This window comes from Pelecanus crispus, chromosome 27, assembly GCF_030463565.1.
Source record: "Pelecanus crispus isolate bPelCri1 chromosome 27, bPelCri1.pri, whole genome shotgun sequence".
Classification (NCBI taxonomy): domain Eukaryota; kingdom Metazoa; phylum Chordata; class Aves; order Pelecaniformes; family Pelecanidae; genus Pelecanus; species Pelecanus crispus.
The window spans coordinates 13739-83339 of NC_134669.1; the positions used below are offsets into that span (position 1 = coordinate 13739).

At 52.8% G+C, this 69601-nt stretch overlaps 1 protein-coding gene across 1 annotated transcript; it reads left to right on the forward strand.

The window, feature by feature from the left end:
- The first annotated feature begins 13785 nt into the window (after nucleotides 1-13785).
- On the forward strand, nucleotides 13786-46372 carry LOC142596168 (maestro heat-like repeat-containing protein family member 2B). Its single transcript, XM_075725214.1, has 36 exons — nucleotides 13786-13912; nucleotides 14385-14524; nucleotides 15879-16001; nucleotides 16555-16720; nucleotides 17120-17218; nucleotides 17771-17922; nucleotides 18310-18453; nucleotides 18989-19081; nucleotides 19601-19670; nucleotides 19782-19895; nucleotides 20381-20454; nucleotides 20790-20909; nucleotides 21946-22053; nucleotides 22249-22408; nucleotides 22773-22813; nucleotides 23106-23247; nucleotides 23954-24006; nucleotides 24443-24550; nucleotides 24798-24917; nucleotides 25118-25240; nucleotides 26077-26235; nucleotides 26464-26586; nucleotides 26904-26971; nucleotides 27338-27473; nucleotides 27579-27674; nucleotides 28148-28252; nucleotides 28478-28601; nucleotides 29247-29356; nucleotides 29797-29949; nucleotides 31428-31633; nucleotides 31881-32043; nucleotides 32339-32532; nucleotides 32944-33081; nucleotides 45686-45776; nucleotides 45890-46000; nucleotides 46238-46372. The coding sequence occupies exons 1-36, from the start codon at nucleotides 13786-13788 to the stop codon at nucleotides 46370-46372; spliced, it is 4389 nt and encodes a 1462-aa protein (XP_075581329.1).
- The last annotated feature ends 23229 nt before the right edge of the window (nucleotides 46373-69601 follow it).

A 69601-nucleotide genomic window follows, 5' to 3' on the forward strand; every position in this document is an offset into this window, starting at 1 on the left:
CTCACCAAAACCAGGGGCAGAGGAAGGCTGTTCTGGTGGCCTCCAAGAGAACCAGCTCACCTGTGCTGCTCTGTGGCCACCGGCTGCCTTGGCTGTCAGGCGGGTCTCAGTATTGCTCTGCAATCAGCTGTCACCTCCCTGCAGGACGCTCTCCAGCACATGGTACATCTCCACTTGCTCACCCTGGGGACAAAGATCAAAAAAGAGTGTACATCTCCCCCCGCCGTTTTTCTGTTGTTTTTCCCCTTTACTTCGGCTGCTTTACAATCTCAGGAATTCCAGGCCACAGCTTTTGTGTAGTGAGTTGGTCAGTTAAGCGCCCCTTAATTGTACCAGAAACTCCTACATGGCTGGAGCAGAGAGCGGCTCTGTCCTTATCAAGATTCATATTATGGCTAACGAGGAGAATGAGAACAAACAGCTACCGCAGACAGCCTTGAAACAGAGTGGTATCATCGCTGCTAGAATTCCAGCAACAAGCCGACCCGAATTGTGGCTCGGATGGAAATTTACTGGTGATTAAAGTCAATCATCTCACAATCCTATAAACGGCAGTCCTAAGTGAGGCCCTTTGAGCTCTCCTGGACCGCTGCAGGCCGCACCAGCATCTCCCTCTGATCAAAATGTCTCTGAGAGTCAGCTAAAACTAGCAGACTCCGAAAGTCTGATGCTACCAGAACTCCATTGCCAGAGATCGACAATGGAGCCTGGGCTGCTGATATTCTTCACTCCTCGAGACTCTACTCACGCCCGTTGAGAAATGCCAAGGCATTAGATGTGAGTATTTCACTAAACTCGAGGGGAATTTTTAACAGGTATACTATTTTCATACATGCATTTATAGTTGTAAGTGTGCATGCATGAATCAATTTAAGTAGTTTTGTAGATGTATGATTTAATTTTAAAAGGAGTTTTATATTGCTGTACTATTCTTATAGCATTACTCTCCTAAACCGTTGACCAAGTCTGAGACTAAGAGTGGGCCCAGCCGCGCCTGGGCTCCTCTCTGAGAAGGAGTTTAGAAAGCAAGGGGGTCTGTTCTGAACCTCGTGACTCAACAGGAGCCCCCCCCTCACCTTGCTGTTATTCCATATATACGCAATGCTTTTATGAATCATTTTAACTTGTTGTGATTTAATTCTCTTTTATGTGCTTCTATGTAGTAATAGAGTGAACCTTGCCATCTTCGAATCTGTAACTAAGTCACTGTTTTGATCAATTTTGTCTAATCACTTTGTTAATCATTGATGATTGAGTGCTATTGAAAATATTATAATCAAATTCTGCAATTCGCTACAAGTAAATTCTAACTTTTACTAAATCAAACTGTGTAAAGTCACTCATTCATAGTGAATCGACATAATCAGCAGGATTCACAAACCTGCATTCGTGACAGAGAGCGATGGCATTTGCTTTGTCCCCATTCCCAGGGTGCCACAAGAGACCTGCCACCCCCTGATTTGGTGGGTGCCCACGCTGGGTGCTGTGGACACAACGTTGGTACAAGCTGCAGACGTGGGTCAGGATGGCTGTGGGGAGCAGGCAAGGCATTCTGCAGTGTCCCCAGTCCTGGCAGAAAGCAGAGCTGGAGAGAACAGCGGGGGAAGCCCAAGGTGGACGGCGCTGGGGCCCAGCAGGGTGCAGCACCCACAGAAATGCCCGGCTCCTTCAGCCTTGGCCCCGGGGCTGCAGCATGGGGACAGCACCGGCTGCGACTTTGCTGGGAAAAGCCAGGCAGGGGGGACCCTCACACCCCACACGGGTACCCAGACCTGGGATTTGACAACCGGTCCCTCTGCCCATCGCCGCCATGGCATCCAGAAAGCAGCGCCGCTGGCCCTGCCGTGGTCCTGAGCCATCTCTCCATGGTCGAGTCTTTAACCAGCAGGCCTGAAGAGAGGAGAAATTGTCCCCCATTAACCCCTGCTCAAGGTTTTGCAGGCAGGAGGGCTTTTTGAGCTGCCTGGTGCTGCCGCTCCTGGGGAGCACTCAAGAAACAGGGCGGCTGCCTGCACCTGCAGGCAGGCGGTGGAGCGTGCACAGCGGGAGCGAGCAGTGGTTTGCGTGGCTGTTGAATGGATTCAGGCTTGAAATGTGTCCAGCCTGGTATGCCTGGTTCCTTTTTCCTTGCAAGTTGAATTTAGATCATAAATAGTATTATTTTAAAAGCAAAACCAACAAGCAAACCAACAAAAAACCCAAAGCTGGGTGACTGTTTTCCTCCCAGCTGGGATTTCTCCCCACTCCTGGCCACTCTGCAAGGTGATGCCAATTATTAGGGTGCAGGATTAGGCCCAAGGGCAGGGCTTTTGCAGGCAGCACATTCCTTGAGGCCCCCAGTAATGCAGTTCTTGGGGACTGCTCAAGAAATGGGGACAGTTGCCCATCATTGCTCTTTTGTGTCTCTCCCCATTGCTCTCTGTCCGTCTCCCTGCCCCCATTTTTTAATTCCTCCCTCTCTGTCTTTAGCCCATTGCTATTTTTTTCTTTCTTTTTCTTTCTCTGTCTGACTCCCTGTCTGTATTTTCTAATTCCTCCTTCTCTGTCCTGTTGCTATTTTCTTCTTTCTCTATATCTCTCTCATCTTTTCTATTGCCCTCTCCTGCTTCCTGGCTTTATTCTTCCTCTCTGTCCTGCAGCCTGTCCCCTCTTTCCTGCCTCTCTCCCCTGCTCAGCTGCCTCTGCTTCTCCCTTCTCTCTGGGCCTCCACCCTTCTCGCCAGCCCATTTTGCTCCTCCTCCACCTCCATCCTGGAGGCCATTGCTCTTCTGTCCTTCTCCACCTCCTTGTCCTGATCCGCATCCCTCTGGCTCTCAGTCTCTCTGGATTGTTTCCCATCCTTCCCTTGCTCTCTGTCCCACGCTCTCTCCCCTTCCTTTTCCCTCGCACCCTTTCCCCTTTCTCCCGCTGTCCTGATCCCTGTTCCGTTTCTCTCTCACTCTGCTCTCCTGCTACCTTTTCTCTCTGCTGCCCTGCCCTGCTCCCTCACCCTGCCTGTGTCTGTCCATCCCTCTGTCCTCCTTCCTGCCCTTCTCCTTCTCTCTCTCCCTGTCCTGCTGCTTAGCGCTGTTTTCTTTCCTGCACCTCCCCAGCCCCTTGCCCTCCATCTCTTTCCCGCTCTACCCCTGTGCCAGCTCCTCACCAGTATTTTTCCTTCCTCCACTCCCTGCCCAGCTCCTCCCCTGTTCTCCTCGTCCCTCTGCCCGTCTCCCGTCCCTCTCTCCTCCCATCCCTCTCCGGCCACCCCACCACCCTGCCCCACCCCTCTCTGCTGCTCTCTCCCTCTCTCCTCCTCCTCCTCCCGGCTCCACCGGGGCTCCAGGGCCGGGCCCGGGGCAGCCCCGTGGAGGCGGCAATGGGGCCTTGGGGGGAGCGGGGCCGGCCCCAGGGACGGTGTCCCCGCAGGGTCAAACAGCAGGACAGAGCGCCCGCAGTAAGTCGGGAGCTGTAGTCCTGGGGCATGGGGCTGCTGAGCGGCCATGTTGGTTCCCAGGGCACGCCGGGAGCTGTAGTCCTGGGGCACGGGGCTACTGGGAGGCCATGTTGGTTCCCAGGGCACGCCGGGAGCTGTAGTCCTGGGGCACGGGGCTACTGGGAGGCCATGTTGGTTCCCAGGGCACGCCGGGAGCTGTAGTCCTGGGGCACGGGGCTGGCAGGCAGCCATGTCGGTCTCTGGAATGGCAGCAACCAAGCGAGTTGAAAGAGCATGGGACGGCTCTGCTGGGGATGCTGACATGCCCTGAGTGCTGCAGATCATTGATAAAGATATTAAATAAAATACTACATAATAAATATTAAAAGATATAATAAATATATAAAAATAAATATTAAATATTATATATTAAAAGATATCCAGATCATTGATAAAGATATTAAACAAGACTGGCCCGAAAAATGAGCCCCGGGGAACACCGCTTGTGACCAGTCACCAACTGGATTTAACTCCATTCACCACAACTCTCTGGGCTCAGCCATCCAGCCAGTTTTTTACCCAGCGAAGAGTATATCTGTCTAGGCCATGAGCTGCCAGCTTCCTTAGGAGAAGGCTGAGGGAGATGGTGTCAAAGGCTTTACTGAAGTCCAGGTAGATGACATCCACAGCATTTCCTTCATCCACTAGGCAGGTCAACAGGTCATAGAAGGAGATCAGGTTGGTCAAGCACGACCTGCCTTTCATAAACCCATGCTGGCTGGGCCCGATCCCCTGGCTGACCTGCACATGGCTGTTGAGCTCACTCAATATGAAATGCTCCATAATCTTTCCTGGCACTGAGGTCAGGCTGACAGGCCTGTAGTTTCCCAGGTCCTCCTTCCAGCCCTTCTTGTAGATGGGCGTCATATTGGCAAGCCTCCAGTCATCAGGGACCTTTCCCTGTTAACCAGGACTGCTGATAGATGATGGAGAGTGGCTTGGTAAGCTCCTCTGCCAGCTCCCTCCGTACTCTCGGGTGAATCCCATCCAGCCCCATAGACTTGTGAGTGTCCAGGTGGTGTGGCAGGTCGTTAACTGCTTCCTCCTGGATTATGGGGGCTTCATTCTGCTCTCCATCCCTGTCTTCCAGCTCAGGGGGCTGAATGCCCTGGGGATAACTGGTCTGGCTATTAAAGACAGAGGCAAAGAAGGCATGAAGTACCTCAGCCTTTTCCTCATACTTGGTGGCAATGCTCCCCCCTGCATCCAATAAAGGATGGAGATTCTCCTTGGCTCGCTTTTTGTTGTTAATGTATTTGTAGAAACATTTTTTATTATCTCTTACAACAGTGGCCAGATTGAGTTCTAGCTGGGCTTTTGCATTTCTAATTTCCCCTCTGCATGACCTAACGAGATCCCTGTATTCTTCTTGAGTTCCCTGCCCCTTCTTCCAAAGGTGGTAAACTCTCCTTTTTTCCCTGAGTCCCAGCAAAAGCTCCCTGTTCAGCCAGGCTGGTCATGTTCCCTGATGGTTCGTCTTACGGCACATAGGGACAGCCTGCTCCTGCACCTTTAAGACTTCCTTCTTGAAGAACCCCCAGCCTTCCTGGACCCCTTTGCCCTTCAGGACTGCCTCCCAAGGGACTTTCCCAACCAGCGTCCCGAACAGGCCAAAGTCTGCCCTCTGGAAGTCCATGGTAGTGGTTTTGCTGGCCTCCTCCTTGCTTTGCCAAGAATCAAAAACTCTATCATATCATATTATGGTCACTAAGCCCAAGATGGCCTCCAACCGCGACATCTCCCATGAGTCCTTCTCTGTTTGTAAACAGCAGGTCAAGCGAGGCACCACCCCTGGTAGGCTCACTTACCAGCTATGTCAGGAAGTTATCTTCCACGCACTCCAGGAACCTCCAAGACTGTTTGCTGTGTTGTATTTCCAGCAGATGTCTGGCAAGTTGAAGTCCCCCACAAGAACAAGGGCTAGCGATTGTGAGACTTCTGCCATCTGCTTATAGAATGCTTCATCTATCTCTACACCCTGGTTGGGTAGTCTATAACAGACTCCCAGCACGACGTCTGCCTTGTTGGCCTTCCCCAAGGATGAGGGCATCCTTACCCATAAGCACTCAACCTTATCATCACAATTGTTAAGCTCTATACAATTGAAACACTCCCTAACATACAGAGCCACCCCACCGCCTCTCCTTCCTTGCCTCTGTCTCTTCTGAAGAGCTTATAGCCATCCAGTGCAGCACTCCAGTCATGAGAGTCGTCCCACCACGTTTCTGTGATGGTGACTATGTCATAGCCATCCTGCTGCACAAGGGCTTCCAGCTCCTCCTGTTTGTTGCCCATGCTGCATGCATTGGTGTAGATGCACTTGAGATGGGCTATTGATTTCACCCCCAATGTTGCCATGCCACCCTTGGGCTCCTCTCTAGCGAGCCTCCTTATATCCCCTTCCCCCTTTGAACCTAGTTTAAAGACCTCTCGATGAGCCCCGCCAACTCATGAGCGAGGATCCTTTTCCCTGTTGGAGATAGCTGAACTCCATCTGCCGCCAGCAGGCCTGGTGCTGTGTAAACCTCCCCATGATCGAAAAAAACAAAATTCCACCGATGGCACCAGCCTCTGAGCCACCTGTTAATCAACTTAGCTTTCCTATTCCTTTCAGTATTCTTCCCTGCCGCTGACAGGATTGAGGAAAACACTACCTGTGCTCCCGATCCTTCAACCAATTGTCCCAGTGCCCTGAAGTCCCTTTTGATCGCTTTTGGACTTCTCTCTGCAACCTCATCACTGCCAACCTGCATAACGAACAGCAGGTAAGAATCAGAGGGCTGTACCCGATCGGGGAGTTTCTTAGTAACGTCTCTAACCTGGGCCCCAGGGAGGCAGCAGACTTTCCTGTGGGATGGGTCTGGTCGGAATATTGGGCCCCCTGTTCCCCACAGGAGGGAATCGCCTGTGACAGTTACCCTCCTTTTTTTCTTAACAGAAGCAGTCATAGTGCGTGGGGCTGACTCACTTGCCCTAGGCAACCCCCTGGATGGACCGTCACCTACATCCTCATTTGCCTGGCCCTCAAAGTACCAGAGCCCCACATCTGTTGTGTAAGGGCAACTGGGAAGGTAAGGGAGGCCGGGAGGGGATTCGCCTGCTGTCCCGAGCAGGGACCTGTTTCCATTCCCCCCCTGTCTCTGAGGTCCCCTCCTTCTGCTTCCTGGCAAGAGGGTAGGGGAGCCTCTGCTCCTTGTGGAGCCTCCATCTGCTGCCTTGGCACCAGGGATGGCAGGGCGTGGCTCCACCAATCTATCTCCCTCTCACACTCCCTGATACTCCTCAGCCTTTCCACTCTCTTTCAGCTCTGCCACCAGGCTGAGCAGATCATTCACTTGGTCACACTGAAATCAGCTGTTGTCTGTGCTGCCCTCTGGTATGAGTGACAGGCTCAGGCACTCCCTGAAGCCAGAGACCTGGACGGCTGTATATTTGTGCAGGAGCTCCGTCTGGGTCGCCGCATTCCTTGTGGTGATGGCTTTTGGGTGAGTGGAAGCCATAGCTGCTAGGTCCTCTCCTGAGAGGGCGATGACCACTAGTTGAGTTTCCCTTTAGAGCCAGGAGGGGACTGTGCCCTGCCCGCATGCCCCGCCTGTGCAAAGTGCCACACAAACTGCCGTGCCACACCCTGTTTGCCTGTCCTGCTCACTGTGCTCCTGGTCCCTCGTGCTCCCTGAGGGCTGCTTTTGTACGTGAGGGGGTTAGGCCACCGTCGCTCTTGTCCCTGCCCATGCTGAGTCAGAGCTGCCTCTTGTCAGGAGCTCACTCTTTCCCGCTTGGGGTGGGGGGGCTGGGGTACCCTCCCTCCCTGAGCTTTTGCCTTGCACTTTTGCCACCGATTTGCCGCTTTAGGAAGGGTACCCCATCGCGATCCTCTGCTCCGGAGCCCTTTGCCTTGCTGGGTGTCAAGGGTGTCTCTGCAGCTATCAGGGCAGGAGCATGCAGATGGCTTCCGCAGCTTTTTGTCATGTCATAGTGTTGCCTTTAAGTAGTAGATTTTGGTAGCAGATTTTGTTGTACTAATGAAATATGATCCTATGCCTTTAAGTAGTAGATCTTGTTATACTAATGAAATATAGTCCTTGAGTAGCAGTGAAGTGATGCATATTTTGCTACATTGATAAAATGTAAAAAGGAAGGGAGGATGGCTAAGCGGATGGTTGCTGACCTTCAAAGATAAGGGGATGGCAGAACAAAAGGGGCATGCACATAATAGAAAAAACTGGGTAAGAGGTAATTCGGGCAGGGGGAGATCGCGACCACCGACCCAATTAGGGACTGAAGCAAGTACCCCCCTGACTCCTCCTGCACAAGCGCAGTGAATTAAAAAGACACTATAGCTTTAAAGACTATGCGAGTAAACTGTTAACCAATGAAGATGAGCGCACGAAGACAGGTTAATGATTATGTATTAGAAAGGTGTGGAGATTGTATATTCAATGTATAAATAAGGGAATAGAATCCAAACTTGGTGTGGTTGATTTGTGGAATTCTTCCACCTTGCACCCTGCGCAGAATAAAGCAATATCTCCTTTCAAAACAACTTTTGGTTTTGGGAGCTTTATTTCCAGGTAACAATAGGTTGCTGAGTAGGTGATAAGGCAGAAGCATGGCTGTGGCTTGTGCAGGTGCTTGTGATGTCATGTTGCAAAGTAGTTGAGAGGGCAGGAAAAAGTCCCTGGCTTCTGCAGCCGCTGATGTTGTCGCTGATGGCTGAGTAGCTGATAAGGCAGAAGTATGCAGCTGGCTTGTGCAGCTGCTTGTGATGTCACTGGTGTCTAAGTAGGCAACTGGGAATGAATGGACAACTGGCCAGTGCAGGTGCTTATGATGTCAAGGGTGTGTCTGCAGCTATTAGGGCAGGAGCATGCAGCTGGCTTCTGCCACTCTTTGTGATGTCATAGGTTGGTGAGTAGGTGATAAGGCAGGACCATAGCCCTGGCTTGTGCAGGTGCTTGTGATGTGTCTTGGTTTTGGCTGGGATAGAGTTAATTTTCTTCCTAGCAGCAGGCATAGTGCTGTGTTTTGGATTTAGTAGGAGAAGAATGTTGATAACACACTGACGTTTTAGTTGTTGTTAAGTACTGCTTATGCCAGTCAAGGACTTTTCAGCTTCCCATGCTCTACTAGGTGCACAAGAAACTGGGAGGGGGCACAGCCAGAATAGTTGATCCAAACTGACCAAAGGCTATTCCATACCATATGATGTCATGCTCAGTATAGAAACTGGGGGGGGTTGGCCGGGGAGCAGCGATTGCTGCTTGGGAACTGTCTGGGTATCGATCAGTGGGTGTGAACAATTGCATTGTGCATCACTTGCTTTGCATATTATTATTACTATTATTATTATATTGTTATTATTACTAGTACTATTTTACTTCATTTTATTTCAATTATTAAACTGTTCTTATCTCAACCCAGGAGTTTTCTCATGCTCACTCCTCCGATTCTCTCCCCCATCCCACCGGGGCAGGGGGAGTGAGCGAGGGGCTGCGTGGTGCTTAGTTGCTTGCTGGGGCTAAACCACAACATCGTGTCAGACACCCACTATACCTGTCACCTTTATCTGTCCTCTTTTTAATCTTTACCCATAAGGTCTCGACTGGCTCCTCATCCATCCCCAGGCAGAGCTCCATGCACTCCAGATGCTCTCTCACATACAGGCCAACTCCCACTCCTCGTCTTCCCAACCTCTCCTTCCTAAAAAGCCTGCATCCCTCCATTGTAACACTCCAGTCATGGGAGCCATCCCACCACGTCTCTGTGATCCCAGCAAGACCATAGCCCTGCAGCTGCACAGAGATGTCTAACTCCTCATGTTTATCCCTCATGCTGCGTGCACTCGTACAGGCATTTCAGAGAGGCTTGTCTGCATGCTCGGTTCTCGGAGAGGGTTTGGGGGCTTTCTCCACAGTGGTGTCTTGTAGGCACTTCCTTGTTTTATGTGCAGGTGCTGGAGGTGACCCTACTTTAGCCTCTTTTGTTGATGTGCTGATCCCTTCCTGTCACATCACCCCCTGCTCTTTGCTCAGCGATCCTGTCTGTCACTCCCTCACAGGACTGCAGGTTGCTTTCTCCCTCCCCGTCCTTCTCAGTTTAAAGCCCTCCTTATGGGGTCAGACATCCTGTTGGTGAAAACAGCTTTGCCCTACTTAGTGAGGTGGATCCTCTCTCCCCAGCAGAGGCTGACCAGCAAACAGGGTCCCATGGTCACAGAACCTAAGCCCTGTTACCAACACCAGTTCCATGGCCAATTACTGACTTGTCCTAGTAGTGCCCTTCTCCTCACACCCTTGCCTCTTCGCTGGCAGGACTGGAGGAACACCACCTGGGCCCTTGACTACTGCCTCCAGTAGGCAAGTCCTGTTCTTTTTTGTCCTTCTCTTGTTCCTCCTTTTCTTCCTCCTCTTCTTCCTCCTCCTCTCTACTGTTGCGTCAAGAGAGGCTTTGGAAGGTACCCAATTTATCGTTATAAGACCGGTCGCGTTCAGTGCACTGAACTATCACGATTACGGATTCACAAATAACGTAGGCACCTTTCGTCTAGTCGTGCTGCATGAACTATCACGGCCACACTTAAAGCGTCTGGTCGCGTTCAATGACCACTATCACACTAGACTAATAAATCAAAGCAATTTATTAAAGCAACAGACACACAGGTTCTTTGGATTACCGGTGATAAATTCACTGACTGCAAGGCACATGCAAATACCAAAGCTTTGGAATAACACAGATGCATCAACAGACCTAAAGCGACTCTATAGAGGTTTCCAAGTTTCGCGCGATGATGGGGCGGGGTGTGTGTGTGTGCACTTGGTATAACCAAGTGTTAGATTCTTACCCAAAGGCGTCCCGATGGGGGGGAAGAGAGGCTCAGCCCGTCTACTGATCCCAGAGGTCAGAGTAGTACACGATGGTATCTTCCCTAACATCCCCTCTCTCTTAGGCCAATTTATAGTACTTTTATCTTTCAGGTGGAGCTTGAGGGACTCTAGTCGTACATACTTTTGTTACGATTGGTGTAAAACTTTCTCACTTCGTTTTAAAGGTACAGGCTCAGAAAAATTCAGAGCACAGGCTCAGTGAGGAGTGGTCTCACCTTAGAGGCGGGTAGGTTTTGGGATGGAGGTGTGTTTTGGTATTATAATGATATTATAATGAGCAAAGTTTACCAAAAGGACAGTATTTTGTCAAAATCATGACAGCTTGTTGGCTCAGGGTATCAATTATGCAGCTTATCGGTGCCATGGTCCTCTTCTGAGTCCCTTATCACAGAGCTTGGCCGTGGTGTCTCCACACCACTCCTCCCTCTGGGCAACTCCCCTTAGAGCCAGCACACCAGGCTCCCCTCATGTTGCCGACATCCAAGGTTGCAGGCTTAGGGAACTCCCTGATGGGATAGATTCCTTGCATCCACCTGCATTTCATCTGGACAGCTTCTTCAATGCTGTGTTTTTCTTGAAATTGTAAATCTAAGTCTAATGTCTAAGCCACCTCCAGCAATTACTCCACATCTACCTACCTACTCTGCCTTCCCCTCCTTTTCCTGTTCCTGTTCTTGTTCCTGTCCCTTGTCCTCCTGTTCCTCCTTGTCCTCTTTCTGTTCCTCCTCATCCTCCTGCTGTTCCTCCCTCTGGCCTTCATCATCATTGTCCTCTTGTTCTTCTGTTCTTCCTCCTCTTCTTCCTTTTCCTCTCCTCCTCCTCCTGTTGCTCCTATTCCTCCTTCATATTCATGTTCATCCTCCTTTGCTTTGTCTTCCTTTTCCATCTGCTCCTCCTTTTCCTCCTGCTCCTCCTTTTCATCTTCCTTGTTTTTCTGTCATCTTTCTCCTTTTAATTCTCCTCCTCCTTCTCCTCTTCCTCTTTATTCTCTTCCTCCTCTTCATCTTCTTCCTCTTTTCTCCTTTTGTTCCTCCTCTTGTTCCTCCTCCTCTTTTTATTCTTTCTCCTCCTCATCCACCTTCTCCTCCTCTTCCTTATCCTCTTCCTCCTTCTATTCCTGCTCATTCTTCTTCTCCTGTTTCTCTTTTTCCTCTTTTTCCTAGTCATCTTCCTGTTCTTCTTTCTTCCTCTTCCTCTTCCTCTTCCTCTTCCTCTTCCTCTCCCTTATTCCCTATTCCACTCCCTTATTCTTTAGGCAGAGGCCTACAACCCAGCATGGAAAACTACAGTCAAATAACAGCAAGATGTCTCAAATTGTCTGTGTCCTGACTTAAGAGGTAACAGCACCACACCGCCCCCCGCCAGCCCCACACCCAAAAAACCAACAGATGTGCACATATCGACCCTTTCATAGAGACCGAAGGACTGTAGGGTAATTTCTTTCTGAACCCACATGCAATCCTATGCCAGCCCAGTAGCATGAAGGGCTTGGATATGTGTGCATCTCCTACTCTAGTAGAGATGGCGGTTCTGGTCATCCTTTCATCTGGATTTGAGCTGAGAAACCTTCTAGGGAGGTCAGCTGTCCCATGCTCATCCACAGTCCAGCAAACAGATATTCCATTTGAATACAAGTCTCCTTTGTCTTTTTGTGACACAGTTGGGTCTGATGGGTTGGAGGTCTCAAGTTTCTGCCTAGTTTGGTCCTGGCTGGAGAGTGGGAGCAAATGTTCTTGGAGGAGACATAGGGGAGGGCACACACGGACACAGGCGGGATCCTCCTCTTTGGAGAAAAACAGGGCACAAAAATGCAGAGGGCAAAGGCCAGGTCAGTCCCTGTCACGAATGCAGGTTTATGAATCCTGCTGATTATGTCAATTTATTGTGAATGAGTGACTTTACACAGTTTGATTTAGTAGCAGTTTAGAATTTACTGGTAGCAAATCGCAGGATTTGATTGTAATATTTTAATAGCACTCAGTCATCAGTGATTAACAAAGTGATTAGAGAAAACTGGTCAAAACAGTGACTTAGTTAAAGATTCGAAGATGGCAAGGTTCACTCTATTACTACATGGAAGTGCATAAAGGAAAATTAAGTTACACTGAGTTGGAACGATTCATAAAGTGATTCATGATTGTGTATGCAGGGGATAAGGAGGACCCTCCCGCTGAGTCACGAGGTTCAGAATAGACCCCTTTGCTTTCTAAACTCCTTCTCAGAGAGGAGTCGAGGTGCGGCTGGGTCCACTCTTAGTCTCAGACTTGGTCAACCGTTTATAGGAATAAGGATAAGGCAGCAGTATAAGACTCACTTGGAAACTAAATCGTACATCTACAGACTGCTTAAACTGATTCACACATGCATACACACAAACATGAATACATATGTAAAAATGGTATACCTGTTAAAAATTCCCCTCAAGGTCAGTGAAATACTCACGTCTAATGTCTTGGCATTTCTCAATGGGTGAGGGTTGAGCCTCGAGGAGTGAAGGGTTTCAGCCCAGGCTCCGCTGTCGGTCTTCAGCAATGGATTTCTGGTTTTAGCAAACTTTAAGATTTTGCTAGCTCTGAGAGGCATTGCACTTGGAGGGAGACGCTGGTGCAGCCCATGGCAGTCCAGGAGAGCTCAAAGGGCCTCACTTAGGACTGCTGTTTATAGGATTGTGAGATGATTGACTTTAATCACCAGTAAATTTCCATCTGAGCCACAATTCAGATCAGTAGTTGCTGGAATTCCAGTAACGATGATACCACTCTGTTTCAAGGCTGTCAGGGGTAGCTGTTCTCACTTCCCCTGTTAGCGATAATACAAAGATTTTGATAAGGACAGGGCTGCTCTCTGCTTCAGCCATGTAGGAGTTTCTGGTACAATTAAGGGGCGCTTAACTGACTAACTCGCTACACAAAAATGGTGGCCTGGAATTCCTGAGATCATAAAGCGGTTGAAGAGAAAGAGGAATAAGGGGTGGGGGGGTGGTGTGTGTGCACCACCGCAGTCCCCTTGAGACCACGTTGCCTCAGGTCATAGAATCATAGAATAGTTTGGGTTGGAAGGGACCTTTAAAGCTCATCTAGTCTAATCCCCCTGCAATGAGCAGGAACGTCTTCAACTAGATCAGGTTACTCAGAGCCCTGTCAAACCTGACCTTGAATGTTTCCAGGGATGGCTTCCTGGAGGGGGACATGGATCAAGGACAGAGCTGGGAAGGGCTGTCTGCAGAAAGTCTTTGCTAAAGCTATTTGAGGACCATGAGTGAATTCAAGTGATGGAGAATGGGGAAATCCTGCATTTCTGGGCCTGTGGGGGTCCCCAGGGTGCTGTAGTGTGTGGTCCCTGCCCCATGGTGTGTCCCCAGCATGTGTCCCTGTGACCTTGTGTCACAGCAGCCCTCTGTGAGGTGCCACGCCCCACAGGGGGGTCACAATGGCCAGGCTCTATATCTTCCTCCTGGGGCTGGTGCTGCCCCAGTTTCTCATGGCTTTTGCCCAGAGAGAGCAGTGCACTGATCTGGGAGATCCTGCTGCCATGAGGAGGATGAGAGTGCTGAGAGGTGAGGGGCTGGTGGGAGGTTAGGGGCTGACGCCTACTGGAGGCAGTGTCTGTCCCAGCCAGGTGCTAGGGGCTGCATCCCCATCACCTCTCATCTTGCTGCCAGGCACCTCTGAGAGGGCTCTGGCTCCATCCTCTCCCTGCCCTCCATGGGGCAGCTGGGGACTGCTCAGAGACAACCTGGCCTAGCTGTCTCTTGTTGGGGCTGCCCAGCCCTCCTGGCCTCTCCTCACAGAGCCCCATGTCCATCCCCTCTCCAGCTTGGGGCCCCCTCACTGAACTTGCTCCAGCACATTGCTGCTGTTCTGTCACTGGGGAGCCCAGAATGGGCCCAGTCCCCCAAGGTGGTCTTCCCAGTGCTGCAGTGAGGGGAAGACTCTCTCCCATCATCCCACTGACTGCCCTCCTGCCTCCTTACCCCTCCTTGGTGTGAAGCCCTGCAGCCAGCAATACTTTTCTTTCTTTTCTTCCAGCTCTGTGCCCATGCATGTGTTCCCAGGCCAGACCTGTGCATTCTGAGGATGGAGGCAGGGCAACAGGGACTGTCCCTGCGGCCGTCACTACCTTTGCGGCCGTTGGGACTTCTCTGCTAAAGCAGCTGCAAGACCATGAGGTAAGGCGGGGCGGGGGTTGAGGGCTCCCCTCCTTGCCCCAGCTTCCCCAGGGAGCCAGGGCAGAGGGGGATTTCACCTGACGGCACCTCTGCACTCCTGCAGGCTCTTTGTCCCCAGGCGCTAATCCTGCTGCTCAAGCTGGACTAAGGCCACTGTTCCCCACTCCTTTCCCCAGGAGCTCGCAGCACACTCCTGGGCAAGGCAAAGCCTCTGGCATAAATCTCAGCATCTCTCCGGCACCTTTGTCCAAGTGTCCAAGGCCCCTCCTTAGCTTTGGTTTGGGAACTGTCCCAGAACCAGTGCTCCTGCCAGTGTGAGGAGCAATGCTGTGCCCCAAGGTGCAGAGTGCTCGTGGCTTCCCCTCCTCGGGCCATGGTCTCGTTCCCAAGCCTTCCCCTTTGTCACAGTCTCTTTGGAGCTCTCAAATTTACAGGACAACATACTCCCTGATCTAAATTTTATTTCATGAGCTCATTAAGAAATACACTAAATGAACTCGATGAACCGGGGTGCTCAATCCCCTTTTGCCCAGACTAGTCTATCACATGAATTCACTTCTTAACCGGTCAAGTCATAAGTTTCAAAACTTACAACCCATAACTCTTAATGTAGTGCACCTATGAGCAAAAAAAAAGAATTAGTTACCTAGCCGACGGTGAGAGGGCTCATCCCTCCTCCGTCACAGTGCAGGGATCCCCTCTATCACACCAGGAAGCATGAAAGCTTCAGCCGCTCAGCTGCTATTGGATCCGCTTCAAAAGCTTTTTGAGTAAGCTGATGTTTTATACCCTCCAGCTTGGAGGTTTGGTCTATGCCATTTCCATAAAGTAGTGGACTCTGAGGAAACTGCTAGACAAAAGATAATGGCTGCCGCAGACAGCAATCTGCAGGTGATAATGGCTGCATCATGGCCCTTTAGCTCTTTCTGGCCGCCTGCCCTGCCTATATGGTGCTCTTGCTTTGACCTAATGGTGCTGCTCCCAGTATACATGAGGCCTTAGCATGAGCTGGGTTAGCCAAAACCTAGGCAGGAGTTGAGTGAACAGTCACACCCTTCCTCGCCTGGCACTTTCCCTCTGACCTCCACCATCCCCCATCCTCAGGAGTGACTTCCTTGGCTCCTGCACGGCCATTTACCCTGGTGGAGTTGATCTCCCTATCTGGCTCTCTGCTAGCATCAGAGGCACTGTGGAAGATCTTAGTGTTGCCCATGGCTGTCCTGACTGATGCCTGCAGCTCGTACCTCGTGCCCATGTCACACAGACGATTTGGGGGGCAGCAGGTCTCTCTCGCGGCTCCCTGGAAAAGAGGGCAAAGCAAGTCCCATCAATCCCCTTTGTGGTCTGTCCCCAGGGTGACCGAGTGGAGACATACTGGGAGCTGGAGAGGATCTTGCAGGGAGATGATGGCTGTTTGACAAGTGGTGTCGTGAACCGCCTAATAGCAGAGGCATCCAGTGACATGCGAGCAGCCCAGGTGAGCTTGTCCTCTTTCAAGGCCACCAAAGCAGCCTGCCTCTGCCCCTGGTTTGGGGGGAAATACAGAGTGGCGCAGAGATGTTCCGTGGTTATTCAGACCCAGCGGAGGTCCTAAGGGAAGAGATTCTGGGGACTCGTCATTACAGGGAATTTGGCGAGGGGATGGAGAGAGCTGTGCAGACACGTGGACTTGGGGCTGTTTCTAACTGAGAGAGAGCTGGGTTCAAGGTCAAAGTTATTCCTCCTGCCTTGAGGAAGAGCCATGGGAACCCACCAGCCCCACAGAGAGGTCCCAGGGGGGTTTCAAGTCTGCGACAATTTGTTCCTGGCATCTCCATGGAGAGGAGCCAGTGGCACGGGGCTGTGCCGGGGAAATGCCTCCCTTGTCTTGCAAGGGAGCTACTCGCCTACCCCAGGGAGCAAGAGGCAGCAGCTGCCTGGCCCTGAGCACAGCTGCCCCAAGGGGTTTCACAGAGGACACGGGGTCATTCAGCCTGTCTGAATGCCTCAGCCTTTTTCTTGGGAGTGTTTAGCCTGTGATGCTTTTGCAGGGTGTGACAGGTGATGTGAAGACGGCCGCTAGCGATGTCCTGGTGGCTCTGGCCCGCTCCCACTTCCACTTTGTCATGTCTGAGCTCCAGAGCCACCTGAAGGCCATGGGGAAGGTCCCTGATGAGACTGTGCTCCTCACCTTGGGCAAAATGGCCCACAGCTATGGTACGGCACCCTCGGCCTCCTGGTTTGGGTAGGGGTCTGTGATAATAGCGAGAAGGGATCCTCCCCCTCCCTAAACACTCTGTGTTGAACTGGGGGGCTATGGAGTTGCTGTGCCTCCTTGCTCCAAGCCAGGGCCAGCTGGCAGCTCTGCCTTACCAGCCCAATCCCAGTTCCTGAAGGGTGGGCACCTGTTGGAAACAAACCTGTGGGGTGTCTGTCCCCCACTCTCCTCCCCATTTCCCCAAAGGGCTTTCCTGTGTTCCCCTTGGGGAAGGCAGCCCTCCCCATGCCCTCTGGCATGCCCTGCATGGCCCAGCAGCCCCAGCCTTGCCAGAGATCGACCCCAGTCTCCCATGTCTCTCACTGACCTTGGTCCCTCTGTCCCTGCCTTCTCTGCAGCCCTGCGGTGTATCCCCTTCGTGGGGATGACGCTGCTCACCCTGCGCACTGTGCTGAGCCAGGTGGGGAGTGGCCAGATCTTGCACGTTGTCTGCAGTGGTGAGTGTCAGCTCCTTGGCTGGGGCCCCTGGGGCAGGGCTGGGGTGGTCTTCAATGCCTTCATGGGATCTCAGAGGGAACATGGTGGGTGCAGCCTGCAGCGAGGTCAAGCCTTGGTATTCCCAAACTCCTGTGAGTATGCAGAAGGAGAGGGGAAGCCCAGGAGGTTCCTGAGGGCAGGACATGGTGGCGCTGCACAGAGGAACTCCTAGGTCCCTTTCCATGGCTTCTGTTCCCCTGCTTTCCTCTGGGATTAAAATCCGTGCTCTGAAAGGGCATGTGTATGGGGAAGGGAAGGGGCTGCAGTGAGAAATGCTGGAGGGGAACAGGCCATTTGAGGAGGAGAAGGTGCAAGAGCGAGGAGGAGCGAAACAATGGGGTGTTTGAATCCAGATGCCTCAAGAGCACAGATTGCCCTCAGATCCAGATCTGGTCCTGGGCTGAGCCCTGCTGGAGCCTGGGACTGTCCTTAAAGCAGGCTTGGGCGTGGATGCAAGGGACCGTCCCTGCTGCAGACTCTCACATGCTCCCTTTTCCTTTCTCCTGGTGCAGTTCTTGAGCAATGGTCAAAAGCAGTCAATACATACTTTGGCAACCGGGAGCAATGCCCGTTCCCTCTCAAGGGGGTAGCACACTTCTGTGAAGCCATTTACCCGGTGTTCCGCTATGTGGTGGTAAATTGGCTGGACTGCAAGGATGAAGAGGTGAGAAGTGCTGCTTTCCATGCCTGGGTCCACAGCAGAGACATCCACGTTGGTGGGTCTGTCTGTGCTCAGTTGGGTGCGAGCAGAGGGGCGAGGGGAGGGAGTGGTCTGAGTGACAAGGCACCCCAAGCCAGGAGCCTGTCGGCACCGTGCCTGAGACTAGGGGCTCCCTGGCAGGAAGCAGCCAAGTCCTGGGGCCTTTCTGCAGGAAGGGTGGGGTATCAGCATGGGGAAGTGCTCTTTCCTCTCTGGAGTGAGCCCTTCTCCTGCAGGGCAGAAAGGAAAGGAAGCCCCTCCCAGTGGGAAGGGCAGACTGGTGTCCAGGGGATGCTGAGCACTAGGCAGACCTTCAGCCCTCTAAGCAGAGCCTCTCCCTTCTCTCTTCAGGACAAGCAGGCTGTCCTCGGGGCAGTGGCTGCCATGATGGGGGTCCTTCTGCATGAGGAGCAGCACCGAGAGCATGCCTGTGAGCAGCTCCTCTGGCTCCTGCACCAATACCAGGAGGTCCGAGACACCTCCCAGGTCACCAAGGTGAGGTCTTGCGCAAGGCTCAGCGTGGCTCCTGGGGGGCATCTATGAGAGTGCCACGAGGTGCTGGGGAGCTGTGGGGTGCCAGGAGGAGCTGGGACGCCCTTAGAGAAGGAACAAGGAGATCAGAGGAAGCCTGAGGCTTCCTGGGCTCTTTGGACAAGAAAAGAGAAACCCAGGGGGGCACGAGAGAGGCAAGAGTCCCTGCGGCTCATCTTCTCAGGAAATGAGGCATTGCCACCTCCCTGGGGCTCTGTGTGCGGAAAGAGCTTTGCCCTAATGCCCAGGGCCATGTCCAATCCTGTCCAGTGAAGGGCAAGGTCTGATGAGTGGGAAGTGCCGGGAAACTGAATTGTCAACACTGGGCTCTGTTCAGAGGAAAGAGACCCTCCTGATGCTGCAAGCAAGAAGCCCCATTTAGGAGGGTTTGGGGCTTTCCCTGGGAGCTGGCGCTAGGGACTCCCCTTATCCCAGATGTGCTGGGTTTCTCCTTTCCCAGGTGCCTTTAGCCTCCTCTTCCTCCCCTGTTCTCTTGTAGAGCCTCAGCTATGTCCTGGAGATACTGGAGGGAGTTCAGACGCCCATCCCACAGGGCACGGCTCTTGCCATCAGCACCGCTGTGCACTGCCAGGTAAGGGGAGCCTGCGCCCTGCCGCCAGCCTGGGGCCTGCACACCTGATTGCCATGGAGGGGAAAGACCTGCTGGCTGGCAGGGCAGGGCAGGGCAGGACAGGGCAGAACCGGGCAGGGTGTCCCTCCGCCAGGACTTTCCTGCAGGCCAGGAGGATGCCAGGATTTGTCACCTAGGTGCCACCTTAAGGCTGCAGGAGGCCTGATCCTGGCTGTTTGGAATGGGCCTGAGGGGCAGCCCGGTTCCCACAGCAATTTCCCTCTTGGCCAAGTTGCAGGCGGACTCTGGAGCGCTGGCACCCTAAGGGCAGCCTTTTAACGCTGCTCAGTCTCGGCTCCTGGGCAGCCTGGGCTGCTGCAAACCTCTGTGTGTGCCCGGGGCCACTGTGGGGTGGGCTGGGTTTTGGCTGTGGATCCTGTGCCCAGAGTGCCCTGGGAGAGGCGAGCAGAGAGCACTGTTTCTTTTCAGTCCCTCTCAACACTGATGCGACTTTCTCTAAAATGGACCTTGTTCCCACAGCTCTCTGATGTGACCAAGGAGCCTGGCCCAGCCCATAAGGCAGTGCTATCCCGCTGCATCATGCTGCAGGGTAAGGAGAGGAGGCTGGGCGATGCCCTGCCGTGCCATGGCAGCTCTCTCCCTGTCCTTGGCGGTCAGAGGCAGCTGCCTGCTAACACAGAATGTGATTTCTTCCCCACAGCGCAAAGCTGCCCTGAGGAGACGGTTGTGTTTCTACACTCCCAGCTGAGCGGTGAGAGCGAAGCCAGTTGCGTGGCAGCCCTGGGCCTGCTGGGAGCCCTGGCCCACTCTGATGGTCAGCGCCACGGACCAGGGACACAAGGCAGGGGTTGGGGCTGCTGGGCTGAGAGCAGGAATGGGCTGAAAGTGGTGCACCTGCACCCAAAAGGAGCTACAAAGAGCAGGTCCCCCAGCAGAGCTGGCACCCTGCAACAAGGCTCAAGCACTCCCCCAGCAGTTAGAAATGGCGGCACACCAGGGACGATGCTCCAAGCTCAGTAACACGGGCAGGCTGGCGGGTGGGCTGGTGTGCACAGGAGCTGCTTGTATCCACGCCATTTGTCTTGTCCTCTGTGTTACCATATTACCATAGCTTTCAGTCCCTATAAAATAGCTGTGCCTGTAGAAACAGAGTTGCTCTGGCTATGCCACTGCCTCCTGTGAAGTCAGTCAGACCCCACTTTTCTGTCCCGTTGGTGTGCAAAAAACTTGGTATCTTCAAGGGATGCCTTCTGCCATCTAGGCTGTGCCTCAACGCACACCTCTCTGTATGTCTTCCAGCACCTGCGACAAGAGAGAAGCTGCCCCAGGTGGTGGAGGCCGTGCGGTCCGTGTGCAACGACCCCAGTGCCCAGGTGAGCTGGTTTGGGAAGGGACAGTGCCACCAGGGGAGGCAGAGAAACCCTCGGGGCAGAGCTGGAGTGCCTGGGAAAGCGCCAGCACGTTGCCCAGGTGGTGGGTGATGGCTCCTCCCCGGGGAGAGCTGGCAGAGTGGAGCAGGCAGGTTGCTGTGCTCTGTGGGGCAAATGCCCATCCAGCCTGGTGCTAAAGCCCAGCCCTGGTGCCAGGAGTGAAAGCTGCTGCCGTGCACTCATCATCTCTCCCTGAGCCACAAAGGCTGCCCCCAAGCAAAGGCATCTTCCTTTTGGATTTTGAACAGGAGGATCGTAACCGCACTCTCTCCTGGCAGGTGCGAAGGGCAGTTCTGGAGTTCATCAGGGAGCTGCTCAGCTCTGGCTCTGAGAGCCGCTGGGCATGGGATGTGGTGGGGCACATCTTCATCGAGTTCAGACGGACCTCGGGCAGACTGGTAAGGGCAGAGCAGGACACTCAGAGCTTTGACCGGTGCCTTGACTGCGCTGAGAGCTCCTGCAAGCATCTTTGGCCATGGAGAGCTCAACGCTGCAGGGCCATCAGGGTTGGCACTGCCGTCGGAGTGGCCTCCCAATGGCTGTTCCTTGTGGGTGTCTGTGCTGATGTTGGTGGAGATGTCAGTGGATGATGTGGGTTTGCACCCGGGCATGCCACCCAGGACTGTGGGGCTGCCTGCACACCCCATGGGCTGAGCTGTGCCCACAGGCGCCTTCTGCAAAGCCACCTTGCAAAGGGAGGGGCTGGTAGGGACAGGACATCCTTCATCCTTAAATGCTCATGGACAATCAGCAAAACACAGCCAGTGCAGACAGGTGGGCCTGGCTAGAGGAGATTTCTGTGGTGTTCTTGTGCCGTAGCCCTCCAAAACACACCCTGCCCATCCAATAGCAGTCTGGGGGCCTGCATCCCTTCTGGCAAGGGGACAGGCCATTTGGCCATCCCTTCCATGAGCATTTCCAGCTGGGTGCCCAGGAGATGAAAGCTGGGGATGGCTGAGCCTCCCACTGACTTGCTGAGGATCTTCCCTCTGGCTGAAGCTTCCCTCTAGCTGGGAGATCTGTGTGTGTCACTTTGCTCTGAGGCTTGGGGAGGCTCTGCTTTGGGAGCAGGGCAAAGGAAAGGGCTTCTGCGTGCTCCTCTGCATCTGTCGGGCTGAGCGTGCTGCTGCCAGGGCTGGCACCGAGTTACAACAATGCTGAAGGGCACGTTCCTCACCTCTGCTTTGCTGGCATGAGAGCAGCATTTAGGCCCTGGGGGACTGTGCAGACAAGCAGCGTCGCTCTCTGCTCCCAGGCTTCCAGTCCTTCCCAGGGTCCGGGACCTGGTCCTTGAGCTGGGTCCGGCTGTCCTTGTTCCCCTTTCAGGATATCAGTGCTGCCAGGAGGCTGGCACAGGAGCACTGGTGAGTTGTGCCTGAGCTGTCTCAGTCAGGAGCCGAGAGTAATGGGGATTTTGCCAACTCTGTCTTACAGGTGGCAGGAGGCCTTTTTGCCTGTGAAACCCAAGAGGATGGAGCTCTTCAAGCCCTGTGCATGGACATCCTGAGCTCGCTGGATGTCTCTCTGAGAGGGATGACCAAAGTAAGTCACCCTCTGCCCTGCTGCTGTGGCTTCCTCTTGCCTTCGGGATGTTTTTCCTCATGCACCCCCATGCCCTGAACCTCTCCCCTCATGTGTGCTGAAGTGCACAAGGCTCAGGGAAACGCAGACCACCCTCTTTGTCTTTGAGCTGAGTGGAAATGCCAATGTGGCAAACTGCCTGCTGCTTCTCTGCAGCTCCTGTGGCCAAGGCTGCTGCAGTACGTGGTGCCAGCCCAGTACAGCGGCATGCTGATCCCGCTCTCCTGCTGTCTCCAAGCCCTAGTTGAGAGATGGGAGAGAGCAGGGTGCAAGGAAGAAGAGGAAGATCTGGATGGTATGGACTTCCAGGAGCAAGGTAGGAGCCCCAGTGAGTGCTGCTGGGTTTGGCCAGGGGCCGGGCCAGCCTGTGTCTCCCTGCACCCCACCAGCCCTGAGCAGGAGCCCAGGAAAACCAAAGGGCAGAGGCAGGTGCTGCTGCACCTTGCCCGGTGCAGAGGCCTGGCTCTCCTGCTCGCAGCACTCTGCTGGTGAGCCAGGACTCATTCCTGGCCATGAGCTGCCTTCATCTCATGCTGGGCAGCCCTGGGGAGTCCCCCCGGGCCAGCGCTGTGGCAGTGCAGCTGCTCGCAGCCCTCAGCCCTGTGTGGGGCATCGGAGGTGCACGGGGCAGAGCACGGTGGGGGCTTGTCGGCTCACCCAGCCTTTCTTCCTCCCCGCAGCCCAGCTGCCGGCTCCCCAGGCCCTGTTGACTCGACTGCTGGTGAGTAGTGGGGCCCTGGGGAAAGAGCTTTTCTGGCCAGGGGTGGTGGGAGAGCCCAGGGCGGATATGCTGTTAAGGCCAGTGCTGGGAGCCCCTGAGGAGGAGGCAGCATGCTGAGCCTGCCCGAGCCCATTGGGGATCCCACTCCATTCTTGGGGCTGGCAGCACCCCAGGTGAAGCCATCGGCTGCCTGCTGCTGGCCGAGTGGCACCAGGCTCCCTCCCTCCCTCCCTCCCGGGAGAAGCTGTGGCTCTGGCAGCAGGAGTGACCCTTCTCTCCTGCCCTTGCCTAGGTGGTGGCAGCGGCTCCTTACGCGAGCAGCGAACGCACGGTTGCTGCCTTGCAGCTGCTGCAGGCTCTCCACGGCAGGATCCACAGAGCCTTGGGGCCAGTGTGGGCGACCGAGATCCCCCTCCTGCTGCAGTACCTGGAAGGTAAAGTGCGGGTGGTGAGGGAGAGGCTGGGGGCGGGGGGAGGAAAATGCAGCTTCTCAGCGTGATGGAGGAGAATTGTCCTCATGCCCCCAGGACTTGCTCTGTTGCCTTTCCTGTTCCAGGGAGCCAGCACTGAGGCTGGGGGCAGCTGACCCCTGGTGTCAATTCAGCCCAGGGAATGGGTGGGGCCGTTGATGTCTCCTTGGATGGCAGGTCTTGGTGGCACCTCCATGTCCTGCCCAGGATGGTCTTTGGGGGAGGGACAGGACTGGTGCTCCTGGAGCGGGTGCAGGCCTTGGCTTTGGAGGACCAAGTCCCCAGGCCAGGCCAGGTTTGTAGCAGCCATCCTTGGCAGTAGCCTGGGAGAAGGGCTACAAATGGGCAGAAAGTGGTGGGTCATTAAGGAGAAAATGCGTGTTGCTGGTGCATGCTGTGTCTCAGTGGTTGGAGTTGTTCTGGGAGCTGCCGTCAAGCAGTGGGGATCAGCTGCGGTCAGTATGTCCTTCCCCAGCTTGAATCAGTGGCCCTGACAGATGCCCCTGGGATCCTTCCTGTGTCTTTGGCCTCACAAAGACTTTGATGTAGGTGCCTTCTAGCCTGATGGCCTGGGACTTTTGGGCGGTCTGACCGCAGAGGAGACCACAGGGCTTGTCTTTGGTGTGAGCTTAAATAGCAGCAAGAGCTTTTGCTTCCTCTTGCTTTCTAGGAAAAACCGAGAGCTCCGTGGACTCTGCAGAGTGGGAGCACCGTGTGCTTAAGGTACAGCATCCTTGCGGGGGTGTCAGAAATAGAGGGGGAGAAGAGGGAGCAGACAAACTTGTGGGAGGAAGCTCGGGGCTGCTTGTGTAGGCAGCAGGAGGTGGGGGTACCTCATGAGCACCCTGTGCCTCCCCCCGCAGTAGGTGCCTGCCCGCTCAGAGGAGCTGCTGTCTGCACACGTGCCATGGCTGATGGCTAATGCCCTCTAACGCTGTGGCACGTGCCTTAGCACTGCCTCCTCCTCTATGTCTGGTGTGCTGGGGGGTCTCGCCTGAGGTGTTAGAGGAAGAGGGAGGCTGGCGAAAAGAGCGTGGGGTGGGGGAAGAGACTGCTGTTCCCGGCAGCTCTTCCCCAGCAGCATCCCGGGACATACGAGTGTGGAAAGGGCCCTGGCCAAGGGCAGGGGAACACTCGCTTCCTCTCCTGTTCACCCCAGTTCCTGCGAGCATCGCTGGAGCCCATTGAGGACAAGGCCTGGACTGTGGGCCTGAGCCAGGAGCTGAGCCAGCAGCTGGGCAGCTCTGCCCCCAGCTCCTGGGAGAAGGTACGTCTCCTGCCCCGTGCCAGGGCTGGGGCCGGCGCCACTGCTCTGCCCACACAGGCGGTTTTCACTGCTTCCTGTTCCCTCACCCTCAAAAGGCACTTTCCCCAGGCTGCCCCAGTGGCTGGCTACAGCCTGACACCGCAGCCGGCCCTGCCTGCTCCCGGGGCGGTTGGGTCCATCTGGGGCCAGCCCTCTCCTGCTGGGTCGGGCCGTGACTGCATCTTGGGTTTGGCCTCTTCTCTTTCAGTTTTTCCTGTACAAGGCTCTTGGGACAACGCTGGCAGCTTGTCGGGACCTCAGACACGTCCAAGGGCAGGTGCTGAGGTTCCTCCAGGAGACAAGCCCCGTGGAGCTGTCTGAGGCCCAGGTGAGGTGATGCTCATGTCCTGAGCATGCCCTGCCTGTTCCTGGGGGAGAGGGCGGGCTGCTGCTGGCCCGGCTCCATATCTCCTTGATTTCCACATTGCTGCCATTTCCCCCTTGCTGCAACATCTTGTCAGGCTATTGTCACTGGCCACAGCCAAGTGCATGGGCTGGAGCCAACTCTCTGTTTCTCTGTGGTTGCAGGGAATGATTTCTGTTGTGTCCCATGCTGCCGAGAGCCACTTCCACTTGGTCCTGGACAAAGTGACTATGTTCTCTGCCGCTTTCACCAGAGGCTGGTTCTGTCAGACTTCCACGGGCTGGAAGGTAAAGGCTCCAGGGTTCTGCTGTTTGGCTTTCCTTTTTCAGTCTTATTTCCACTTCCACACCTGCAGCAGCCAAACTGGGGCAGCTGCCTTCAGATTAGCCCTCTTGTAAGAGCTACCTGAGACCTGTTTTTCAGAGGGGACGTCCTGGCATTGGGGCCCCTGAGGTGTCTTTGGAAACGATGGGGTTTGACACCTGGTGGATCAGAGCCACCCAGCTGGGGCAGCTGCAGTGGTTCCTTGCTGGCAGCCACGTTGCCCCTGACTGAACTTCAGCAGGAGCTAGCAACAAGATGGGGTGGGCACAGTGTGACCCTCTGTCCCTTCCTCAAAGCTGAGGGCCAGGAGCAGGAGTCTGGTGAGGTCTCGCTGGCTCTGCTCCCCACCTGGGGGCTGTGGGGAAACCTTTCTGGGCAGGGCACGGCCTTGCAGAGAGAGCAGTGCAGCCTGGTCTGGGGAGGCAAGCAGACTGGGTTCCTCTGCACCACTGACCTGCACAGGCTGGGCATCTCTGAGCAGGACCATGACAAGCAATGTCAGATACCTTTCCACTGAAAGGTTCCAGACAGCTCCCTGACCTCTCAAATCAGTGGTAAAACAGCCAGCAGCGTGTGCAATGCTGGCTGCACCCTCCTCCCCATCCCCATGCAAGAACCCAAGCTGCAGGATGGGAACAGCTCCCAGTCCCGGAGCTCCCGCAGCTCAAGGAGCAGCTTGGGGAGCTGCTGGGAGGTGCTCAGGGAAACAAGGAACTGGTGAAGGTGCCGGAGCAGGGCCTGCTGCAGGAGCCCGCAGGAGTCTCGGGGCTGATGTCTCAGGGCATCTCTGTCAACACAGGTACAGCGGTGGAAGAAGGAGAAAGCCCAGGGCATTCGCGCTGCTCTCATGCGCACCTACAGCGGCATTGCGCTGCATGCCCCCAAGGAGCAGCTGCTCACCCGTGTGGATAAAGAAATCATGGGCAACATCCTGTGGCTCTCCAGAGCCAAACAGAGGGTAGGAGCATGGAGCACACAGGGCGGGGATGCCTGGGTGCCCCAGCTCCAGCCCCTAGGGGCTGGGGCATACCGAGATGGATGGTCTTTTTCTAAAGATCCCCCAAGGAAGGGTTTGTCCTCAACGTACAGATCCAACCCCCCCTTTTGGTTCCCCCTGCCCACACTCACCTGCCACCTGTCAGCCCTTCAAAGAGTTCAAGGGGTGCTTTTCTGTCTTTGGCCTCAGGACTTGCAGCTCAAGCTCGCCCTGGTGCAGAGCATCACTGAGGTCAGCTGTGCCATCCAGGCTGTGGGCAACTGCAGCAACTTTGAGCTCTCCTCAAAGCAGGAGGCGACGCAGACCCTGCTGGTGAGCGCCCGTAGCCAGGGCAGTCACATGGGGGGGTTTTGGGCTGTGCCATCAGACTGGTTTCCCCAGAGGCACGATGGACTCTTGACTTCATGCGAGCTCCTGCAGCTGTGTCCTGAGCCAGTGGGGCTGCTGGGTGCTGGTGCTAGCTGGCTGCGGAGCAGGGTCGCTCCTGTGGTGCCTTTGGGGATCCGTGGGGGTGACGGGGCAGTGTCTGCCCAGGCCTGGCAACAGAGCCTGTCCCCAGGGGAGGCAGGAGGGCTGTCCCCTGTCTCTGCCTGCTGCCAACTCTGCATTTGTCTTTCTGGGACTTGCAGGACTGGATAAAGGGGGAGCCCTGGGGCTCCCTAGTGTATGGAGTGTTTCAGGCCCTGGAGGAGTTGAGGTGAGGTCTGTTCCCTGGGCTCTGGGGACTCCCATTGTACTCCATCCCAGCTGGCTGGGACAGCCCCAGTGGCCTTGAGCATGGGGCCGGGAGCTGCTGGGGCTGTGGAGTGGGAGGGTGTTCCCCATTTTGGGTGTCTCCAAAAGAAGGGAGCTCCAGGGAGCCCCCTTAACCTGCGGGTGGGAGGTTGCCTGCTGCCTGGGATGTGGCAGGAATTGCTGGAGCTGAAGGCAGTGCTTGCTGGCATGGGCTGGGGGTGTTGGATACAGGGCCCTTGTTTAGGAGGAACCCAGTTGTGTTTTAAGCCGCTCTGGAGAGAGCTAGTCAATCTCCTTTCTCTTTTCTCTTCCTTTTTCCTCTGGCCAGCAAGCTGAGGCCACCTCTGAGCAGGGCGGAAAATTGCAACCTGCTGGCAGTGTGCTGCCAGAGTGTCTTGTCCTATCCTTCCAAGGAGCGGATGAACAAGAGAAGGAAGATAGTGAGGGCAGCTGTGAACATGCAGGTACCCACTGGCCACTGCCTGCCCACCTCTGGGTCAGGATGCCACCTCAGTGCGCACTGGTAGTCCCCATGATGCAGAAACTCAGCTCTCCTTTCCTGCTTTCAGGTTCTGCACAGGAGAAGCATGGAAGATCTGGGGCATCTTATAGAAACCCTTCTGGAGGCAGAGGAGACCTCTGCCTGCTTTGATGACGTGGTCCATGTGAGTAGTCATGGGGCAACAGGGAAAGTGTTGCAGGGGCAGAGAATCGAGGCTTTAGAGGGTGATAGGAGGTGGATGCCTTTCCTATGGGAAAGTGGGGCTTTGGCTCTTTGCTCTGAGAGTGTGCATCTGGCTGGGGCCAGGGGCTGAGCTGGGGGGTGGGAGCGCCTGGCCACTGCAGCCTCAGGACAGGCAGAGAAGTAGGCCCTGCCAGAGGGAAAGCCAAGAGCCAGCCCGGAGCTGGGAAAGAGCAGCCTGGGGGAAGGCCGGGGAGGGGAGATGCTGGCAGGGAAGCAACACCTGCCTCAGGGCAGAGGTGGCTGGAGAGCGCAAGGCAGTGGAGGCTGCAGTGCCAGTGCTCGGTAGGGCCAGGGGCTGTGCTGGGAAGGGGCCAGAGAAGGAGGGGGGGGGGGGGGGGGGGGATCTCAGGGAGAGAAAAATGCCGGTTGTGAGAGAGATGCACCCTGCCTCAGGTCCTGAAAGGCTGGCTCACCTCAGCCAATGAATGGGAGCGGGAGAGAGCCCTGCAGGTTTGTGCCCATGTGTTGGGAGCTTGCAAGGAGCAATCTGAGCTCATGGTAAGTAGGGATCCCCTGCGTGCTCTGGTGCCCTCTTCCCAGCATTCGCGGCCCCAGAAGGGAGCCCTGCCCAACTGGGTGCTGGGTTTCGGGGCTCCTGGGATCACGGGGCAGCCCTTCTGCCTGCCCCTCTGCCCAGTCGCTGCTCAGGGAGCAGGATGGGCGGTAGAGGCGAGCAGGTGCTGGGTCTGCCTGTGACCCTTTTCCTGCTGCTCTCCCCTGCAGAGAGGACGTCCTTGCAAGCAGTTTGGCTCCCTGGTGGGACTGCTGGGGACTCTGACCAACGACTGCCTGGCCGCGTCCCGCAAGAAGGCATGGGTCTGCCTCAGCTACCTTCTCCGAATGCAAGGTGAGGAGAGCGGGCGCTTCCCAGACTTGCTCAGCCTTATCCTCCCTCCCTTCCTGGCCTGGTGACCACTGGGGTCCCGTGGGGCCAGGCCCTGTCCCAGGGAAGGAAGGGGGAGTCAATGAGCTCAGATGTTTTTGTGCCCCCACCCTGTTAACTCTCTGCCTCCCTGGCCATCTCAGGAAGGATCTCTGGGAGAGGGTCGCTGAGTCCGACCTCCCTGGGGCATGTGTGAGGCTGGGTGGTCAGGGCCTTCCCCCACTGCTGTCTGAGGGCAGGACGTTGTCACCAATGCTGGGGACTGTCTCCCTCCACATTCAAGGAGAGACAGATGGTGGTCAGACAATTCACTTGGATGAGGGCCCTGATATTTCAGAGGGTGACATAGGGGACACAGCTGTTGGGAGCAGAGGCTGCTGAATCCCTGAAGTCCCAGCAAACAGTTCAAGGAGGAAGAGGGCTCCTTCCAGCCCAGGATTTGTCAGCCATTTATTGGGGTCAGGAAGTCCTGCTGCACCGAGTTCAGGAGCCCTGGGTTTCCCTGTGGCTTTCACTGCCACCACTTGGGTTCTCCTTTATTGGTACCTGGGGCCAGAGGTTGGGTTTTCTGTAGATGTGACTCCTCTTTTCTCCTGGTGTTTGTTCCAGCCAAGACCATGAAGGTGGTGCCTCAGGCAGATGAGATCAGGTGCCTTTGTGAGGCACTGAACAGCCCAGACACCGAGACTCTGGTGGAGACCTGTACCAAACTAGCAAAGGTAACTGGCCCCAGACCAGCGGGGTGGGGGCTCGGCTCCTGGCCTCCTGCATGTCTCCCTGCTCCCCTCCAGAGTCTCTTACTGTCTCCAGAGTGAGCTGTTTGGAACGGCTGCTGTTAGCAAGTAGCAGGAGGCTTTGAGACAAGACTGTCCTCTAGGCCTGCTGGAGTAGATACCATGATGGGTGTGTTTGTGCGCACACGTGTGTGAGTGCTCTTGTCAGAATACAAATTTGGTATATGAGCAAACAACACGGGGGGAGGCACTTCCAAATTGGTTAGCTGCATCAGATGTAAACAGCACTGTATGCACAGCCGGAGGATCAAGTGATTGCCCCCTCCATGACTGCTGAACTAACAGTCCTGTCAAGTTTGCTTTCCTTTCCGAATTGCTGGAGCAGAGCTGTGATGCGGTCTCTCCTGTTCCTGACTTCTTTCCAGGCTGTTTGCAAATGCATCCCTCCAGCACAGGCTACGGACTTTCTGACTGCCATCCTGGACAGATTGCTGCATGCCACACCTGCACGTGCAAGAGCAGTGTGGAAGTGGGTGTTCATCTTCCTGGTGGAATGCAGAAAGGAAATACTCCAGGAGGTAAAGGAGACCTTTTTTTCCATTTGACTTTGTCTTTTCTCCTGTTGGCTGTTGCACTACACCCTGTGCAGTTGCCATGGGCTCAAGGAATGCTGCCTGTGTGCTGAGCCAAGGGGCTACTGATGGTCTGAGTCATGCATTAGCACCTGCTGCTGGTGTCTGCTCCAGCTGGTGACAAAGGATATGGGCACTTCTTGTCCAAAGTCTCCTGTTGGTTCAGCTCCTTCCCATGAGTGAGGCACTGGGAGGCACCAACCTTGCCCCTTGCCATTCTTCCCCTTCCTCAGGGTCACTGTCAGTCCTCCCTGCCCCGGGACCCACTTCGCCCTGCTCTTTCTTCACTGGTTCCAAATTCTCTCTACTCTGAGCATTGCTGGGCATGCTAGGTTTTCCACAGGTTGGGTACTTGTTCATTGCTCTCATTGCTTTCCCTGACTGTGGTGTTACCCAGCCTGCACGGTGACCTTCCTTTAGCCACCAGTTGCTGCCTGTTTGTAGCCTGGGAGCCTCTGGCCTCATGCTGTGCCTGCCCTTTCCAGGCTCCTGTTCTCCTCCTCCACTTGTGCTCTGCTGCGCTCCACTTGGGCTCTAGGGCCACCAGCACATTGCTCAGCCCGGACTAGCTCAGTGGCTGTCTGCCGCTGACAGAAGTCGGTCACAGTGATGGCAATCATGGGTGGCAGCCCACAGGATCATGCCCAGCTGAGCTAAAGCTCACCCAGCTGTTAGGCAGCTCCTGTTACAGGCAGGGCAGGGCATCCCTGTGCCATCCCTGCAGAGCCAGCGGCTGCTCCAGGCAGCAAGAGTGCCGCATCCATGGGCTGCGGGGTCACCCCTTGCTACTTCCCCAGGCACAGAGTGGGTTGTGTCTGCACCACAGGCCAGAGGTAGGCAGCTGTGGGAGAAGCTGGGCTCTTCCACGGGATGAGGGAACTGGCTGCCCCTTTGTCTTTATCATGACCACGGCTTCTAGCTGTGAAAGGCTCCAACAAACACCCTTTTCTTCAGGGGATGGTCCTCTGTGTAGCGACGGCATTGGAGTTTTGGGAAAGGAGGGCAGAGGCAAGGAATAGTGTCCCTGGAGAACTGGGTTCCTCCGGAAGGAGTCACGTGCCCTTGCACAGGCCCTGCAAGAGTGTGTTTGGTTTTGCTCTTGCATTGCTACAGACACATGGGGAGAGTTATTTAAGTGCTGGGTGTGAAATGTGTCCATGTCCTCTGTGTGCACACAGCGCACGCAGCTGCTCATACATCTGGGCCCAGGCACGTGCAGTGACTGAGGCTCTGCCTGTGAGCACATGCATCTGTGCGTGCGCGTGTGTGCATGCGTGTGCGCTATTGCCAAGAGCAAGCTCAGCTCCAGACATGAGCCAGGGTCAGGCAGGGTGGAAGGAGTGAGGTTTCGAGCTAGATCTGGACTCTGTGTCAACGGAGCAGGCATTGCTCATGTGCTGAATGACTGTGTCTGGGCCCCGCAGGAGGGGATAAAGAAGGCACTGAGCCCTTCTTTCTCCTCTTCTTTCATTCAGGTGCCAAAAATCCTGAACACCCTTTACACCTACATGCAGCAGAGCACCCACAGGCCCTTCCTGCTCCATATGGTGTTTCTTCTCGCCCGCTTTCACCATGAGGCTGTGATCAGCAGTCTCCTGCAGAAAGGTCTGCCTATGGACAGGTATGACAGGTATGTGCACTTCCCCACTGTAGTCAGAGACCCTGTAGCTTGCTTGTACTGGCGGGGGCGGGGGGGGGGGGGGCAGTTGAGAAGCAGGTCTTTTTTTTCTGCCTGAACAGTCTTGAGTGTTGCAAGACTGCATGCTCGTATCTGCTGTGAGTGGGGCATTGTAAGCCCCATTGCAGGTGAGGAGGTTTGAGGGCACTGCAGGACTGCGAGGATACGGGCTCAGGGGTGAACGTCTCTTCCCTTGCAGTGACATGGTGGAGCTGTGGAGGAGCCTGGGAAGAAGCATCCTTGGGATTCAGATCCTGAGGTGCTTAGTAGAGAAACTAAACAGAGCAGGAAACAACCACCTGGGGACTCACTCCTCTGCTTGTGAGCGGCACAGCCATCAGACTGCTCTGGAGACTCTGTCGGTACGTTCAATGGCACACAAGTTTCTGCAGCTTTGCATCTGCTTTCTAACTCATACCTTGGCACGAGGGAGTCAGGTGCCCTTTGCGGATGCCCGTGGAGACTCCCAGGGCACTGTGCTGGGCCGGCCTCAAGGAGTGTGGGGAGCCGGGACAGTTTTGTGCTCCTGAGCCACAAGGCTGTCACAGAAGTGACAATTGTGGACAGTAACCCCCCTGCCCCAGGCAGGCAGGGGAACCAGGCTGGTGGGAAAAGGCCTTGCCTGAACAGGTGGTTCTTGGTCATGTTTCTCTGCAGATCACCTGTGCCATCTCCGAGGTGGTGCTTGCCCTGAGGAGCACAGAGGAGCTCAGGCAACTGCTTCCCCACCTTCTTCCCAGCCTCATGAGGCGGGCCAGGGAAACGCTGGGAGAGGAGAGGCTGCTTTCCCCCATAAGCAGCTGGAGACAACTGTTCCTTGAGGGCCAGGTGCTTGAAGAGAAGCCGTGCAGGTAAGGAGCTGAAGGGGCAGATGGAGGGGCTGGCTTCAGTTCCCCTCACCAAGGCATGTGCCTTTGTGGAGCTGAGGGAGAGCTTCACCTGCCCCACTTCCTAGATGTGGAAACCAGTCGTCATGGTTGGGTTTACTTCTGTTCCTTCATGGAGAAACTCCAGCTCCTAGGCAGGAGTATCTAGCATGGAGTCAGTCTAGGGGTATGGGTTTTCTTCTGCTTCAGTGGGTTTGGGGCATGACACAAATGCCAGTGTTGTTAGCTGCAGTCTTGGAGGCTATGAAGCATCATTTCAGGGGTATTTAGCTCTGCTAAAGATAAGTCTTCCCCTAACCTGCTGTGCTTTGAGATTTCTTTGGGTTTGTGGTGGTGGTGTTATTTTGATTTGTTGTGTTTTGTTTCTTCTGCCAGGATTTTCCTTTCAGCTATAGAGTTGGTGCTAGGTAAATGCATGGCGCAGAAATGGATGCGGCTGCTCATGAATTGGGCAGTGTGGGCTCGCCTGGAAGACCCCCTGGCTCACCCTGAGGGGGTGTGTCTCCTGAGCAGGTAAGAGCCCCAGGGATGCATCTGGCCACCTTCTGTGGAGCTGTGCGCAGGGAAATGGCTGCTGGGACCCTTCCAGTGTGCCTGGGAAGCTGTCCTGAGCAAAAGAATAGCATCTGTGTCAGCACAAGTGAATTCTGGAGACCCGGCCTGTGGCCTTCCTGGGCAACTGTGTGTCCCTCGCTTGTGTCCCCTGCACAGCGTCCTGCTCCATGCTGGGCTCATCTCCCCCTGTGTGGTGAGGAACCTCTTGCCATGGCTGGATTCCTCCTCAGTTAAGCTGTGGGTGAGTGCTACAGCTTTCTTTGCTGAGGTAAGGCAGGGGGTGGGGAAGGAAGCGTTCAGAGGGGTTTTGCCGAGATACTGCTGCTTGGGATGTCTAGCTCACCAGACTCACTAGCGCAAGCGGCAGAGGAGTGAGATTCTGCCATCCAGACAAACATCTGTCTTCCAACCCAGCTGGAAGAGGCAGAGCGCAAACTGAAAGCCATGAGAGAAATGGCAGAAGGAAGTCAACAGCTGGAGAAGGAACAGGAGAGACAAAGTTAGCGCTCCAGAGTATTTGCAGAGGGCTCAGGCAGAAGTACACAGGGAACACAAAGAAACCCTGCAACTGTTTCGAGCCCAGCTGATTGAACTGAATGATCGGTACCAGAAGTTAAATGAACAACACCAGCAACTATTTCAGGAACTTGAACAGCTGGAAGGAGAAAGATCCAACCACATCATTTCCAGGCCATGCCAGGCTAACCTGGGAGCAGACAAGGAGTCCATCCTCCTGGAGGCTGTGAGAAAACAACCAGCAGAGCTTCGAGCATTCGTAGCTCAATAGAGCTATGATCCTTTTGATGGTCCCAATGAGCTGCCTGAACTAGTGCTTCCTCTAGTTGCTGGACAATATGTTTACATCTTTGGAGATGTGGATGGAGAGGGCTGGTATGTAGCAGAGCTGACCAATGGCACAAGAGGAGTTGTCCCCTCTAATCTTGTTGAAGAAGTTTCAGATGACGGATGACCTGATGACGCCAGAGTCTCTCCAGAGACAACTAATTGGTAGCAGGACACAGATGATGTCTGTCCTGTCTTCTCGTATCTTCTTGTTAAATCTTTTCTTAACAATCTCTCTGTGTAATCTCGCTCTCTATCCTGTGTGCATGCAAACTGAAAGGACTATGTGCCAGCTATTGGGGGGTTGGCATGGGTGGACTGGGTGCCAGCTACTGGAGTCAACCAGGGGGTGTAGGCACCCCTGGCTTGTGGTGCCAGCTACTGGCATGGGTCCCAGTGCAGCTCGTGGAGTGAGTAGGGGTTCTCAGTGCAGCTACAGGAGCGAGTGGGGGTCTTGACCACCAGGCTCTGTGGCAGGAACGGTGTACATCCTGTAAACCACCTACTGGGGGAGACCAGCATGAGTGAGGTGAGTGAGAGGCTCTGTGAGTGTCTCCGTCTTCCCCAAACCTGGTGTGCATGGGGTGTGCGTGTGCATCCACCAGCAGACTTCAAGCTGGACCAGCTGGTGACTTGCAGGGCCTTGGGTCTAGGCTGAGGTATCAGGTGGGCAGAGGGTCTGTGCTGGCACCTGGGGAGATTGGCAAGTGTGGGGTGCCTGCAGGAGAAACGTGTGAGTGCTGCCTGTTTGCAGGGAGCACGAAGATGGACCAGTCGGCAAGTAGCGGACCCATGGGGTGGGTCAGAGGGCTGGGATCTGGGCAGAGGTACCAGTGGACAGAGAGGCTGTGCCAGTACGCAGGGGATCCATGAACATCTGTATGCTTGTGAACGTAGAGAGTGTCGTGTGTGCCTGCACTAGTGACCTCCTGTCTCTGCCAGCCCAAGAGGAGGAGGGGACGTGGCTGGCTGTGTTTTATGTGAGTCCTGCATGCGGGTGCTGTTGACGGCAGCACCTCATCTGTGGCAGTCTGTGTGACTGGCTGTATCAGTGTCCTCTGCGTGTGTGTGTTGGCGTGTGTGTGTGTGTGTGTTGGCGTGTGTGTGTGTGTGTTGGCGTGTGTGTGTTGGCGTGTGTGTGTTGGCGTGTGTGTGTGTGTTGGCGTGTGTGTGTGTGTCTGTCTGTCTGTCTCTCGGATGCGTGGTCAGCTTCGCTACTAGTTACCACCTGCAAGCAGAAAAGTGGCAGCTGAATCCCTCAGCCTGCACAAAGACTCCAGATCCCCAGGCTGGGCTCCAGCAGCCAGGCACGACTGTACTGGGTGGTACTGGTGTGTATTGGGCTCCAGCGGCATGGCAGGAGGGGTCCTGGGCTGGAGTGGCTGGAAGTGGTGGCCAGTCTTGACATCCCTTAACACTGTGGGTCTGTGGGGTGCATGGGGGGAGCTGAATCCCACTTCAGCCCAAAGGCTTCCAGCTGGGGAGGAGATGCCTGCATTGCTTCAGCTGAATTCCTGCCTGGCGCAGGGTCCAACCAACACCTCCCTGTCACTGCCTGTGTGTCCTTGTCGTTAGGGGTCAAGAATGTCAGTGTCCAGAGAGGAACATTTATACTTCTCATAGGCATCCATGCCCTGATAGGACAAACCACACTTTTGGAATCAGTGTCTCTCCACTCTTCAGAGAGGGACAATTGGTGATTATTTCAGTCAGCTAAAAAGTCCATTCCCCAAAGGTGACTCTGTTGCCTTTCAGGAGCTGTCAGCCCTAGAGCCCCTGGGACATCTCCAGGCAGCCCAGAAAGTGGCTGCTTTGGCTGGTCCTCTGCTGCTGAGCTGGGCCGGGCTCCTGGGATGGAGGGAGCTCATAGCAAGTGGGCAGTGCTTGTGAGAGACAGCTCTGCCCAGGAGCAGCTCCCCTGCAAAGTGCAGCAGGGCTGAGGGCAGTGCCTGCAGGCAGTGAGGGGAGAGGAATGAGGCAGGGAGAGGTTGGTGGAAGGACAGCTGGGCTCTCAGTGTGGGAGAAATCTTCACAGGTCTTTACATGGTAGGACTCCGGCTGCAGGGCAGTGCACATGAGTATCCCGGAGGGCTCTCCAAAATCTGGTACATCCAAAGCATCTGTCAGAACAACCCTCACAGTTTATCCAGTTTGTAGGAAGACGTGCTGCTGAGCAAGGCTTCCCTGCTGCATCATCAGAGGGACAAGACATGACAGCTGCCTTCTGCCGGGTACGGCTGCAGGGGTGTGAAGCTGGGTGTACATCCAGGGGTGCCCAGGACTGTCCTTCCAAGCAGGGTCCCTGCACCCCAGGGGGCTGTGTGCTGGGGCAGGACTCTGCCACCTGCCAGGGTCAGCACTCAGCCTGCCTGGGGAGCTCCTCCCAGTGCTGTGATGACAAGCTGTGGGTGGAAGGAGCAACCCGCAGCAGGGCAGGGTCCTTCTGCTGTCAAGAGAGTGCTGCATGGGCCAGGCCTGCTCACAGCTCCACATCACCCCCAGGACATTTCTGAGGGCAGTTTTGAAGAGGAAGATCAAGGTGGGGGTTACCTGAAAGGGCAGGTGTCTGTGCTTTGAGGATTCTCCTCTTGGTTGTCTGGGTGGGCAGTGGGAGATGGGAATTTATTTCTCTGTTCTGAAGAAGGCACTCGGACCCCAGCTCTTGTTAGGACTTGTCTGAGCTGCTCCTTCACACCTGCACACACAGAGATGCCCCTGGGGAGTGCCTTGTTGCCAGGAGGTGTCTGAAGGGCAGAGCTGAGCACACGGCAGGTGGGATGGGGTCTGTGAACATAGCCAGGGCAGAGACATGGGGACAGAGAAACAGCAGGGACAGCTCCAGGCTGTAGAGGCATGGGCAATAAGGTAGAGGGAAGTACCACCAGAAATGCCTTGGGAGAGGGGATTCGAGCACCTCCCTGCCATCCCCTGCAGTGCAGACACCTGCCCTGGAGCAGCCCCCTCACCTCTCCCACCTAGCAGAGCTTCTGCCCTCACAGCCATGGGGTCTCAGGCTGAGTCACCTCCTTCGCATCCCGATCTCTGATGAGGAGAAACCCCCAAATGCCTGTATCTCTGTCCTTGCCCTGTCTCCCTCAGCAGGCGCATTGGGGCATTTCTGCATGTTTCCCCTCCTGTCCCTGCTGTGATTGTCCCCACCTAACCTGCGGTCTGTTGGCACTGCAGTGTGGGGGACTGGAATGAGCTGGCCCTCCTTTCAGGACACCCCATCTTTAGGACATTTGACTTCCCCTGGGAGTGCTGCTGGGCTGCAGGTTGCCCTCCAGAAGGGCACAGCTCTCCCATAGCATCTCTGTGTTATGTAGGAGGCCCACGGAGAAGACACCTCGGTGCTAAGGCCATGGAAATGCTGCCGGACAGCTGTAGGTGGGCAGCTGCAATGAGCCCCGTGTCCCCGGCTGGGAGGGGAGAGCTGAGATTATGCTCAGGTACGATGAGGTGGGCATGGAGAGTCTGGAGATCTGCACTTTGAAACCGGGTTCCTCTGCTCTCAGTAGTGTCCACTTTCTTTTCAGGGGAACATCTGAGTACAATCACCCTCCAGCTCAAAGAGGTGCCAGCACAGGGCAGCTGAGAACAGGACTGATGGACAGACTGGCTCATCTCACTCTACACTAAGGGAAAACCCCTTTGCCTCTCAGGACCCACAAGGTTTCACTCGGAGTGCAGCAGAAATGCCAGGGATTTCTGCCTTAAAACACTCCTCAGGTGTGGTGGGGCAACGAGGACAAAATAAACAAATCAAAATCCCCAAAGCTCTGCTCTACGGTTGGGTGATTTGGGAGTGACAATGCTGAAAAACTTCTTGATATCACAAGTGGATTTGATCTGAGATCACCCCATGGCCCTATTTACCTTTTGGTGTAGGGCAGGACTGTCTCCTCCAAAGCCCACAGCAGAGCCCCCTGCTCCCAGAGACACCCTTAGTTGGCCCTAAACAAAGCTCATGAAAGGCACCTGCCAAAGGTGTTCCTGGAAATGGGAGAAGCAGATTAGGGGATTTCTTTGAGAAGCAGAGAAGGTTTTGCTCAGAGAAATCTCCCCTAACTTCTCAATGCCTTTTCTTCCATAGTCATCCACACCTAGAAGCAGCAAATGTCTAACGGCAGCTCCATCACTGAGTTCCTCCTCCTGGTGTTCGCAGACACATGGGAGCTGCAGCTCTTGCACTTCTGTCTCTTCCTGGGCATCTACCTGGCTACTCTCCTGGGCAATGGCCTCATCATCACTTCCATAGCCTGCAACCACTGCCTCCACACCCCCAGGTATTTCTTCCTCCTCAACCTCTCTCTCTTCAACCTGGGCTCCATCTCCACCACTGTCCCCAAGTCCATGGCCTATTCCCTCTGCAACACCAGGGTCATCCCCTTGGCATGTGCTGCCAGGTCTTTTCCTTTTTGATGTCAGCAGAACTGTGTCTTGTCACCATCGTGGCCTATGACTGCTACATTGCCATCTGCAAACCCCTTCAACTACAGGACCCTCCTGGACAGCAGAACTTGTGCCAAAATGGCAGCAGCTGCCTGGGGCAGTGGTTTCCTCCATGCTCTGCTGCACACTGCTAATACATTTTCAATACCACTCTGCCGAGGCAATGCCATAAACCAGTTCTGCTGTGAACTTCCCCAGATGCTCAAGCTCTCCTGCTCCAACTCCTGCCTCAGGGGAGTTGGGCTTCTTATGGTTGGTGTCTTTGTGAGCTTGGGGTGTTTTCATTTTCATTCTTTTCTCCTGTGTGCAGATCTTCAGGGCCGTGCTGAGGATCCCCTCTGAGCAGGGACAGCACAAAGCCTTTTCCACGTGCCTTCCTCACCCGGCTGTAGTGTCCCTGTTTGTCAACACTGGCATGTTTGCCTACTTGAAGCCCCACTCCATCTCCTCACCATCGCTGGAGCTGGTGATGGCTGTTCTGTACTCAGTGGTACCTCCAACATTGAACCCCCACATCTACAGCTTGAGGAACAAAGAGCTCAAGGATGCCATTCGGAAAATGATTTCTTGGATGTTTTTCAGTAGTGATAAACTTCTCTCCTCACAAACGACTCCCAGGGTATCCCATTCCAGGCCTATGCTATGTTTTTTTTAGTTATCATGTTCATCATTAGGATTATCATCATCATTACTCTTCTTATTATCATTATCGTAGCTGCTATCATTATCATTTTGTGGTAATTTGTGGTTATTTTGTTCCTACACAAATGTTTAGACTCAGTTCACTTCTACTGAGGAATGGACCTGTTCTTTCTCACCTGGAGTCCATATAAATGTACATCTAACACTGGGTCAGAGGTGGCTCTCCTATAGCATCTCTGTAATATAGGGTGACCTCCTCAGTGCACAAAGGTTGGGCTCATCTTCCAAAGCTGATGCCAAGAACAGGCATGAGCAACTGCTCCCCAAAAGGGCCTGTTTCTTCATTGATTAAGGAGCAAAGAGCTCAGTGTCACATTGTGACTTCTTAGATACCGAAGGCTGGATTTAAGACTAACCCGTCAATGTCTACTTACAATGGAGATGGTGAGCAGTCACCGATGTACATACCCAGGACTTTCCCATGCAGATGATGGCCTTGAGAAAGCGAATCTGGAGCTGCCTGGAGACCCCAGGGATCTCCACAGACAGTGTATGCCTGGGGCAGGCAGTGACTAGAGACGCACAAAGTAAGAGATCACCCAAGGTGGAGTCACTCAAAGCAGAAGTGCTAAACCCAGGCAACGGCAGGGAAACAAGGACTCTGCAGTCCCAGCGGAGGAAATGGAGACCCAGCAGGCACAAGGAAGGGAGAGGCAGGAGAGTCGTTCATGTCACCCTCAGACATAACTGAACATCTACTCTCCTTTCAAATGCATCATAGTCCCTTCAAGCACCTGCCACATCCACAGAGCCTCAGGGTGGGGCTTCACAGCAGTGATCCCCACCCAGCTCCCAAGGGCTAGTGGGGAGCACAAGGAGAGGGCCAGGCATGACCAGAAGATCGGAGTGGTTGGCGCTGCCTGTAGGCTGGGGGGCAGGGGCAGGGGAGGGCGAAGGGACTTCCTGAGGTTCCTCACATACCTCTTGATCTTTCAGAGTAACATGTTAGGAGTCTTACCCCCAAATCTAAACCCCCAAAACTGCTTCCCTCTCCCTATTGCCGATGTTGGAAAACTGAAAAAAAAAAACCCCAAACCCACAAAACAACTGAGTCAGGAAAGACCTTGCAGGCACCTGGTGAACTTACCTTCCCCTTGAAAAGTCCCCATCTCCAAATGTCCCCATTGTGAGCTAGAGCTGTGAGCTAGAGCTGTGAGCTAGAGCTGTGAGCAGCCCCATCCCACATAACACCCTCCAGGTGGAAGAATGACCCTGCCCTGCCAGGGCTTTCTCCTTCCACCCAGACCTTCTCCCTGCACCACCGTAGGGAGCTCCCAGGGCAGGCCAAGTGCTGACATGGCATGGGGCAGAGTCACCGTCCCGAGCACACAGCATCTCTGGAGCAGAAGGACATCACTCTGAATTGCAGCCCTGTGCAGACCCGAGTGCACATCCCAGCTGCACACCCTGCAACCATCCCTCGGAAAGGTAGCAGTGATGCCCTGTCCCTCTGACGGTGGCAGAAGAAAGTCCTGCTCTGGAGCGCCTCCTTCTCCTGCACCCCTGAGAAGCTGTGAGAGCCGTCCTGACAGATCCCATCAGCAGAAGATGTGGCAGCTTCGGAAGACCTCTCTGGGAACATCAGCCACACTGTCCTGCAGCCAGAGACTTACTATGTCAAGGACTGGGAAGATCATAAGGCCATCGAATCCACACAGTCCAGTAAAACGGTTGTCCCTTTCCTCCACCTGGCTGGAGGCAGGCCCCCTCTAGTCCTGCTCATAGTATTCATTACTCACTTCTTGTAAATGCGAATCAAAAGTCCCTTTATTAAGATCGGAAGTAAAATCAACCCTTCTACTCTGTCTGGGGAACTGCCCACTGGAAACTGGAGCTGCAATTTACCTGGAAGAACCACCTTTTGTGACTCTTTTTCCTTGCAACTCATGCACCCATGCCTCTAGGGTCGAGGTAGATTTTCCCATCCCACTTCCTCATGTCCTCTCCATGGTCACGCAGGTAAAACCACAGGGTGGCCCGTGGTGTGTATCCACTATATCCTCTCTGTTGAGCAGAGGGACGCTTACTCCTAACAGCTGAGCTACTGGTCCGTACAGGTGGGGAGTAGGACATACCCTCTTTGAGTTGCTGGAACACCGGACAGTTTTTCAGACAGTTCTTCCACAGCTGAGACGCAGGCCTGTAGGGAGGAAGAGAGACTTTCTTCGTATTTCCAGAGTTGGCCAGTGTCCTGGTTTAGCCCCTGTCGGCAACCAAGCTCCACACAGCCGCTCGCTCACCCTCCCCTCCCCAGTGGGATGGGGGAGAGAACTGGAAGGGCAAAACTAAGAAAACTCAGGGGTTGAGATAAGAACAGATGAATAATTGAAATAATAATTATAATACAAATAGTAATAAAAATTGTAATGAAAAGGAGAAAAACGAGAGAGAGAAAGAAAACCCAGGGAAAAAAAAAAACCAAGTCACGCAACCACTTACCACCCGCCAACAGACACTCAAGCAGTGATCGCTGCTCCCCAGACGACTCCCCACAGCTTATATACTGAGCATGACATCACATGGTATGGACTATCCCTTTGGGCAGTTTGGGTCAGCTCTCCTCACTCTGCCCCCTCCCAGTTTTTTTGTGCACCTGGCAGAGCATGGGAAGCTGAAAAAGTCCTTGACTAGTGCAAGCACTATGTAGCAACAACTAAAACATCAGTGTGTTACCAACATTATTCTAATGCTAAATCCAAACCACAGCACTATCCCAACTACTAGGAAGAAAATTAACTTTATCCCGCCCCCCCCCCCCCCGCTCCCCCTCCCCCCATTTCTCCTCAGGCTGCTCGGCCTCTGCCCCCTCCGGCCCCGCCCCAGGCTGCCTGGGACTGACAGGCCGCCTCCGGCTCCGCTCATTGGCTCAGCTGTGGCCAATGGCAGGGCTGTTGCCAGGCGGGCACAGGCAGCCCGCGCCTCTCCTCCCAGGGCTGCCCTGCGCCCGCTGCCCCCCAGCCCGCAGCGGCTCCTCAGCCCGCCGGGACACTGGGCCTGCGGAGAGACGGCCTGCGAGAAGGGCCATGGCCCTGGGGCTGTTCTCTCAGCAGCGCAAGGGCTGTGCACAGCCCTGCCCTCCCTCAGGGCTCTGCTGGGGGCTGGGCCTGCCCGGGGAGGGAGCTGCCGGGAGGGAGCTGCCCGGGAATTGCTCTGGGCCCCAAGGCTTTCCCAAAATGCAGGTCTGTCTGTGCTGCCAGCCCCAGCCCTGGGCAGGGGGAGCTGCGTGACGGGAGCCGCTGATTTGACTTTCTGGGCAGATGATGGAGTAGGCAGACACAGGCTGTAAGTCTGGGCTGGTCTGTACCTGCAGAGCTGTGGGCTGAGCTATTCTGCCTCTGAAGGCTGGAGAGATACGGGCTGTGGGCAGAGTTACTGTTTGCCAGTTAGCATTTCTTTTGGGGTCCTGTGACGGTGATGGTAAGGTCGCCAGCCTGCAGCTCTGCGGCAGTTAAAACTACGACTGAAAGAGTTTTGATGGTGGATGCTGTTCTGTGTGTTTCATTTTCAATAATTGTTTCACTGAGCTGGAATTATTTCTGTGCAATTAGGTGACAGGGATCTTCTTGCAGTGGTCTTCTGCTTCTGGAGCACGTCCTGACAGCCTTTGTCATGCAGAGCTTTCCCATCTGTTCCCGAGAGGAGTGATGGCCATGATGTGGAGCAACTCCTGTGAGTAGTGGCTTCACCAGTAAGCTTGGATTTAGTGAATCCCCATGGACAAATGGATGCAGCAGGTGCTCCATCCAAGAACTTTGATGTGCTGATGCTCTAGAGTGAATTTGGAGGTGTTTCCTCCTCCTCCTCTTCCTCTTCCCTGTTCTTCCTCCTCCTTTTCCTTCTCCTGCTCCTCCTTGTCTGGTTTTTTGTCATAGTCGTCATCCTCCTCCTGCTGTTCTTCTTCCTCCTCCTGTTGTTCTTCGTCTTGTTCTTCCTCCTGTTGTTCCTCCTACTGCTGTTCCTCCTCCTGTTCTTCCTCCTCCTCCCTCCTCCTCCTTCTCTTCCTTTTCCTCCTCCTCTTCCTCTTCTTGCTGTTCTTCCTTCTCCTCTTGTTCTTCCTCTGACTCCTGTTCTTCAGCCTCCTTGTCATCCTCCACCTCTTCTTCCTCTTCCTCATTCTCCTCTTTCTCCTCTTTCTCCTCTGTCTCCTCATATGCCTCTGCATGTTTATCCTCTGCATGTTCATTGTCTTCCTCATCTTCTTGTTCTTCATAGTCCTTCTCCTTAGACCCCTCCTTCTCCTCCTCCTCCTCCAACTCATCCTCCTCCTATTCCCTTCTGGTTTTCTTCCTCTGCTTCCTCTTACTCTGTTGTTCTGTTTACTCTCCTGGTCTTACCCTCCTCCTGCTGTTCCTTCTGTTCTTTTTCCACCTTCTCCTCTTCTTCTACTTCCTCCTCTTCCTTCTCCTTCCTCCTTCCTCCTCCTCTTCTTCTCCTACCTCATATTCCTCTTTTTCTTCCTCCTCTTCATCATCCTGTTCTTCCTCTTCTTCCTTCTCCTCCTACTCTTCTTAATTTTATTCCTCTTATTCCTCCTCTTCCTTTCCTTCTTCCTCTTCCCCCTTATCCTCCTGTCGCCATCCTCCTTTCTTTCTTCTCTTTTTTCTCATCCTGCTCTTCCTCTTCTTATGCCTGTTCCTTTTCCTGCTTCTTCTCCTCCTGTTCCTTCTCCACCTCCTCTTCTTCCTCCTCTTGCTCATTTCTCATCTTTCTCCTCCTCATTGTTCCTTTTCATCCTTGTCCTATCTTTTCATCCTCCTTATCCTCATCTTCCTTCTTGTGTTCCTCCTTCTCCTCCTCCTCCTCCTTCATGTTTTCCTCCAATTTCTCGTCATCCATCTCCTCCCATCGCTGGAGGTATCTAAAAGCCATGTAGAGGTGGCACTTAGGGACCTGCTTTAGTGGTGCCTTGGCAGTGCTAGGTTAACAGTTGCACTCAATGATCTTAAGGGTCTTTGCCAACCTAAATGATTCTGATTCCATGATTCTATGCAAAACGAAGCGTACAGAGTGTGGAAACAAGGCCAGGAGTCCTGGGAGAAACATGGAAACATTGTCCGAGCATCCAGGGACCAAGTCAGGAAAGCCAAAGCCCAGACAGAATTGAATCTGGGCAGGGATGTCAAAGATAGCCAGGAGAGCTTCTTAAGTACACAAGAGACAAAAAGCAGCCGAGGGAAACTGTGGGCCCCTTGCTCAACGAGACAGGGGACCTGGTTCCACAGACGTGCAAAAAGCAGAGGTACTGAATGCCTTGTCTGGCTCAGCCTATTTTTATTATTAAATGCTATCAAACAGTGATGGACTTCTTCACTGGTCCTGCATCAGGAGGTGAGTGGGGAACCTGTATTAAATACAGTTCATCTGAATAATCTGCCTGGTTGATACAAGCTGTGTTGTTCAGAGATGTCTAAAGTTTTGGTTTTTGTTTTTGAGGATAAAAAGCACTTGCCCCACTGTAAATATATATAGCACCTCCGATGCTTGCCCACAAGACGACAGGACCCATCAGTGAACTGCTGCTCATTTTCTGGCACTTTATTCTACAGGAATACCTGCTTTTTGTTGTTGGAAAACTAGAAGTTAATTAGTACATTTGAATGCAGATGCTGCATAAAGAGCATCCAATAGGCTATTACAACAGTTTAATCCCAGGTTCATTTCAGCCTGTGTATCCTAGCAAGCACCGTGTAACGTATGAAGGATTCTCATAGTTTACAGATTCTGGCGGAGGAAGAGTAAGATAACTCTGATAAGCACCTCACATCTGGATTGCACGTTCCTTCATCAATGTGGGCTGTGATCAGTTGAGTCACACATAAACCCAGAAGTTTCAGTCTTTTTGTGAGTTTAAATAGAAAGGTTTAGCATATGTACAGTATCTTTTCCATTGCTCGTATGGAAGCTGGTATTGCTTCCCCATCAGTTTGGAATTATGTGCCTTGCATTTTGACATCAGAATTTGAAAGAGACTATTTAATTCTTTCTATTTGTTAACTCTCAACAGTGTTTTTCTTGATGGTGTGAACTGACGTGTTCCAGTCTTTGTCTGTGCTAGCGGTTGAATTTCACAGCTCACTCTGCAGGCCCTCCCTTTGAGTGCGCAGTGCAACAATTTTGTTACGGAGGGGTGCAGATGGTTTCGGTGTCTTTCCAGGCAACTCAGTACATGAAGACTTATTACTGTCCAATGTCTCCCTCCTGCAGAATGCCTGTTTCCTTCCACTATATTTTTTACATTGATCTATGATCCATTTTGGAAATTATTTGCAGTTTCTAGTCCTGAGGACCCAGACTCTCTTGTTGCACTTTTAAGATTTGCATTCTAGCAGAAAGCTGAAGGAGTGTATCCAGGACATGTGTTCAAAATAGCCGCTGCTTTGGTATAACAAGAAATGGTGCCCTTGCCTGACGTTCTGGTGATGTGCTGTAGTGAGAGATTCCTGGTCCTGCTTCGTGCCGAGTTGTTGGGAAGCCTGACCTTTTTGGCATAACAAAGATGCATGTCCAGACATTTGTTTGGCTATCAAAAGATAATGTTCTAAATCCTTTCTTCTTTGTTCTGTAGAGCTGTCCTCTTATATCCTGCTACCTTCTCTGGATTCACAAACCTGAAATGCGGTGTATGGATTTCTGAAAAGAAAAAACCTATTATGCAAGTAACTATCACTCAAATAGCATAAGCGTGTGTGAAGAGATGAAACCTTGTTTGACTTTGGGGTGGTGGTGGGGAAATATGCTTTTAAACATTTGTCTGTGCTTGTTTTTAAAGTGTAAAAAGATGGTTGCTGTATCAAAGAGGTATACAATACATCGTTCTCCCAAGATTCTCACAATAGCACTGAGGAGATTTGTAAATTTTACAGGTGGAAAGATCGACAAGGTATGATAAAGTCCCTGTGTGGCCATAAGAACATACCTTACTCTTAAAGAGCTAATTCTGCAGAAAACATTTCTCTGCAACTTAAGTTATTAGATGTTGTTTATGAGAACAGGTATTTTTAAATGAATCAAAAAATATATTCATATAATCCTAGTCTGTGTTTTTAGAAGTGTTTTTCTCAGGCCATTCCATGGAGTATTTCAGGATAATTTTTGAATCTTCTTGGTCTCTCTTTAGAATGTAAAATGTCCTGGATCTTCAAGCATGTATGTATGTCCCAATCAGCTGGAGAACCACTCATCTATGCTTGATATGCAGTTCTTGTACAGAGGGGTTTCAGCTGTACCACAGGACACTCTCTCTGCTTCATAAAGGCAGCTATCAGCTTGATTTCTAACAGGGTAAAATCTGTGCTGACAAAGAAATTCAAACCTTACTGGTAACCACTGTTTTTAGGGGAAAAGGTTGCATTCTATGTTTTGTCTGATTTGTTTTGCTGTGTTTTGTTCTGTAGTGTTCTAACTGTGATGCCATTTGGAAGCCATGCAGTTCATCTAAAGGAATCGTTGTCTCTATTTGCAGGCCAGTAACGGACTTTGTCGTGGTTTAGCCCCAGCCAGCAACTAAGCACCACGCAGCCGCTCGCTCACTCCCCCTACCCCGATGGGATGGGGGAGAGAATTGGAGGAGTAAGAGTGAGAAACACTCCTGGGCTGAGATAAGAACAGTTTAATAATTGAAATAAAGTAAAATAGTAATGCTAATAGTAACAGTATAATAATGATAATAATAATAATGATACACGAAGCAAGTGATGCACAATGCAATTGCTCACCACCCGCCGACCGATACCCAGACAGTTCCCGAGCAGCGATCGCTGCTCCCCGGCCAACCCCCCCCAGTTTATATACTGAGCATGACGTCATATGGTATGGAATAGCCCTTTGGTCAGTTTGGATCAACTATTCTGGCTGTGCCCCCTCCCAGTTTCTTGTGCGCCTGGCAGAGCATGGGAAGCTGAAAAAGTCCTTGACTAGCATAAGCAGTACTCAGCAACAACTAAAAACATCAGCATGTTATCAACATTCTTCTCCTACTAAATCCAAAACACAGCACTATGCCTGCTGCTAGGAAGAAAATTAACTCTATCCCAGCCGAAACCAGGACAGTATCCACCCCTTATTCTATACCATCTACATCATGCACAGGCCCTCCCCTTTCCAATGTGTTCCAATTAATCACCACTGCTTTCCCTATCTTGATATACACACAGATATCATTCCCTTCGTCTATGGCCCATCCCTCTAAAATGTCCATTGAGTTCATTTAGCCCATGACTTTGGGTTCCATCTGTCATCACAGTCTTTCAGAGCAGGAGAGGTGGTGTGCAGTGTTGGACTGTTGCATGCTGAAGTCAGTTCTCATTCCAACATGGTTTCATCAAAGTTCATTTTCATTAAGCTGGGCAATTCTTACTGCAATACCATTGATGCGGCATATAGCAATCATAATATATAGTATTATATACTTAATATTAACCTACTATATTATTATATTAACATGCAGTTAAGAGATAACATATAGTTAAGAGATAACATACAGTATTATAAAGCAATTAATATTATACAATTCAGTTCATTGGCTATTTTCACCCAAAATCAAATTCCCTTGAGGTACACATTGGGCTTCCCCATCCTTTCGCATCACCCACCAGGTGCACCCAGGTCCTTGGGCAAAAGCAATCCCACGAATGGGTTTGCCTTTGCCAGAGGGGGAAGTAACCCAGACTGTCTTCCCCAGCATATTTTTCATGTGCACTACAGGAACTTTATCTCCTTCTACAGTACGTAAAAGTTTTGATTGGGCAGGGCCAGCTCGATTGGCAGATCCCCTGGTGTTGACTAACCAGGTGGCTTTTGCTAAATGCGTATCCCAATGTTTAAACGTCCCACCACCCATTGCTCTCAGGGTAGTCTTTAACAAACCATTGTATCGCTCAATTTTCCCGGAGGCTGGTGCATGGTAAGGGATGTGATACACCCACTCAATGCCGTGCTCTTTGGCCCAGGTGTCTATGAGGTTGTTTCGGAAATGAGTCCCGTTGTCTGACTCAATTCTTTCTGGGGTGCCATGTCGCCACAGGACTTGCTTTTCAAGGCCCAGGATGGTGTTCCGGGCGGTGGCATGGGGCACGGGATATGTTTCCAGCCATCCAGTGGTTGCTTCCACCATGGTGAGCACGTAGCGCTTGCCTTGGCGGGTCTGTGGGAGCGTGATGTAATCAATCTGCCAGGCCTCCCCATATTTATATTTCAGCCATCGTTCACTATACCCAAGGGGCTTGAACTGCTTGGCTTGCTTGATTGCAGCGCATGTTTCACACTCATGAATAACCTGTGCAATACTGTCCATAGTTAAGTCCTCCCCTCGATCACGAGCCCATTTATATGTTGCATCCCTTCCTTGATGGCCTGAGGCGTCATGGGCCCACCGAGCTATAAATAATTCACCCTTATGTTGCCAGTCCAAATCCACCTGAGCCACTTCAATCTTAGCAGCCTGATCTACTTGCTGGTTGTTTTGATGTTCTTCAGTGGCCCGACTCTTAGGTACATGAGCATCTACGTGACGAACTTTTACAACCAGGTTCTCTACCCGGGCAGCAATATCTTGCCACAATGCGGCAGCCCGGATTGGTTTGCCTCTGCGCTGCCAGTTGCTCTGCTTCCATTGCTGCAGCCACCCCCACAGGGCATTTGCCACCATCCATGAGTCAGTATAGAGATAAAGGACTGGCCACTTTTCTCTTTCAGCAATATCTAAAGCCAGCTGGATGGCTTTCACCTCTGCAAACTGACTCGACTCCCCTTCTCCTTCAGCAGTTTCTGCGACTTGTCGTATAGGACTCCATACAGCAGCTTTCCACCTCCGATGCTTTCCCACAAGACGACAGGATCCATCAGTGAACAGGGCACATTGCTTCTCATTTTCTGGCAATTTATTATACAGTGGGCCTCTTCAGCACGTGTCACCTCCTCCTCTGGTGATATTCTAAGGTTTTTTCCTTCTGGCCAGTCCATGATCACTTCCAAGATTCCTGGGCGACTGGGGTTTCCTATTCGAGCCCGTTGTGTGATCAATGCAACCCACTTACTCCATGTAGCATCAGTTGCATGATGTGTAGAGGGGACCCTCCCTTTGAACATCCAGCCCAACACCGGCAGTCGGGGTGCCAGCAGGAGCTGTGCTTCAGTACCAACCACTTCTGAAGCAGCTCGAACCCCTTCATATGCTGCCAGTATCTCTTTCTCAGTTGGAGTATAGTGGGCTTCGGATCCTCTGTATCCCCGACTCCAAAACCCTAGGGGTCGACCTCGAGTCTCCCCTGGTGCTTTCTGCCAGAGGCTCCAGGTAGGGCCATTCTCCCCGGCTGCAGTGTAGAGCACATTTTTAATATCGTGCCCTGCCCGGACTGGCCCAAGGGCTACTGCATGAACTATCTCACGTTTAATTTGTTCAAAGGCTTGTTGTAGCTCAGGGCCCCATTTGAATTCGTTCTTCTTCCGGGTCACTTGATAGAGAGGGCTTACGATCTGGCTGTAATTTGGAATATGCATTCTCCAAAACCCCACAACGCCTAAGAAAGCTTGTGTTTCCTTTTTGCTAGTTGGTGGGGACATAGCTGTTATTTTGTTGATCACATCCATTGGGATCTGACGACGTCCATCTTGCCATTTTATTCCTAAAAACTGGATCTCCTGTGCAGGTCCCTTGACCTTACTCTGTTTTATGGCAAAACCAGCCTTCAGAAGGATTTGGACTATTTTCTTTCCCTTCTCAAAAACTTCTTCTGCTGTGTTGCCCCACACAATGATGTCATCAATGTACTGCAGATGTTCTGGAGCTTCACCCTGTTCCAGTGCTGTCTGGATCACTCCATGGCAAATGGTGGGGCTGTGCTTCCACCCCTGGGGCAGTCGGTTCCAGGTGTACTGAACACCCCTCCAGGTAAAAGCAAACTGGGGTCTGCACTCTGCTGCCAAAGGGATGGAGAAAAATGCATTAGCAATATCAATTGTGGCATACCACTTAGCTGCCTTTGACTCCAGTTCATATTGAAGTTCTAGCATGTCTGGCACGGCAGCACTCAGCGGCGGTGTAACTTCGTTCAGGCCACGATAGTCCACTGTTAGTCTCCACTCCCCATTAGACTTTCGCACTGGCCATATGGGACTGTTAAAGGGTGAGCGAGTCTTGCTGATCACTCCCTGGCTCTCCAGTCGACGAATCAGGTTATGGATGGGAATCAGGGAGTCTCGGTTGGTGTGATATTGCCGCCTGTGCACAGTTGTGGTAGCAATCGGCACCTGTTGTTCCTCAACCTTCAGCAACCCTACAATCGAAGGGTCCTCTGAGAGACCGGGCAAGGTGGACAACTGTTTAATTTCCTCTGTCTCCAAAGCAGCTATACCAAAAGCCCACCGGTACCCTTTTGGGTCCTTGAAATACCCTCTCCTGAGGTAGTCTATGCCAAGGATGCACGGAGCGTCTGGGCCAGTCACAATGGGGTGCTTTTGCCACTCCTTCCCAGTTAGGCTCACTTCAGCTTCCAGTACAGTTAGCTGTTGGGATCCCCCTGTCACTCCAGAAATACAAATGGGTTCTGCCCCTCTATAGTTTGATGGCATTAGCGTGCACTGTGCACCAGTGTCCACTAGAGCCTTATACTCCTGTGGGTCTGACGTTCCAGGCCATCGAATCCACACAGTCCAGTAAACCCGGTTGTCCCTTTCCTCCACCTGGCTGGAGGCAGGGCCCCTCTAACACTGGTCACAGTATTCGCTGTTCACTTCCTGTAAATGTGAATCAAAAGTCCCCTGATCAAGGTTGGAAGTAAAATTAGCCCTCTTACTCTGTCTGGGGAACTGCTCACTGGAAACTGGAGCTGCAATTTTCCTGGGAGAACCGCCTTTTCTAATAGTTTTTCCTTGCAACTCACGCACCCGTGCCTCTAAGGTTGAGGTGGGTTTTCCATCCCACTTTCTCATGTCCTCTCCATAATCACGCAGGTAAAACCACAGGGTGCCCCGTGGTGTGTATCCTCTATATCCTCTCTCTTGAGCATAGGGACGTTGACTCCTAATGGCTGAGACACTGGTCCGTGCAGGTGGGGAGTAGGACAGATCCTCTCTGAGTTGTTGGAACTCTTGGCACATTTTTTCAGACAGTTTTTCCACAGCCGAGACACAGGCCCGTAGGGAGGAAGAGAGCTTTTCTTCGTAGTCCCGGAGTTGTCTAGCCACTTCATCCACCGTTGGTGCCTCGTCGTCTTTCCAGGCTAGTATTGCCAACGAGTTGGAATACGATGCTGGTGTGCTCCGTACCACCTTCCGCCACATGGGTTGTGTGCACCTGACTTCATCTGGGTCTTTGGTTAACTGCTCATCATTCAGGTCACTGTAAATCACCTCCAGCACGCCTAATTCCCTCAGGTACTGGATACCTTTCTCTACAGTGGTCCATTTGCTTGGGCGGTATAAAACATCCTCCTTGAAGGGATACCTTTCCTTCACGCTTGACAGAAGTCGCCTCCAGAGGCTGAGCGGTTTTGCCCCTTTTCCAATTGCTTTGTCAATGCCCCCTTCCCTGGAAAGGGATCCCAGCTGCTTGGCTTCCCTACCCTCTAAATCCAGGCTACTGGCCCCGTTATCCCAGCATCGGAGCAGCCAGGTGATGATGTGCTCGCCTGGATGACGACCAAAATCTTTTCGCATATCTCGCAGCTCACTCAGGGATAGGGATCGGGTGGTCACCATCTCCTTTATGGGTTCTTCCTCCTCTGGTTCTCGTGATGGCCCTGGTTCATCTTCATCCCTTACTAAACGAACTGATTTCCTCGTGTATTTCTTCTTCTGTATAGGGGCAACTGATACCGGTGCAGGTTGGTTCTCTGGTTTAGCCGCAGTGCCTGCCACTGGGGTTGGAGTGGCTGCAGTACCTGTGGTGGGTGTTGGAGTAGCCACAGTGCCTGTGGTGGGTGTTGGAGTAGCTGCAGTGCTTGTGGCTGTGGTTGGAGTAGCCACAGTGCTCATGGCTGTGGTTGGAGTAGCCACAGTGCCTGTTGTTTTGTCATCAGATCCAGAGACCCTCTCTTTCCCTTGAGGGTACTGAATAGTGTTGAACAGGGCTCTATAAGCATGGGCCAGTCCCCAGCATGTTGCAATGAGTTGTGTCTCTTTGGAGTTGCCAGGGTGAGAACATACTTCTTCCAAATACTTTACTAGTTCTTCAGGATTCTGCACTTGTTCAGGGGTGAAGTTCCAAAACACTGGAGGTCCCCACTGCCCTAGGTACTTGCGCATACGATCCCACACACCCTGCCACTCATAACTATCCAGCCTTGGGGTAGATCTCTGGATGGTATTTTTAAACTGCTTACTGACCTTTATCAAAACGGAAACAACATTCCCAAGAATTATCAATAGAAGTATCTTAACTGCCCAGGGGTGTTCAAGATACAGGAAAGTTGTTGTAATGAAGGAGGAAACATCATAGAAGAAAGCAGCAAAGGTGCCATTCTGTATTTCCTCCACAACAAGCCTCTCAGAGTAAGAAGTATAATTGCTAACTCTCTCTATGAGGTAGTACCCGAAGTACAGTAGTGACTTCTGTATGAAACCCAAATACCAAAGAATGCTCAAGGTCAGGGCTTTGATAAGGAGCCTCCCAAGCAAAAGATCATGAATCACTGCAGAGCATAGCACACTACACAAACTGACAGCAAGCTTTAACGCGTGCTGCAAAAAAAAGAACATGGTGCAGATCAGAAGAACTAATATCGTGACCGGCAACTGTTAACAGACTCCTTAATACACTCTGATTAATCTGTTGTTATCTCAAGCCCCACGTTGGGCGCCAAAAAGGACTGTCGTGGTTTAGCCCCAGCCAGCAACTAAGCACCACGCAGCCGCTCGCTCACTCCCCCTACCCCGATGGGATGGGGGAGAGAATCGGAGGAGTAAGAGTGAGAAACACTCCTGGACTGAGATAAGAACAGTTTAATAATTGAAATAAAGTAAAATAGTAATGCTAATAGTAACAGTATAATAATGATAATAATAATAATGATACACGAAGCAAGTGATGCACAATGCAATTGCTCACCACCCGCCGACCGATACCCAGACAGTTCCCGAGCAGCGATCGCTGCTCCCCGGCCAACCCCCCCCAGTTTATATACTGAGCATGACGTCATATGGTATGGAATAGCCCTTTGGTCAGTTTGGATCAACTATTCTGGCTGTGCCCCCTCCCAGTTTCTTGTGCGCCTGGCAGAGCATGGGAAGCTGAAAAGTCCTTGACTAGCATAAGCAGTACTCAGCAACAACTAAAAACATCAGCATGTTATCAACATTCTTCTCCTACTAAATCCAAAACACAGCACTATGCCTGCTGCTAGGAAGAAAATTAACTCTATCCCAGCCGAAACCAGGACAGTATGGAATGAATGATGCCTCGGTAGACCTTTCTGATATCAAAGCAGTTCTCAATCAGCAGGCTTCTGTACTTTTTTATATCAGGTAATAACAAATACTAAATGTGTTGAGAATATATTTACTTTCCTGTTACTGATCTTTTTCTTCCTTTCAAGTGTTTTTCTTTCTGTCCTAGGAGGAGATTACTACTTGTATAATTCGGTTCTGTCAAACCTGAAATTGCCCGTGCCGTTATTATCTTTCATTGCTTGGGCTTCAGCTGCTGCGCTTGTGTACATTGCTATAGATTTGCTCTCTGTAGGTGGCTAATTCAGAAAAGAGGAGAAATTAAGGCCATAGATGGTGTAAGGGTGAGTTATGGCTCTGAAAAGGATAGTCATTGTAGGAAGACCATTATCTAATTTTCAGTTTTGGCTAAGTCTTCCGTATATGTCTGTCATATGTGTGTCATATGAACTGTTCCTATAAAATTACAGGATGGGGTTTAGTCCAAGAATAGGCTGAAAGAAAAACTCTAAACTAAGAACCCTGCTCTTTTCCCCAGGCACTGTGATTTGACGCTCGGAGAACGTGCTTCTTACTTACCAGCTCCGTCTTACCCCTGTTCATTGCTTGGTCAGCCGTGGGCTAATAGTGAGCAGGCTGGATTTATGGGAGCACGACTTTCTCCTCATACGATTAAGGTAATTTGAGGGGGGCAGATAATGGCACCAAATTGATAGTGGGTTTTGGTTTTGATGTGGGGTTTTTTTGTTGTTTTTTTAGTATCTGAGGGGTTTTTTTCCTTCTGCACTGCAGCTTTCTTCACAGCCCTCATGCTACAGCCAGAGTTATTCAAACAGTGGCTAATCCTAAATTGTGCAGCCGTGCTTCTTCATTACTTTATACTTCCAACTCAGCTTTCTAAAGCACTGAAGACTATGCTCTTGAGACAATTTAAGTAGAAGTTTGGATCATGAATCTAAAGAAAATGGACTGAGACGTGATGATTCCACTTGCCAAGTCCAACCTGTTAAACCTTCTGAGATTTTCTTTTCTAGAACAAACGGATTGCTTGAAATGGCAAGTTATGTTTGTTGCATCTGGAATTTCTCCCCTGGGATGTATTCGGTGTTCAGGAGCATTATAATGTTCCTAATTGATGTGAAATGCTGAGAAAACACGCAGCAGCAAATGTCATCACAACACCTTGTGCTATTATCCCATTAGAATTTGCAGAGCTGAGCTGACATACGAGAACACGTCACCTTAAGAGAAGTTCCTCTGGGATAATACTTGCTAAGTTTCATAAAGTATATTTGGGGGGGTGAGTGGGGTGATGTGTAAAACGGGGATAGCGCATATAACTCAAAGTGACCTGGTTTAACTTCCAATGTAGAAACATTGCAAACAGTAGTTCTCTAGTAAGGAGAGTATTTTTTTCTGTCTGTTAACTTCTATGTTTTAATTGTAGATGCCTATAGCTTTGCTGCCGGCTCCTCAAGTAATAATCTTAGAATCTCTCACATAGAGCCAGTTGAAGAGCTTGTCAGAGGAAATAAGGTAAAATGAGAACACTCTGACTAAAACAAGGTTTCGCACAAGATTATCACTGTTTTACCTGTCTCCTAATACTATTGAATAGAAAGATTTAAATCAGCCCAGAGAATTCCACACTGTACATCTAGTGTTGCAAACCTCAGCACTGAGCATTTATCATGCTGATCTTAAATACAGGCGGATGCCTCCTGGAAAACTTTTGTTTCTTCATAGAATGTTCTTCCATTTTTTCCCCATTGTCTGGAATACTCTTTCTATTCCTCTCTCACCTTTTTCCATCCTAGGCTGTGTGAATGTAAGTTCCCACCACCTGCTCTGCCATTTGGGAGAGAGAGGGAAAGCCATGTGTTTTACTTTTTTCTAGTTGTGGGGAGAGGAAATCCAGTGGCTTTGGCTGTTGATGTGATTCAGAGCAGCAAGTGAAGGGAGACAGATGTGTTGGGTGTGGGGTTTTTAATGCAATACTTGCAGAATCAAGAGGAAGAAAACCCACCTTCTCCTGGAGCTGAGGAAGGTGTCATCATTAGGTTTCTAAAGGGAATGTCTTTCAGAGTTTTCCAGTAGCCACCAATTTTTTTACCTAGGGGGATTTTACTCCTAACATTCATCTTTTAGATGGACTTTTTCAGGTGAAAAACATGTTTTTATCTTGTGTAGTGCCCCTGGGCCTCAGAAATCTTCTGAGAATGACGCTCTTCTAGAAACTGTAGTGATGGAAGCACTGTTTGCCCCTGAAGAATCTAGGAAGATTCCTTTCAACTTTAGCTGTGAGGTTGAGAATCTTCTTACTCAAAACCGTTACTGAAACCATTTCTACCAAAGAAGAAGTTGCTGAAGGGATTATCACAAAAGCTGGTAATGTGCATCCCAGTATCAATGGTCAGCACAAAGTCAGGAAAAAAATCCTTGGACACTGAAGGGGAATTCCTTGGGCGGTGTGAGTCTGAAGACAGTAGAGACAAAGACAAAGAAAGAAGATCAAAAGAACCTGAACTAATTTCAAAAGAAAATCCTTTGTACATGAAAGGGTCTCCTGAGAGCGAAGAGAAATCAGAGCAAACTTCCTCCATAGAGTCTGACAGTGAATGTATTTCTAACAAACTTGCATCTCTAGATATTATAGATAAATGCCAGGATGCAAAGGACATTTCTAATAGCTATGTAGAGGTACCACCTGTTAATGACTCTCCTATTACAAAGCTGGATAACGTTTTGGTGAGTCCATTTTCTAGAGAAAATGAGGGACTGTGAGTAATATGAGTAATAAAAAATGGGAAGGAGATAAACATAGGAAAAAAAGATAAGAAAAAAATACACAACTCTCAAAAAATGGACAAGAACCACGATGGCAAGAAAAGAGAAAACTCAGACACTGAAGAGAGGGAGAAGGAGAAGCAAACCAGAAGCAGAGCAGATGATCATTCCCACAAGAGGAGGTACTCTTGCAGTGTGGAAAGAAATAAGCAGAATTGTCATAAGCAGGACTATCGCAAGGAAAGCAAGTACAGCTCTTCCCATAATGAAAGAAACAGTCCAAATAATGTCAGAAGCTCGGGAAAATATTCTCGTTCTAGATCCCGAAGCAGAGAAAGAACAGAACAAGACGGGAATAGGTATTATCATTGCAAAGGAGAGAGGACTTGGAGCAGAGAAAGATAGTATCAAGATGAACCACGGAGATGGGGCAAATGCAGACACTACAATGATTATTATTCCTCTCATGGAATAGACATGGTAGAGAGAGAAAGTCCTCTCAGTGCGATAACGACTTTGACAAATGGAGTCAGGCTTACAACAACAGGTCGCATAAGGATTAGCATTGCGAAAGCAGGTGGCCTCACAACACCCTCTCTAGAGAGGAAGATGTGCATCACTTCAGCAGGCACAGAGCAAACTTACATCATTGTTCAGTACCTCAGCAGCAATCTGAAAAATATTCTTGTGAAAGGCATGCACTTCCTCCTGTGTCAGCTCATTCACATTTTGAGGACCTTTCCTGGGAAAATGAAAAAGAAAAATTAAGACATGGCAAAAGAAAAGACACCCACACAGAAGGAAGCGGAAATGAAATAGAAAAGAAATGCTGAAAGATAGGTGTCCAAGGAATGAAAAAAATACAAGAAGGCCAAGAAGAAAAAGAAGTCGAAAGATAAACATTGAGAGAAGGAGTGCAAGTAAGCAAGCATTCCGGCATGATCAGCAATTTTTTGCTCAGTCTTTTCTGGGTGTTTCTCATGTCTGCCTGTTTTTCATTGTTCCTAAGTTATTTCTACAGCATAATCTGTCTGGGGATCACATCATTAGGTTGGTCAAGTGAAGACAAGAAAGATATTGCTGAACTGTGTTAGAACACTGGATCTGGACGCTGTAGTGATAATCACATCTGACTTCTCTTTTGTTACTGCATTTACAGCCAAGTTCAGTGTCAGCACAACTCCTAGCTAAGCCTAGCTAAGAGAAGGTTTTCCCTAGTTTTGCATAATCTCTTAGCCCTGGAATGGTTTGGATTAGTGTGGTGAAACCTAATTTGTGACCCTGAGTAGATGGACTGGGCTTTGCATCCTGGGTTTAAGTTGTGAGGAAAAGAGAACTGGGAAAGTTGTGTCATTCTCAGCTTGGTTTTTTGTGTCTTACAGCCTTGTGGGACACAGCTGGACAGGAGAGGTTCCCGAGCATGCACGCATCATATTACCATCAGGCTCCTGCTTTTCTTATGGTAAGGGTAGCGTCTGAGCTGTGATCTGGTGGAACTTTGACTGATAACAGTCCCAGCAGACACTTGACCCATATGTTACTTTTTATGGTTACACCGCCTTCTATTTCTTGTCTCTTCCTGTGGTTTAAAAAACTTTGCTACACTGTTCTTTCTTCCCTCGCCAGATAAAACCAGTGTAGTTGGGTATGTTTAGCTCTCTCCTGTCTTTCCTGATAGCACTCTTACTATATTCCACGGCTTTGCTGTCTTCTAAATTGCCTTCCTTTTGTCACTGTGTTTCCAGTAAGGTGGTACGTACAGCGGAATTGTACGTGGTTATTTAGAAGCAGTCCTGTCAGAGGTGATGTGAGGGAAGAGGGCATTCCTTTCTTGATCTGTGATGTGACTATTGCATGATGTAGTAACAACCCTGTTCTGACACGTTCTGCAGGGGTACTACATGAGACATTCTTCTCTGGTCCTCTGCCCTTTCTGCTTTCCTATACTTTGCGCTTCCCATTTCTTAGCTCAGATGAGTCTTGTTTCCTGACTCCTAACCCGCTTAGGGTCTCGGTTTAGGGCATGATTGATCTTGCCTAATAGAAGCCTTTCGTACAGGATGTGCCAAGCCCGCCTTGAATCCACCGATTGCACGGGCTGTATGGGAAGTGCGAGGCAAACGGACTTGGTGTTGGTAGCCCTACTGTAGACAGAAGCTCTGTCTAGATGAATGCTGCTCTTAGTGTTCTTGTGTGAGCAGACGCTGCTCCAAGAGAGTGCTGGGCCTTGCCTTCATTTGTTGTATTGCACCCAGAGTAGGAAATGATCAGCCCACAGCTCTTAACACAGGCCCAGCCTGCAGAAGAGTTGCTGCAGTTTCCTGCAAAGAGGTGGGGAGTGGCTGCCTGGGCAGTGCTTGCTGGTGAGCGTTTGGAGTGTGAACGATGTCAGCTGTGGCTTCTGTGAGCAAAGGCGGATCAGCTGGAGTCATCCCCCTGTGCTGGCACACAGGCTGCCTCTCTATCAAAACTGAGCCGTCACTGCTGTGTCAGCACATCCTGTAAGCATGCAGGAGATTTGTTCCAAAGCTGAAAGGAAGCCTCTGGCCTGCTGAGGCTGGGGTAGCTGGACCCGACCTCCTGTTAAAGATATCCAGCAGTTGAGTCCTGTGTAGACTGTGAGCGTGCCCTTGCCTCACAGGCAGGTAGGTGCCATGGCATAAGGGCCGTGGGGAGTTCTGGTTAAAAAAGCCAAAGTGGAGGGAGAGGCATGGCTGTACTGGCAATGGTGTCCAGGTCACGTGGACACACAGCAAAAATCGTAGGGCTGTGCCTGGGAAACATTCCTGGTTGCCGCACAGCAAGTGAACTGACATGTTCTAAGCTGCAAAGCATTATTCATTTAGAACATACCAGAATCTATCTGTAATTTAGTCAAGCACTGTGGATAAAGCAACAAGAAGTCTTTTCTTTTTCTGTCTTCTTGTCAGCGCTTTGCTGCTGCTGTTGCTTTTCAAACCCTAGGGGAGGACTCTCCTGGCCTTGCCCTCCAGTGAGGAGGCCTTGCCAGCTAAATCAGGCTCTGGTCTCCATCTGCTCCACCACTCCTGCATATGCTGGCATTCTGCCTGCAGTGGTGTCTTACTGACCGCTGCTCCTTTTTCTTTTTCTCCTTATATTTTTGCCCCCAGCAGCTATGGAGGGGACCCAGAAAAGCTTCCACTTTGCCTGGAAGTTCAGTTTGCCCTTTGACTTTGTGTCTGCTGCAGATGGCACCAAGGTAGTGAAGGTAGAACCTGGCTGTTTGGCTCAGCATCCATGAGACCCCTCTGCAGCCCAAGGAGATGGGAGACTGCTGTAGGCAGAGAGAGCAGAAAATGGCCCAGGACATCTGTTGGGCTACTTGTGAGGTTCTGGTAGCTATAGGGAGTTGCAGAGGTTTGGGTTTTTTTCTCTTTCCTTGGGATGTGGGAACTGTTTCCTTGTGTTACAGAAAGGCAGTGCCCCTCACTTGGGGTGACAAGCATTCTCCTTCTCATCAGCCCCTCAGTGATGCTATCCAGCTGGCAGTTGCTTCCAACCAGAATTCAGGAGATTTCATGGACGAGGTCGTGGGAGAACTGGAGGTCAGAAAGGCTCTACTCCCTGCGCTCCTCCTAAGTGACGAGCAGCGCTGCTCCTTTTTCCCCTCCGGGACACCAGAGCCTGTGGCAAAGGGTGAAGGGCATGGGCGAGGGGCATGGGGGGGCCACGCTGCAGCCATCCTGGGGAATGGGGAGAGGGTCTGGAGCCACGCATGGGCTTCATCCCCGTTGGGATGAGCAGAAATGGGGGGCGTGGGCAGGGAGGGGATGCCAGAGGGCCAGTGAAGTCACAGGGTTCCATTTGCAGTAATGTGGGTGTTGCTGGGCGCTGCGTGAGCAGAGCAGCCTCTGCCAGGGTGCGGGCAGCAGGCTTTGCCTCTGCGGGAGTGCGGGCAGCGGGAGGAGGCAGAATGGCCAAGAAGCAGGCAGCGTCAGGCTCTCTGCAGAGGAGGAGGAAGGCAAGGGTGCGCGGGCAGGGCTGGGGCGGGGGGTTTGGCAGCAGCAGAGAGGTTTGGGTCTCTGCCTGCACGTGGCGGCAGCCCCCCGGTCAGTGGCGGTGGGGTGGGCACGGGGGGGCACGCTCCAGGGCCCGGCGCCTGTTGAAGAGCCAGTCCCGTGCCCCAGTGTCCCCAGTGTTCCCCCAGGGCCTGCCCAGTGCCTCCCAGTATGTCCCTGGGACCTGCCCGGTGGGTGCCAGTGTGTGCCCGGGCCTGCCCAATACAGTGCCGGTGCCTGCCCAGTATGCCCCAGTGTGACAGGAGGGCCAGCCCAGTGGGTGCCCAGGGCCTGTCCAGTAGGTCCCTGCGCGTCCCCAGAAGGTGCCCAGTGTGTCCCAGTGCATTCCAGCACCAAGGGCAAGCGTGCAGGCGCTGGGCCCTGCCGCACAGTGCCCTCCCCTCGCTCTTCTCTTGGTGGATCCCGCTGTCCGTCCCTCCACTGTCCCTTCCGAGTGGAGCCCCAGCAGTCCCTGTTGCCCCTCCCAGGGCGTGCGGCCCCCGCCACTCTCTCCCGCCCCACTGTCCCCGCAGGGCTTGGGGTTCCCCCGCCGCCCTGTCCCCTGGGTGTCCAGGGCCTCTGTCAGCTCCCGCCAGGCCCCCCCCGAGGCCTCTTCCCCCAGTGCCCCCGCTCTCCTCAGATCCCCCATTCCTCTGAGATCTCCCCCATCCACGTTCTCCTCGGGCCCCTCCCGGCATCCTCCCCCTCTCCCCTGGTACCGTGTCGGGGTCCCCCGCCATCTGGGCCCACTCCAACTCCCCCCCGACCTGATCCCCCCCAGTTCCCCTCCCGCATCCCGCTGTCCCTCACTGCCACTGCCTCTCCCCCCGAGCAGCCCGCAGACGGGAACCCCCGGGTGCCCAGGGGCGATGGCACCCAGAAGCGGATCTCGGTGGAGCACATGTACCAGAAGAAGATGCAGCTGGAGCACATCCTGCTCCATCCCGACACCTACATCGGCTCTGTGGAGCTGGTGACCCAGGTGCGGGGGGCCCGGGGCAAGGGAGGGTTGTGGGGCTAAGCCACCTGAACTCCTGGGTGCAGGTGAGGAGTCATTAACGTCTGTTTATAAGGGACAAAACATCTGCTTTACAAACTGATGGCCCAGAAGAGGAGGTGTACCGGGGACCTGATGTGTTTCTTGCCTTCTTATTTTAGCAGGTGTGGGTTTTTGATGAGGACGTGGGCCTGAACTGCAGAGCTGTGACCTTTGTGCCTGGCTTATACAAAATCTTTGATGAGATTCTAGGTAAGGGGAGCTACTTGTTGAGCCAATGATTGACAAGTTACTAATGGGTGCTGAATGTCTAAGAAACTGGAACTAAATGCAAGAACTTACCAAGTGTGCTTTTACCTAGTTGTGTTGTTGACCAAGGGATGTCTGTTGCATGATTTGATGAATGGTGTTCGCAGAGTACGTTGTTTGTTGATTGTGCTTGGAAATATTGGATACTGATATCCTTCCATTAGTGCTACTTAACAGTAAGCCATTCATGGGAGCTATGGCTTGACTGAGCTATCGCATGCTATATCGTTTCTGACTTACCCAAACAGGTATTCTTTCATTAAACATACCACATAAACCCAACGTGATTAGATGCAAATAAAAATGGTAGTTTAAGCCATTTGAACAAGCCCTACCAGTCTGATTTTCCCTCAAAACCGAGGACATGTTATAAACCCAAGTGGATTAAACCTTTCCTCTCAGCATGCCATAGTGTCTCAATTTCTTCTTCTATGTTAGTACAGCAGTATGAACAGGAATTATTCATGCACGTTTGTTAAAATAAACCTAAACACTGGTGCTCACAGCATCTCCCAGCCTTTGTAAAGTACAGTTAGCTGAATATTGGTGACAATCATCTTCTATAATTGACGTCTTTAGGAATTTCCTGTCATTGTTGTTTTCAATGGGCAGGGCACTTTTCACCCATTGAGGCTTTCCTTAAGGAACATTTTAATTTTTCTTCCATTTTTAAACTGTCTCTCCAGAAAATATTTAATGCTGGATTAGAACAGCCTGAGTTAAGGCACTGTGGCTTCTTAGGCAGTTTCCAATGATCCATTTTGCGTGACCTGATGAAATGCCTCATGAAAGGCAGGCCTGGGTTCCCATGCTTCTGTTGGCCTTTGTGGTCTAGGTGTGGTATGGTCTTAGCTGCGCTGGCTGCATCTCTCTTCTTGTTAAAACAACATGGAAGAAAAACTCACAATAGCTGTTCCATACGGAAGACTAGGATGCCAAGGGCTCTAACTGTGACGTGCCCAAGAGGAGAAACTGTCTGACCAAGATGGAATGAAACATGTCCACATTTTAAAATTCATTTTTCTCAGAAATTTTCATTTCAGGAAAAAAGAATGCTGTTTTGACTCCTCATGCTGATTAGGGATGAAAAGAAGATTTTTAAATGGAATTTTCCTTCCAGTGTAAATTGAAAGTTTGCATAGCTCCCTGCAACATTAGCATCTGTCACCGTTTGGTTGGGTTGTGCTAAAACACAAATGGAACTAGACCAATTTTCTGGGGCTGAAGACCATAGAATCATAGAATCATCTAGGTTGGAAAAGACCTTTAAGATCATCGAGTCCAACCGTAAACCCAACGCTGCCGCCTCCACCACTAAACCATGTCCCTAAGTGCCACATCTAGACCTCTTTTAAATACCTCCAGGGTTGGTGACTCAACCACTTCCCTGGGCAGCCTGCTCCAATGCTCCATAAGCCTTTCAGTGAAGAAATGGTTCCTATCACTTGTTACTTGGGAAAGGAGACCGACACCCACCTCACTACAACCTCCTTTCAGGTAGCTGTGGAGAGCTGTGGTCTCCCCTGAGCCTCCTTTTCTCCACGCTAAACAGCCCCACTTCCCTCAGCCACTCCTCACAGGACTTGTGCTCTAGACCCTTCACAAGCACCTCTGATGGATACCTCTCCTTCTGAGCCCGCTTCCTCAAGAGCCCACCTTGACAATGGAACGGGAGAGAAGTTCACTCACTCTTTCCATTGTGCTGGTAAGATTACGAACATTTCAGAATTGAGAGCTCAGGCTAAGAAGTTCACCCTACCTGCAAGAACATTGCTTTGGCCTAGAAGCTAGCAGTCTGGGATTGTTTCCAACTGCCCACCTCTGAGCTAAGGTAATACCGGGTGCGCCACTCCTACAGGCTCCACCAAGAGCCACCTCTCTTGACTCTTTGATTCCTTCTTAGAGTTGTGGCAGTTAGCAAGCTGCGTAAGGAGGCCCTCCCTCCCAGGGACGGATACCTGCCTTTGTTAAACACTGAAACCAGTGCTTTTCCTCACCTCACTCCTGTTTTCTGAACCACTGCATAGGTGTGCTCATTTGTGAACCAAGCTGCAGCTGCATGCCCATTCAAAGACAGGCTCAAAGCCATAGGGTGAACTCTCTGAATGTCTAGATGCGACAAACCTGTCTCTGTAGAGATCCTTAAAACAGAAAAAGGAAAAAAAAACACCCCACGGTGGTGGGGAATGTCAGAAGAAACCAAGTCCTATGCTACATTTTAGTATTCAACCATCTTAAACCTCACATGTAATCTCTCCTTAGGCATAAATGGCTTCCCGAGCAGAATGGGACTTTATTTTACTGCTCCTGTATTTGCCCTTAAGACAATGGCTTAGTATTTTAACGCTAAATGTTTGACTGTCACCAGCCATGGTTTCTAAAGAAGCAGAGGAATGACATAGAGGGTATTAACATGACCGAGGCAGAGCCGAGGCATTACTTACTAAAATGCACCTTCCCTAGACACGTACAAATACTTACAGGCATTAATTGGCAGTCCTCAGAGCATCTAACCTTGCAGAAAGTTTTGCCTCTCATGTTAGCTCAGGTGTCTTTGCAATCAATTCAGGTTTTTGCCAGAGAGGTGGGGGGGAACCTCAAAGGAACTAGAGCTCTGCATGCAGCAACACAACTAAGACCTGCACTCCGGGCAGTTTCTCTTAGAGCCAGTACACCAAGTTCCCCTGCTGTTGCCAACAAGCCTGTGTCAGCCCCGGAGCAACGTGGCACCCAACGCGAGGCCTGAGGCATTTGCCGTATGGGAGTATAGACACAGCCAGTTTCCACCTGCTGTCTTAGCAGGGGCACTCTCAGCCCATCAGTACAAAGAGGACGACTCCAGACCAATCCCTTTACAACTTCAGTGTCATTTGAAACCGTTTGGAAGACAAAGAGATGTAAAACAAGGACACATTCCCGTGACTCATTTCTTCTAATGAACTCATTTATTGATCCTTTGGGCATTTTTAATATGTACAAGACAACAGAAAACAAGTCCAACAAGACCAGCCTTTTCCTGCCAGATGTTAAGGTCTGAATCATTGAAGAAGCCAAGAGCAACAAAACCCTTGCTTAGGGAGGCTTCATCCCTCCTCTGTCCTCTGCGGCGTGCCCCTTCGCTGATGCTGGGGAGCACTCCAGGTCTGCCTGAATACAGAAACAAGTCAAACACAAGCGGTACAGTCAATGCAGCAGCTTTATTGTCTCCTTTCGTGCTCTGCCATCTCCAACATTTTCTCACTTGGTTACACTATAAGTTTAACCTCAAGCTTAAACTTGCTTGCACATCCTAACATATTGTAACAAGGGAGACAACCCAGAGGCATGTGATAGCTCATTTTTCTTCCCTTTGGCATAGCTCTGGACAATAAAAAGGAAATAAACAAACATAGATAGATATACACACAGACGCACACACATATATATCAGTGGACGGAGCTATAAACACATAAGAGTTCTTTTCCAGGGAAGTCAGAAGTGAATGAGGCAAGCAGTGAGGCTGTTGCCAGTAGGTCGAGGGAGGTGATCCTTCCCCCATACTCAGCACTGGTGAGGCCACACGTGGAGCACTGTGTCCAGTACTGGGCTCCCCAGTACCAGAGAGACATGGACATACTCGAGAGAGTCCATCAAAGGGCCATGAAGATGGTGAGGGGCCTGGAGCACCTGTCCAATTGCCAAAGAATTGGTAAATTTCATTAGCAACATCAAAAGTCAGTTGGCATAGAAACACTCGGTAAGGATACTAGCCTTCCATTTTCTTACCCGGCTCCGAGCTTAACGCAGAGACGGGTATTTCCTACTGTGCTACAGGGCAGAAGTTTCCATGTTGCTAAAAACCAAGCCTAAGGCACCCCTGCCTGGAGATAACGTTCTCCACACGCCAAAACACTCAAACTGTAAAACTTCTGTGCAGCCCCTGCAGAAATGGGGTTCCTGCCGTTCTGAAAGCCGGGAGGGGGAGCAGGCCATCAGGCAGGAGAAGCGGCCCCGAAGATGTCCATGGAGGGTTGGAGATGGTGGTCAGCCAGCACCAGCGCAATGATGAGGCGTTTTTGATCACGGTCAAAACACAGACCGAGAACAGGCCAGCAAGACAGCAATCTCCACTTCTGGAAGGTTCCCAAATCCCAAAAGGGCAAACTCAGTGAAAGACGCTTCATTTTCTTTTCCCTCTTTTCTGCACGAGCTCTTCCAGTGAGGAAGAGAAGCAATGAAGCAGCAAAAAATATGACTTGTGTTAAGCCTGAATAAATCTCAGGCATCTAACATTGCCGAGGGAGAGAGGCAGGGCTCTGGAGTGCACTGAAGGGAACGGAAGGTCCTGGGGGTCCACTGGGACGGGTGCACACGGGGCTCTGGGACAGCTGGAGAGCAACAGGGAACAGGAGGGCAAATGTGGGGCTTGGGGCAGCCCAAGAGGACGCAAGTGCCCAGGGCCGAGCGGGCCTCATGCCACCCACAGGGGATACCCTGCCCCTCCCGGCCTGGGTGGCGGGTCACAGTGGTGCCCTTTGTGACGCGCCTCTGTGACACCCTGTGGCGCTGCATGTGGTCAACGTGGCCGCGGCCCCCACCCCACAGTGTCCGGCAGGACAGTGACGGGACAGGGCGGGAGTGTGGAGCTGGCGAGGAGCCCCCGAGCACAGCCCACGTCTTTCCCCGGCAGCCCCGCAGTGCCGAGGCATTTTGCCAAAGCTTCCCCCTTCCGCACCCTCACCCCTTTCCTCCGTCCCGCGGGATGGCGCAGAGACCCCCCAGCCGCCCCAGGCTGGCCTGGGAGCAGAAGGGGGCTCCCCAGGAGAGCAGCTCTCCACCGCAGCCCTACGAGCTCTGCGTGCCCAGGCCGCTGCAGAGCAGTAAGTGAGGGGCCCCGGCGGGCTGGGCAGGGCTGGGGCCAGCGACCGCACCCTCATCCACGTGGGCCAGGGTCCTGTCTCCCTGGCACACGGGCACTGGGGGACCCACGGGCGGGGAGCAGGGCGCTGCCAGAATGCTGCTCAGGGCTGGGAGCCGCCCCCGCACAGCCTCCCCCAGGGCGGGAGAGAGCAGAGGGGACCCGGCTCCTGCTCCGCGATACGATACGGTACGGGCAGCAAGAGGCAGCTGGCCTGGCAGGAGGCAGCGGTGCTGGGCAACAGGGACCTTTCCAGCCTGTCTGCAAGCGAGATCCTAAGCCTGCTGCACTCGTGGCTTTCCACGCCGTGCTGCGCTCCAGCATTGCAGCCCGTCTGCCGGGCACCCTACAGCCTGGGCACCCACGGGGAGACTGCGCCAGGGGAGCCGGCACGGGGCTGGACGGAGGGCAGAGCTCCTTCATCTCCTCACGTTTGCCTTCGGCCCCTCTCTACAGCCTTCCGCGCTCTCCTCCTTTCCTAGGTGCCTCCTGGTGTGAGCCCAGCTGGCGGGCTCTCTACAGACTTGCAAAGCAATTGATGCGGTTCATCCGGGCTTTCCTGAAGAGCTCAGCAAAGGTAACCGCGGCCATTCCCATGGTAGCTGTGCCTGCGCCTCCTGACGGGGCCGCCGGCTCTGCTGCCTGCTGCTGGGGCTGCTGGGGGGCTGCTGGCTGGGCAGAGCTGCTCCCCCCCAGGGTCTCCTCCACAGCACTGCAGCACCAGTGCTCCAGTCCTGCTGGCCCTGTGCCTACCTTCTCACGCTCCCCGTTTGTCTCTCTGTCGCCTGGCTGCCAGGAGGAGGCCCAGAAGATGCGGTTCCTAGAGAGCATCTGCACCCTGTGCAAAGCTGCCAGGCGCAAGGGCTTGTCACGGAGCCTGAATGCCTTCTGCCAGAGATTTGAGCTGGCAGAGAATATCAAGGTGAGGGGACAGCCGGCAGGCGTGGGAAGCGGGGCAAGGTCCCCAGGCACCGGCGGCACGCTGTGAGGACAGCGCATGGGCAGGGGGAGGGCAGGGACAAGCGTGCGTGGCCACTGAGCTGCTGCGAGGGGACTCGGGTGCTGCTGAGAAGCCCTGCCAGCAGAGACGCCAGCACCGGGGGTGGCAGGGGGCACTCTGGGGACCGGTGCTGGGGCGGGGGCAGAGGGTGTCCACCAGTCCCGCCACCTGGTGCTGGGTCTGCTGGCACTGGCTGCTGGCGGCTGCCAGGGCCCATGCCGCTTGTGCTCTGCAGGTGCTGCTGGAAGAGGAGCCCAGGGACCAGCTGCGCACAGCGGTGCGGCAGCAAGCCATGCTTGCCATCGCCGCCTTGAGGTACCTGCCCAGCCCCTGGCTTGGCTGGCACCTCTCCACAGCCCGTGGCCCTGGGCCTGGCCGGGGGCATCCCCCATGCAGGCAGAGTGCAGTGGTGCCGTCAGAGGGCCTCTGCTCTGCTCTGCTCTGCTCTGCTCTGCCCTGCCCTGCCCTGCTCACGGCTCCTTGGGAGGGCGCAGGGGAGGGCCGAGGGCTCCTGCAGCTCCCCGCCATGCCTCGGCTCTTCCCTAAAGCGGGAGGCGGGAGGCTTGCCTGCCAGGACTGTCCTTTGGCCCAGGCCGTGGCGGGGAGGGAGGAGGTGCCTCCTGGCAGGGCTCCCTGCACACCCTCCATCCCTCTCGGGGACCCCTGCTCCAGAGGTCCGTGTCCAGCTGCCCAAGGCATCTAGGCACCGCTCCCAGCGCCGGTGTCCGACAGAGCCCTCTCTCTCTTGGCAGCAAAGCGGGGACGGTGCTGGAGGGCAAAAAGAAAAGTCTCTTACAGGCCTGCTTCCGCAGCGTCTTCTCGCTTCCTGCAAAGGCGGACATGCAGGGCCTGGACGCTACTCTCTACTTGGACGTAAGTGCTAGCCGCGCTCCAGGAGCCCCCAGTCCCTCTGGGCTGCTCCCTGGCCGCCGCGTGCTGAGAGACAAGCGGAGATCCAAGGCAGGGCAGGGGCTCAGCTTTGCTTTCCCACCCTGAGCCCTTCGGCCCCTTCCCGGGGGCCTGGCCACGTCCAGTGCCGCAGGTTGCTCTGCCCACAGCAGCTTGTCTGCCCCGAGGCCTCCCCTGGGCACCGCCAGGCAGCACGGCTGTCCTCCCTTGGCGTGGGGAGTTCACATGTGTCTCCGGGGCTGAGAGGGACCGCAGAAAGACTGCCACAACCCTTTGTCCTCCTTGCAGACCCTGGATGCCATGGACACCATGCTGCGCACGTTGGTGCTCAGCTCTCCTGCCTCCGGCTTCACGGAGCTGCAGACAATCTTGCAGGTCTGGCTTTGGCAAAGAGTGCGGGTGGCAGGGGCTGTTCCTCACCCTGGAGGGAAGGGAGTGTCCACTCTTGAGTGGAGGCCCCCCAGCCCAGTGCCACGCACAGAGCACACTGCAGGGAGGGTGCCCGGCTCCCTTGGGGGAGCCAGGGCTGGCCCACCATGCTCTGCTGGGAGCCCGCTGTCCCCTGGCTGCAGTCCATGGGCCTTCCCCTCTGCAGCCTGCTCCAAAGCCTTGCCCATGGCACTTGCTTAACGCAGAGAGTGGTATTTCCTACTGTGCTACAGGGCAGAAGTTTCCATGTTGCTAAAAACCAAGTGGCCGTAGCCCCATTCCCCCACTGCAGACCCCGCAGGCAGGCTCCTGCCCAAACGCCAGCCTTGACGGAGAGGGGACACAGGGCTGTGCTCTGGGGGAGGGCACAGAAAGGAGCAGACTCTGCCCCGGGGGTGGCATCTGCCTACCTGCCTGGCCTCAAGGACTGCACGAGTCCAGCCAGGACCTCAGCAATGCTGCTTCTGCTGCCGCGGGCGCCAGCTCCCAGGGCACATCAGCACTTTCTCTCCTCCCAGATGCTGCTGACCTTCGCCCAGTGCCAGAGCGCAGCTGTGTGTGAGAGGGCCATGGGGAGGATTGGCAAGCTGAGCGATTTGCTGGCCAGCTGTTCCTCAGTGGAGGTAAGGAGCCAGGCACCCTGCAGCCAGGCTGTCTCCCCTTCCCTGCACACCGGAGCAGCCTGCAGCTCAGAGACGCCTGTCAGGCAAGCCTGGGCACCGCTTGAGGCATTCAACAAGGCTCTGCCCTGG

Coding starts and splice junctions, on each gene's coding strand:
- LOC142596168 (XM_075725214.1), top strand. CDS start 13,786: ATGGCCAGGCTCTATATCTTCCTCCTGGGGCTGGTGCTGCCCCAGTTT. Junction 13,913..14,384: donor GAGGATGAGAGTGCTGAGAG/GTGAGGGGCTGG, acceptor CTTTTCTTCCAG/CTCTGTGCCCATGCATGTGT. Junction 26,587..26,903: donor AGGCGACGCAGACCCTGCTG/GTGAGCGCCCGT, acceptor TGGGACTTGCAG/GACTGGATAAAGGGGGAGCC.